Below are 68,913 nucleotides of genomic sequence, written 5' to 3' on the forward strand. Positions count from 1 at the left end.
AGATCCCATAGTAATTTTATGCTAAGGTTTTTCAGAACTGCCATATTGTTTTTTCACAGTAGTTGCACTATCAGAGCTAGTGGTACATTCTAACCAGGACTGGACAGACGGACATGTTCTGTTTTGTAGGCTGTACCCTGTACAAGTGTGTCTGGTCACAGGATGAGAAGAGCTGAGATCCAGTATGTCTCACATGCCAAGTTGTGAGCTGCCTCTCTTGGGAGAAGGCTGCAACCCTTTTCTTCCCGGAAAATATTGTCAGCTTGCTAAGCCATGTACCCAGAGGGTCACCCTTTTTTAATGCAAACTATGGCAGTTATAAAAACTATTTGTTATTCTGGGTGGTTAACTCTTCTTTGTGAAGAAACTATTGATAGAACAGAGACAGGCACAGCTTAATACATGCACTAACAGAACTAAATGACTATTCAGGCCCATACAGTGCTATTATTCTGTTGATCTCTTTGATGGCTTTACAAAACGGTCCCCAAATTCCTTGACACTCCTCACATTGACAGCCAGGGTCTGTCCGCTCTCACCTTGAGTCTGGGGTCTTTGCCTGCTTGACTAACAGAACTGAACACAAGTGCCACTGTGCCCGTTTCTGCACCCGGGCCTTAGGAAATGGTAGGTTCTACTTCCTGTCTCTTGGGACACTCATTCCTGGAACCTAGTCACTACACTCTAAGGAAGCCCGAACTACTTTCTCGTGGAGAGGCGCACGGAGGAAGAACTCACACACGACACCAAGCAATGAACTATCCTGAAGTGTAGGCTCCAGTCCCAGGGGCAAAACTGAACCGTCCCACACAAGCTGTGCCCAAAGTCAGGGACTGGCTGTGAGCCCTGATGTTTCACAGTGACTTGTTGAGCTGCACTAGATAACAAGAACAGCCTGTGATACGATGTGACCGAGATCCAGCTTCACATTTCCACGTAGACACGAGCACTCAGCAGGACTCCAGGCAGGCCTTCCCTGAGGACCCCCAAGTGTTTCCTCACAAGTTAACAGTTGCCCCTCTTCTCCCCTTCCACCCTCAGCTTAGGAAACTCTTCCTGCTGTGACAAAGAACCCCTTGGGCGGGGTCTGCATCCCCCTTCAACTCTCTGGAGGCCTCACCCACATCTTGAACCTTCCAGACTCAGGCTCCTTCTTTGCACAGGGCTAGAGAGGTGCGTGGTCTTTGGGGCTGGTTTCAAGAAAAGGAAGACAAACAGCCTGAACTCATCCAGTAACCTGCCGTCCACTTGGGCTGCCTAACTTCCTGAAAACTGAAGAGGAGGTCCACAGGCCCCACGAAGGGGGCAGGGGACAGAGGACATCCTTGGGGACAGGGGACACGGGCACGAGTTTTCCCCAGAGCCTTTCAGAACTTGAGTTCAGCTGTGCCCTCCCTCCGGGCCCACTCCTGGCTTCAGGTCAGGAAGGAAACAGTTAAAGTCCCGGGTCCTTAGGGGCCTGGAGGGGGCGGCCGCTGTGAGCTCTTCAGTGACTCCGTCCCGGGAGGACTGGGAGGATCGGATTGCATCGGATCGGATCGGATCGGGTCGAGACGGGTCTGGAGTGGAGTGGACGGCAGGGAGCTCAGGGAGGAGAAGCCGAGCGGAGGAAGGCAGGAGGCGGGTTCCTGCGGAGTTTGCTTTCCCTGCGAACCCTGGCCGCGCACACTCGTCCCTCTGCTGGGCGACCGCGGAGAGGAGCCGGGGAGGCTCCATTCATCGCGTGGGTCATCGCCAGAAGCTGGGGGCTCGGCGACACCTCCCAGGGAAGACGTTCCCTGTCCGGGACGTTTCCCGCAGTGGGGACCCGCGGCCACTCTCCTGCCACCACTCGCGGGGGCTCCGGCTTCGGCTCCGTCTGGCCCCGGCGCCGCGCGCACCCGGAGACTGTCTGCGCCCGCAACTCCACGGTCGGTACAAATCTTTCCTTCTGGGGTCTGGGGCAGGATGGGATCTGGGAGCAGCGGGGACCCTCTGGCTGAGTCCCGCAGCTCGGGCCACCGCCGCCTGGAGCTGGCACCCACCTGCCCGAGGCTCCTGCGGGGAGGGCGCCTACCCGGAGCCGTGCGCTCGGGAACCGAGGAGTTTGGAGAGCTGAAGAAGCACTTCACTTCCCCGGCGGGACGTGGAGTCTTAGGAAAAGGAGGCCCAGCAGGTCTCCCTGGGGTCCCTTAAATTCCAGGCACGCAGGATCTTTGTGGCTTGCCCCAAAGCGTCCTTGGGAAGTTGGCCCTGCAGCCTTTCCGCCCTTGCTTTTTCCCACACACCCTGGCTATGCCAAGGGTAGCCAAGGGCGCTTGGTGTGCGGAACCCATGTCTTTGGGAGAACCCAACGTTTGCAAACGTTTTTGGAAAGCGGCCTGTGTGAGGTCTGGGCGTCGAGTTCTGAGCATTCCTTTAAAGGGCACTTGTTGAGTTTCAGATGCAGAAAATAAGGCTGGTTTTCGATTATCACTCTCTGTTTACCCCTGCCCTAGTGGCTTTCCCTGATAGACCTGCGGGTAGGCACATTAAAGTCAGGTGATGCCACCAAGGAGTGGCTCATTCCCTACCCAGAGAGCAAAACCACAGAGAAGTTGTAAGAAAAAGTTTTTTTCTCTACTTGTAATTGTTTATGGTTCTACACACACACCTCCCCTTTTTTAAGTGTTAGCTAATTGAGACACACCTTGGCAGTCATTTTATGTAAATTACCTGGTCTACATTCATACTATTTTCCAAGGTTGGAATTTCCAAATTACTGATTGCAGGTGAACTTTATTCCTCTGAGTCCCCTATCTTAAATGCTTAAAGCAAAGCGTAAGGATTCAGTCCTCTTCCTTGATAATAGCTTTTGCTCTTTCTGAAACTCTTGGAGCTCAAAGGAAAGAGTGCTGTGTCTATAGGCATGTCTTCCAGCCCCCACCCTGAGGTGTCTCACCAGCGCTGTGACTTGACTGAACTGACCATTCAAGGCCAGTTTGACTTCCACGCATGGGTGTGAGCTATAGAAGAACAAACATTTGAGCCATTCTTTCATTGGATTTTGTATTTTTTTCCCTCAATAACAATATGGTCTCCACATGCCTTTGACAAATGTCTGGTAGATTTGCAGCTTAACGTGTGTAGAAAACTGACAGAGGTATCATCACAAGAGATTTCTATGGTCCTGTCATTGTTGGACGGGAGGAATGTGGTTTTAACGATGGTTGGCTCACACCATGATAAGAACTCACAGTCTTGGCCTTGACCAAGCAAACCAGCACACTCATGTTCAAAGCAACTTGGGGGGCGTTTGACGAGTGGCACAACCCCATGGTAGCCAGGTCAGTTCACAAAACACCCTCCTAGCTCATTCGAGTGGACAGGGATGTTCCGTTTCTGGAACAGGCCTCTTTCATTTTTAAGAAAACTATTACTGAATATTCCATTCCAGTTGGAGAACTGGAAGTCTTTAGTCACTGAAAAGGCACAAGATATTGAAGAATTTCTTTTCTGCCCTCTTTGTGATCCACAGAGGAGGATGGTGTTAAGCCTTATCCTGGCTTCCACTTTGGAATGGAGATATTCAGACTGTAAGAGTCAGGAAACACTGCAAATTCCTTATCAGTAAGGTGAGGCTGACCTGACAGGGACAAGGCCCGTCCTACCTTTGAAGAACTGATTTTGTTTTTATCATCTAATTAGAGTAAGTGAAGGCCTGTAACCAGGTTGTAAGGTACAATAATGGCCTTGCCACTTCTTGGTTATGAAATCTTGACATAACCAAGACTCTTTGTTGTTGTTGTTGTTGTTGTTGGGTGGGACTGGGGTTTGTACTCGGGGCTTTGTGGTTGCAAAGCTGGAGCACTATTGCTTGAGCTACATCTCCAGCCCATTTTTCTCCCATTGTTTGGAGATGGGGTCTCGAGAACTATTTGCCTGGGCCAGTCTCGATCCACGATTCTCCTAGATCTCAGCCTCTCAAGTAGCTAGGATGACAGGCGTGAGACACTTGCGTCCAGCTAGCACTTCTTCAAGACTCAGTTTCTCTCTAGTCAAATGGGGATATTGCTCCTGCCTGCCTCCAGTTATAAAGCTCAAGACAGATTAATAGATTTATATATAAGGTACTGGATGGAAAAAGCTGTTGTTGTTTCTGGATGCTGGGGGAAGTCTCAAGAGAAGGCATTTAAAAACTTACACCTTCTGTACAACTTCTGTCTTTCTTATTCTGTACACATACTGACTAATTCTAAGTTTGGTGATTTCCCATGCCAGCTATCAAACTTCCTAAAAGTGATCAATAGCTACCTTGAACAGACTCGGAAAAAGGACACAAATGTTTAAAAATGAAATTAAGACCTAGGTGTCTATGTCACTGGTCATCGTTTAAAGATTAATGAAAGCCCTCAGAAAAAGGAAATGTGCAAGATATTGAAATGAGAGGAGCACTTTATTTACCTTTGCCTGGTTATACTGTCGCCACCAACCTTCCTCATTTCCCCAGTGTCTTATCTTTCTGTAATAAATGAGAAATCTAGATTGCTGGACAAGGAAGACCACTTGCTTTTTACAAGTGAGTAGAAAAATCACCAAGTGGCCTTTTGAAAATGTCTACGCACCCTTCCCAGATGAAGGCTGTTGCTTCATCTAAACTCTGGAAACTTCTTTAAGATGTTGTAGCTATAAATAAAGGAGGATAGCCTAGTGGTTAAGAGCTCTGGCTCAGAGTTGGACTCAGCTGCCTTAGAATTATCGTGTTGTGGCTAGGTTCGGTGGCTTACATCTATAATCCCAACTACTTGGGAGGCAGAGATCAAGATAATCCTGATTCCAGGCCAGCCTGCAGGGGAAAATGAGACACCCCGCCCCCCCATCTCAGCTAACAAGCCAGGCATGGTGGGTCACATGTGCAATCTCAGCTACACTGGAAGTGTAAATGGAAGGCCAGCCCTGATCAAAAAGCATGAGACCCTATCTAAAAAGTAAGTAAACTAAAGCAAAAAGGGCTGGGGGGGTGTGGCTCAAATGGTAAAGCGCTTCCTAGCCCTAAGTTCAAGTCCCAGTACTGCTGAAAAACAAAAAGAGAGAGACAGAGAGGAAGAAAGGAAAGAAGGAAGAAAGGAATTGCAGCATTGCCACCATATGTGACTTAGGCAAACTACTTAGACTGCCCTCGTCTGTTTCCCGGTCTTCCTAAGGGAACCTGATTTACCTCCCAGGACCCTCACATGGTTAGAAGACAATACGCAGAGCAAGTATTCAGTTATGGCGACTGCTGGGCACGCAGTCGCCATAACTACACAGGGTGCTTAACAGAGAGCAGGGGACAGTCAGCCCCTGGAAAACCAAACAGTGCAACTAGCCTGGGAATGTCCCTCACCCACACTGCACTCATGACAAATATGATAATTTCCAGTACATGGGACAGCCAAAAACTCCTGTTAAAAGATGTAGATTTTACACACAAATCATCAGGGCTTTCAGAATAAATTTTTTGTCTTATCAGTTTTACATATAATTTTCGTTTGCCTGTTGGCACTGTGAGAAATTGAACCCAGGACCTCATGCATGCAAGACAAACCCTCTATCACTGAACTACATCCCCAGCCCCATTTTTGATTGAAAGGAAGATTATTAAATATACTGATGGTGTTAACCAGAGTTCTAGTTTTAAATGAACATTTGTAACACTTTTGATGGCTCCCTGAGCTGGACTCCACTCCTGAGGTTATTATTTTCCATGTGCAAAGTAGTACATATTTTGGAATATTGAATTTTTTGCTTGGTGGTACTGGGATTCGAACTCAGGACCTCACACTTGCTAAGGAGTTACTCTACCACTTGAGTCATGCTCCCAGCCCTGAATATTGAATTTTTATTTACAGATTTCAGCAATTTTATTTTATGCCTCAATACTATGCAACTTATACTCAGTTTTATATCTCAACTCTGGAAGATTTTCACAATTCAGGTTCTCATCAGCTTGGGTGAAGAAAAAAAGCTACTGCTTTATAGGAAAACTGACATGTGCTTATCCATAGTATGATCTAGGTTTAAGTGTAGCTGACAGAGACAGATGAGAAATCTTGCCCTAACCAATATTTGCTCTTTTTTTTCTTTTTCTTTCTTTTTGTTTATTGCTGTTTTTTGGGTTTGGTCTGGTTTGGTTTTGGTTTTTGAGATGGTCTCACCATGCAGCTCAAGCTGGTCTGGAACTTGAGATCCTCCTGCTCAGCCCCCAGCTATTAGAATTACAGACTCTGTCACCACATCCTGCTGATCTTCTGGCTTTGCTAGTTTTGTTCTGTCATGGGATCCCCTGATATAGACCTATTTTATCTAATCACCAAATATATTCTACATTTTAATAAGAGCACTAAGTAGTCATTAACTAAAATCATTTTGACTGCTGGATTTTGTAACAAAAATACTTTGTTCTCCTTTACTTTTCCAGGTGTAAAAAAGAAAATTATAAAAGCAACACAATAAAATAGTTCTTCAAATTTGCTCCAAGATGGCAGCCTGTTGCCTCAGGGCGTCCTTTTGGCTGGCACTGGTTGGTTGTGCCATAGGTGACAACCCTGAGAGATACAGCACAAATCTGAGCAATCAGGTGGATGACTTCACCACTCTGCATGGGACAGATCCCCATTTCCCTGTCGCCACTCATAGACCCACGGATCTGGCCCTGCCCAGCAATGGCTCAATGCACAGCTATTGCCCCCAGCAGACTACGATGACTTCAGCCTTCAAGTACATCACCACTGTGATGTCTTGCTCCATCTTCATCGTGGGAATGGTAGGCAACGCAACCCTGCTGAGGATCATTTACCAGAACAAATGCATGAGAAACGGCCCTAACGCGCTGATAGCCAGCCTCGCCCTGGGAGACCTCATCTATGTGGTCATTGACCTGCCCATCAATGTATTTAAGGTAGGAAGGAGCTACCAATGCATCTGCAGATTTTAACAAGTGCTCTGATTCCACAGTGAGAGAGACCCTGCAGACCCTTCTGACCTCTGAAATTTTGCTGTCTTTTTGCTGAGTTATTTCTGCTATCTTTAAAGTCAGTGCATTTTAAGATATGATTATTTATTGTTCGTTGTACTTATTTTCTCACATAATGATTCACAAAATAATGCTGCAGGATGACTTCCAAGTCACGGTGTTTCATGCCAGTGCTTGGCATGCTGCTTTGATGATGGACATTTTGGAGAAGTTCCCTGGATTTGTCTGAGATTCAGTTTCTAGGGTGAGGACTACTGCATCCCCAAAGTTCTGAAAGTAAATCTGTCCTCAGTTTCAGTGACATGCTGTTCAAAATGCAGATAGCCACAGTGAAAGGAAAGTGCCTATTTTGACTCGTCTGGGCACATGGCTGAGGCCAAAGGGCACACTGACTTTTCTTAGTTATCTGGGTGATGGAGATAACAGCCTCCATGTTGATAGCAAGCCAGGACTGACCTTGTGGCAAAGTATTACTAACTAAAACCATTGAAAATAGGCCTTGGCTTCTGATATCTACTTCATTATTGTTTAGTTTGCAGTTAGTGCGTGCCCACTGGATGCCCACCGTTATATTAGGCAACAAGGACCAGACAAATAAGAAAAGTTATAGCCTCCCTGGGAGACAATAACTTTCCAACCATGGAATCACCTTGCTTTAGAGATGATTCGGAACCAAAACAAACCAAAGCCAAAAAGAATGACGTAGTCCAAACTTAGTACAGTACTGTGAAAGGGAGATTACTGCAAGAATTTAAGTGTACTAAAATTCAAATGAAATTGCATGACTTATTCCACACTTTGTGAAATGTCTTTATATTAATCCTATAGAAACCACCTTTCTTAACCTTTTTTTTTTTTCTTTTTTTCTTCTTCTTGGACTAACCATAGAAAAAAACTATTGTGGGTGTCAATATTCTGAATACTACTTTAAATGACAAGTTTTGAATTCTAGGAAGAAGATTGTCAGTTTCCAATAGACGTACTTGAACTGTGCTAAAATTATACTAGCCTACCAGAAAAATAGGTAGTCTAGCAATAAAGATGAAAACATCAATTAAAATTTTAAGTGTAATACACAAAATTCTTTCAAAATTATAGCACATACTGTCTGCAAAATTAGAGAAATCAGACAATGAATTTTTCAAAAAAATTACTTACCATTTCTTTCCACATGAATTCACATGTTTTCTATTTGAATTGAATGGATGCAATGTTGGAAATGTGTAATTAGTTTTAAATGTTTAGCATATGCTACAGAACTTACTTTTTTCTTTTACAAACTCTTAATTTCTCATTTGTGAGTTACCATGTATACTCAACCCTTGGCTTTCTCATGACCTCACTTTTTAATGATAGATTTGTAAATGTTAACATGGCTCTTAGTCAAATTTTGACCAAGAGTCATGGTGTGGAGTATAAAACACTGATTATTCCTATCCAGGCACTAGTCAACTGAACTAGTTAACTTTGTTCAAGCCAATAATTAACCATCTCTGAATTACTAATTCCTGCTGCTGTTCACTCTGAAGCATAGTACAGAGCTCTGACTGTGTGGAAAGAAGTTTCTCAGTGTGGGAGGTTTCTGGGAAGGAACCCTGCTTGTCTCTTTAAAGTGCTACTGACAATCGCCACACTAAACTTCTTTTCTGTTCCACAGTGACTATTTACTTATTTATTTGGTGGTGCTAGGGTTTGAATTCAGGGCCTCACACTTGCTAGACAGGCACTCTACCACTTGAGCCCCTCCACCATCCCTTTATGCAATGGGTTTTTTCAAGACAGGGTCTTGCTAACTATTTGCCTGGGCTGGCTTCCAACCTTCATCCTCCTGATCGCTGCCTCCTGAGTAGCTAGAATTACAGGCATGAGGCACCACACTTGTCCCACTGTGACTTTTTCAGTCAGATTATCTGGAATATTTCCAAATCTGTTAAAAACCAAAATAAAACTATGTTTTACATTCATAGAGCAATGGCCAGAAATTAACAGGTCTGTCTCTGACCGTATGGTTCTTCCATTTGGGGAATCCCATACTTCATGTATTTTATTGTGGTGGTAAATAATGTGGACAGTTTGACTATGATGTTTTTGGTTTTTATTTACATCACAGGAATATGGTTGTGTGATTCCTGTCTCTCTGCATGTTATTATGAGCCACTGAACCAACATTAATTTTAGAACGTAAACTTTTTAGGTTAAAACAATATTCTTTAGTCATCTCAGTCTTCTTCCAGAGGAGAAAAGAGAAACCCTGAAGTGAGGCAAAAGGCCCAGAGTATTTAGGGATTATTTCTGTCCTTCTGTCATCCTTGTCTCTGGATCAAGAGATCATTATGTTGCTGTTTCTTTCACTTCTACGCAGAACAGTTGAGAGAAATCCTTCCTGGTATTGTAAGACTTGGAGAACATTCTACTAAAAAGACAGACACATGAGCGTTCTCTATCTTCCCCCCAATTAAAAGAATTAAATTGAAAGAATGGTGAAACATGTCTGCTAGGCTATTCAAAGAAAGTTGATGTCACACATATTGTTGTGTTTGCAATCATACTGGTTTTGTGCTCAATTGTAAGGTGTGTCCAGACAGAGAGTATGGCACTGAGTCCCTTATGTCACAGTCAGTGGGGGTGGAGGTGGACAGAGTGAGCTACACTTGCTGAGTCAACAGTAGTAGTGTCACAAGAAGAGGACAGTGTGTGATGGAATGTCCTCTCTGTTAATCTGGGTTCCCTTTCTTCCCCACTTAGAAAGGGACTGTTCTGCAACCATCTCATCACTCAGTGTGATGGGAAGCACAACTGAAAAGCAGTGTGCTCTTTCTCAGCTCTTATGAACCAGAGAAGCCCGGCTGAGTGGCTCTGGGTGGTCTGTAGGCATGGAAGGGGTCACTCCACACCCGAGTTTCCAGAAGTTTCTCTTCGGGGGAGGGGAAGGACACAGTACTTGGGATTGAACTCAGAGTCTTGAGCTTATTTGCTAGGCAGGCACTTTACTACTTGAGCCATGCCCCCAGCATTTTTTTGCTTTAGTTACTTTTGTTCAGGCAGAGTCTCGCATTTTTGCCTCGACTACAATCCTCCTACCTACACTTCTCCCATAGCTGAGATCACAGATATTTCCCAACATGCCCAATTTGTCTGTTGAGATGAGTTCTCCTAACTTTTTGCCTGGGCTGACCTCAAACCATGATACTCCCAGTCTCCACCTCCCATGTAGCTGGGATTATAGGCCTGAGCCATGGCACCGAGCCCAGAATTTTCTTCATTGGTCTCCATATCGTCCGAGTTTCTTCCTCCAACCTCTCTTTAACTTTGCTCCAATATCTCTCAGAAATGGCCCCCACCTGTCTCTCACTGCCTCCCTGTTCAGCAGTCAGAGCCCCCCACACCCTAGTCACACTTTACCTGCTTCTTACCAGTTCCCAACATGCGCTCAGCTCTTGTCAGAATGCCATTGGCACCCCTGAGGAACACTCTGTGCCCTAAATAACATTCTCGGGGAGGCTGGATGTAGTCCCCAAATAACTACTGCTGCTGAGGCATTTACAGATCTTAATCAAAAAATGGGTTATGTCTGGAGTCATATGTGACGTTAAGAAGAAATCAACCGAAGCATGAAGAGAAACTCCTCTCACACACAGAAACTCCCACACACACTCACGTATGAGTGACACCACCAAATCACACAATCTGAGAATATAAAATGTAGAGCAGAAGGAACCAAAGAAAGCAGATGAATGCCAGCTGCCTTCTTGGTCTTCACACATAGAGGCCTGGCAAATGGTAATATTGAAGAAATGCTACCACTAAGTTGATCAGAGGATAACTCTAATTTTTAATTGTTCAGAAAATAGATACTATCACTAATTGCAAGAGAAGACTAACAAAAACCAGGCAGGACAAAAGGATAGGACCTAGCAGACTCTCCCACATACCCAAGCTTACAACCTAACTTGGAGATGGGTTCAATTTGTTAGAAAACTGCATTGTGTAATAATCTAAATTCCCAAGAAATGCAAACATCTGGGCAAACGAATTAATCTGTTCATAAAATATTTACATTTGTTAGAATGGCAAAACAATTAAAACATTGTCTTTGTGTTTGGAGAACAAAAGTAATCCCTAATTAGTAAATAGTAATATTAATTAGAAATATAGAATTTAATTATTTTATTCTATCATGGCTCATGGGATTATATTTATGTCAAAGTATTGACCATACAGAGATGATTTTTAATTTATAATAGAGTGGAAGCCCTAAAAGTGAGGTTCATATGTGGTCAAAGCTTGGCTCTGGATGAGCTGTGGGCCACCCTGCACTAGAGTTTCCAGAAGTTTCTTAACATCTCACAGATGTTCCCATAAACCACTGTAGCTGATCTCTTACACAAAACAAGAATGGGAGAAAATATATGCAGGAGAGAAATAGGGCAAAAAGGATGAGAATAATGGCCATCGGAAGAAGCCGGAAGTTGTGTCCAATGGCTTGGCATAGGAATTTCTGGAAGCAGGGAGTTGAAATCTCCGATGCTGCAGATTATACCACCAAGTGCATCTGTGAGAGCCACAGTCACAGAGCCCAGTGACCATCAGTTACTAATTCTGTCCCACTCTAACCAACCACCTCTTACTGAGAACAATAAAAAATAAACAAATACAGTTTCTGTATGAAATTACCAGAGTTATTTTGCAATGAAAAGTCAAGACTTCCAATATGCTGCCCTGGCAGAGGATCTGAGCAATGGGGAAGCCAGAACCATTCACCCAGAGCCAGTTTCGTCCATATTCCTGCTGCCTTTGGCATCTCAGCCCACTAGAACTCTTCCTTTGGGGGCAGCCATACAAAAGTCGTTTCTTGACACAGCAAGTTACCAAGGCAATTTGTGTCTCAGAAGTAAACTGCCATGACTTATAGATTGGAGCCCTCACACAAAGTAGGTGTTCATTAATGCTTGGTAGCATGACTGGATTTGATGAGGCCTTTACTATTGGACCTCTAATCAGATTTCCTTGTGACCTTCAAATTCAAAGATGATGATGGCGATGGTGATGTAGCAAAGGAATTCTTCACTAATAGACAAGGCAGAAGATGCTACCTGTGATCTGCACATACTCTTTTGGAAGTTCACCAAATTACCCACCAAATCCCATAAGTGATGTTATAAGCATGTTAGTTCCCATTTACTTCACCATCAAGCAAATAAAAACAGACCTTCTCATGTACTCGAGTATAGTGCCATAATCATAAAGATAGCTATAGAAACTATTCCCTAAATTTTTAAGAGAGAAAACATCTCCTTTGATCCAGATGTCTGTCCCTTGCTGGTGTACTACAGCCCAGCTAGACGTTTTCCCTTTGGGCATCTCTGCCCCTGCTGCCATGCCAGGCACCCGGCTCTCTGTGGTTTTCCTCCACCTCTACCTACCCCAGCTGACTTGGCTTATCCAAGAATATCGGGAAGACCCTTCTACCTCCAATAACTTTCCCTCAGGCCTCTTCTGACTGGTTCCACTTTGCCCTTCAGATCTCAGCCTAAGCGCCTCTGCCTGGCAAGTGTCCAAGAGCTAGATGGAGTTGCTGCCTCCCCATGCACGACCATGGCACCCTCTACTAACCCCACCATAGCATTTAAGACGGGCTCCACTGTGCCTCCCAGATCACTTGCTTGTCTGCCTGTTTCTTAAAGCAATTCTCATCTCTCATTGTACCTCCTCTGCCCAGCTTAAAAACTAGTTTACGAATGAGTGAAAAAAGAAAATGTACTGTAGTTAACTCTACGATGATATTTTTCTCCCATGCAATTCCAGACCTAAAAGCAGATTTGCTTACTGAATGGATTTGATTTCTGTCCTTTTCCTGCAAGTCAGAATGTCTTGGGGTTCATAAATCAGAGAGAAACTTATGGGAAACAGAACACCATATAGGAGCAGTGTGGTCCCCACCCCGCTCCACCTCTAGAGGCAAAGTTCTTTCCCTCTGGTTCAGACATTGTGCTGTTTAACTGATTTCCTCCCTGCTTGGCCAACGGAAGTCTCTTTCCAAGATTTCTGTGCAATATTCACTCTTTAAGCACAGTGGTAATTGAGATTTTGACTAAAATATTAAACCTACAAGTGACTCAAACTACCAAGATGAGCACTCAGTTTCACAAAAGATTTTATTTGCTCTTTAGAGAATAGAAAATTGGTTGATTTTTCTGGCATTGCAAAGTCATACACACATTGCAAAAATTCATCATGCTAACTAGCTTTCTGAAGAAGAAATGTACATATAAAATGACAGAGTGATAAATTTATTAGCCAATTTTCTGTTTGCTATGAGGAAGTTGCTGTCTGAAAAGACTTCAGAACGCTGTCCAGCTCTACCTCCCCTTCTGACTTGCCGTTTCCTGTGTCTGGGAACCTCATTGCTTTCTCTCATGGCTGTGTTCAGTAATTATTCTCAGATGAGGTTTCTCTGCTAACCCTCAGTGCTTGGCTCCCAGCACAGTCATTCCCCTTCCCGTGATGGGGGATGGAAGCCATCCATAACTGCAAGGCTGTTCCCATGGCTGCAGAGAGCCATGGTTCCCCGCCCATTCTTATTAGTCAGGTGTTGAGAGGTAAACAGACTTGTGGCTATGACATCTCTCCATCAAAGACTTCAAAGTTCATTAGAAGAGTTTGCCATATTCTTATTTTAACATAAAGTAGAGATCCAGAAAAGGCTCAGGTCTGAGAAAAGAATTTTCATATGATAAACACTCTGTGTGTGTGTGTGCAAATGTCGCCTTGATTCCAGTATTTTGCTTAACAGAAGCAAATATTCTAGCTATTTTATTCAGATCTATTTGTCCAGTGCAATCTTATGAGCTGCTTGATTATGATACAAAATAATTACAGTTAGGATAGAGTGTACAAACTGAGATGATCAGGAAAATCAAGTTGTTGTGTCTGAAGCTGATGGTAAGTCTGCAGTGGTTAAATAAGAATTGTTAGAAGATATTTCATCAAGATAAATCTGATATACTGCCAAAAATTCTACGACTGCCTTCTGGATCTACCACATTCTCTTCAGAGTGAAAATGATTACTTTCAATAGTTACAACTTTATTTTTAACTAGGTCTAGTTGTTATTGGGAAAACTGTCCCAAGTTAAAATATTAAGAGTTGAAATTAAAATCAGTAGTAAAACTGAATGCGTCATTTGGTGTTAATTTTTGGTAACCTTCTGCTTAAATTTGAACATCAAAAATTATATAAAACCACATGCTCTGCAGTGTTCATTTCAATTTGGAAGGGTTGAAGCCCCCAGTGTTCCTAAACTCAGGAACCCAAAATCAAATGTGCTCCCAGAAAGTCCTAATAATTTCACCCAGATATTTGTGAAAATTTAGAGGTCGCATCTCAGAATTTAAACAGCTCTAAGAGTTTCAGTGATGTTCTAACTATTAAAACAACTTACTTTGAGACTACTACCATTCATGGAAGCAAATCAAATCATGCTTCTTATAAAACTTCCCTAAACACAGGACTCCTTTTATTTTAGATCAAATTTACATTCGCAGTCAATAGAGACAGAAACTAATTAGTCATTTGGTTGCTTGGTTTTACTTAGATCTTTTTTCTCTAAATAGTCTTCACTTATTTATACAATAACAACTCTGATGAAATAGCAGTGAACAAAACAGATAAACACCCCATAGAACTTTGATTCTAGTAGAAGGGCAAGAAAAAATGGAAGGGAAATAAGTAATGACATAGTGTGTGGGATAACTGCTGACAAAAGTAGAATGGAAATGGAGAGATGATATCAATTTTAGAGTGAGTGCTGAAATAGTTAATATTGGCATAAAAAATTTAAATGAATGAAGGAGAAAACCATGCCAACAATCTATGACAAGAATATTCCAGTTAGAAGAAACAGCAAGTGCAAAGGCCCTGAGGCAGGAATGTGCCTACAGAGTTAAAGGAACAGCAAGGAGGTCATGGTGATTTAGGTGAAAAGAGTGAATACTAGCAGATAAGGTCACAAGAACATGAGGGTAGGGCAAGAGTTGGGAGGGGAAAGCAGATCACATAAAGCTTAATATAGGGTGACTATATAATTTATTGTCCAAACTAAGACACTTTTGAGAGTTAAAGGAGACAGCATCAGTCATTGTGTCTGGACAACAGACATAAACCAGGACTGTCCCAAATAAATTGGGAAACTGATCACCTTACCTGTACGTCTTTGTAAAGCTGTTGGCTCTTTTCTCTGAACAAGATAGGAGTTTATGCAGATGGGCAATGTGGTGAGGTTTACAGTTTATAGGAACATCCCAGAAACTATGTGGAGAAGGAAAAATACATGCTCAAAAAAACATATCTACCAATATTTAGCATGAGAGCAACGTTCCCTAAAACATAAGGGTTTGCACTATGGCAGGTCCACTCACGTGCTCCTACAACAGACCTATGATAAGGCACTGTCAACTGAATTTTTTAAGGGATTTTTTTTATTATTGTTGTATTGGGGGTGCATTGTGACATTTACCAAAGTTCTTACAAAAATTTCATAGTTGAATTCACCTCCTCCATCATTCTCCTTAATCCCTCCTCCCTCATTCCTGGAATATTTTCAACAGTTCTCATTTTTCCATTTACATACACGAGTACATAATATTTCAACAACACTCCTCCTCCTACACCCTTTCCTTATATCCTCCCCCGTCCCACTGGTGCCAAGCTTTCTGTTCTCCATTAAAAAAAATGTTTATTTAAGATAGCTATTCAGGGAGTTTCATTGTGAGCGACATTTCCATGTATACACATATTATAACCTGACTTAGTTCATCCCCTCTGTTTTTCTCCTTTTTACCTTAGTCCCCTTCTTATGGTGATTTCAACAGGTTTAAAAATTTTACATTCAAGCCAGGTGCTGGTGGCTGACGCCTGTAATCCTAGCTACTCAGGAGGCAGAGATCAGGAGGATCACAGTTCAAGCCAACCCCCATCAAATAGTTCACAAGACCTTATCTCGAAAAAGCCCATTACAAAAATGGGCTGGTAGAGTGGTTCAAGGTGTAAACCCTGCATTCAAACCCCAGTACTGCCAAAAAAACTTTCTATATTCATTCTTATATAGAACCACATTCGCCTTCTTAATTTCCTTCCTCTACCTTCGCTCTCTTGTATGTAACCTCCCCTTAGCATGACCTGTTTTTCATAATATTGTTTGTATTTGCATTAGGTCTGTATTCCACAAATGAGAGAGAACATGTGGGCTTCGGTCCTCTGAGCCTGGCTAACTTCGCTTAAGATGATGGTCTCCAGTTCCATCTGTTTACCTACAAATGACAAGTTTTCATTCTTCTTTGTGACTGAGTAAAATTCCATTGTGTATAAATACCACATTTTCTTAATCCATTCATCAGTAGTGGGGCATCTTGGCTGTTTCCATAGCTTGGCTATTGTGAATAGTGCTGCAATAAACATGGGTGTGCAGGTACCTTTGTAGTAACCTGAGTCACAGTCTTTCGGTTATATCCCTAGGAGTGGGATTGCTGGATCCTATGGCAGATCTGTGTTTACTTTTTTGAGGGGCCTTCCATAGTAGCTGTAATAATTTACATTTCCACTAGCAATGTATGAGGGTTCCTTTTTCCCCACATCCTCACCAACATGTGTGGTTTGTGTTCTTGATGGTGGCCATTCTAACGGTAGTGAGGTGGAATCTTAATGTGGTTTTGACTTGCATTTCCTTTGTGGCCAGGGATGTTGAACATTTCTTCATGTGGTGTTTTGGTTTTTTTTGGCCATTTGGACTTCTTCCTTTGAAAACTCTCTATTCAGTTCATTTGCCCATTTCTTCATTGGGTCATTGATTTTTGGGGAGAGTTTAGTATTTGCAGCTCCCTATATATTCTGGTTATTAATACTTTGTCAGATGCATAGCTGGCAAAGATTTTCTCCCACTCTGTGGGCAAGCCTCTTCAATCTGGTGACCATTTCTTTTGTTGTGCAAAAGCTTTTTAATTTCATATAGTCCTAATTGTCCATCCTTTCTTTTAGTTGCTGAGTCATTTGAGTTCTATTGAGGAAGTCCTTGCCTCTGCCTGTTAATTCCAGTGCATTCCCTGCTCTTTCCTGCACTAGCTTCAAAGTTCCAGGTCTTATATTAAGGTTATTAATCCTCTTTGAGTTGATACTTGTGCAGTCACCTGAATTTTCCAAGGAAGAAGCTGAAGCACAGAATGTGTAAGTCATTTCCTCAAGGTCACGGTGTACATGTGGCAGAACCAGGATTAGGATCAAGGCTGATGGCAGATGCTGTGCTATTAACTAAGTGGCCATTCTGACTGTTCCTCTTCCGTGAATCTCATAAGACAAACTTATCCAAACATCATCCTGAGCAGAGAAATATACTTCCAAAGACCGTTTGTGACGAAAATCACTCCCTTTTACCTTGTCCAACACTTTGTAATTTTTTTTTATTTATCTATTTGCGGTATTGGGGATGGAACTCAGAGCCTGGCACACTCTAGGCAAGCACTGTATCACTAAAGCCTCATCCCCAGTCCCTTATGTAAGACAGGAACAACACATTCTAAAGGGAAATGTGTGGGATGCAGAGACTGCAACATTCCATCTGTGTAGCAAATCTTGCACATGATCTCAGGACATCTGGTCAGCAGGATTTCTGTATCCTGTACTCATGGTTATATTAGTGAGCTCGACTGGCAGAATAAGAGCCAGAAAGTAAAATGTAAATTAATAACTGAAAAGAAAGGTTGAGTTCTTTGATGGAGTGGTGGTCTGCACACGTCTGCTCAGAGGAATACTTTTGCCAAACTCATGTCTCATTCATTTACCACTTGAAAGGCTAAGCAATTTGTCCCTGGACACCGTACAGGAAAACGAATGTCTCTGGCTCTCCTGTAGTTTCAGTTGGGGCAGAAAAAGACTGTACTGATGAAACTAAATGCTATCTTTCTAGACCCTCTACTCTATGGGTTACATGGGCACAGATCTTGAAAGAACAAAATGAAAATATACCAGATGATATTTAGGGATGTATCCCCACTGTTCGTGAAGAAGAAGCCAGAAATCCTCAATTTAAAAAATATTTTATTTTCAATTGAGACACACTGACTGTACATATTGACAGGTTATGAGGTGACATCTCAATACATGAATGCATTGTATAATGATCAGATTGAGGTTATCTGGCTCCATCACCATTTCTTTGTGTTGGGAGCATTCAGAATCCGCCTGGCTAGCTGGTTTGAAATATACACTGAGATGTCATTGATCATACTTACCCTACTGTGCTCAAGAATGTTAGATGTTATTCCTCCTATGTACCTGCACCCCTGTACCCACTAATTGTCTTCTCTTCATCCCCCTCTCCCCAGCTACTGGCCACCACGATTCTGCTCTTTACTTGTATGATATCAGCTATTTTTAGCTTCCACACATAAGTAAGAATATTTGTCTTTCTGTGCCTGGCTTATTTCACTTAATCGTATCTTCCAGTTCCATCCGTGCTGCCATGAGGGACAAAAGTGACATCTTCAATTTTTTAAAGATTTACATATAAAGTATACCTTTGTGAAATAGTTCCAGTCTAACTAATAGGGGATTCAGTTATTTGTTCCTAATTGTAAAAAATGAAGAAAAAAGTATTGAACATATTGGAAATGTCCAAAATCATTGCATGTCAAACTATGAAAGCTAACGGGTACATGGCCACCTGCCAAATATTGAATAGCACACTATGCTCCCAGACCACCTGTGTTTTATGTCTGATTAAGAAATTCTGCAGGATGTCTGCACCAGAAAACCTGAACACTGTGAACTTTTATCTTGCAGGAAGACGAAAGCTTAGCTTCACAAAGAAAATTCCAGAGCTCACTAGAGTTTATATCATAAATATGGTGTTTCCCCACATATTTCCACTGTTTCCAAGGATTTTTGCTTATAGAAGCTAACCCTATATAAATATGGCAGCTTTGTATCACTTAATAACATAACACTTTTTAAACTTTCAAACATTTTTCATGATACACATACAGAAGAAAGTGTATGAAAATCAGCCCTGATTTTTTTGTAAAACGAACACACTTGTGTCACCAGGATTGAGAAATAGAATATTGTCAGCACCCAGAATCCCCCAGTAACTCTCTGATCTCCAAAGGCAATCACTTTCCTGACTTCTCACGGCATGGGCTTGTCTGTCTGTTTTTGCGGATCATATATTTGGGATCAGATGAAATATTATTTCATGTCTTATTTCTTTTACTCGGTATACACTTGTGAGGGTCACCTACAGCATTGTGCTTGGTCATAGCTCATTGGTTCTCATTATTGTGTAATGTTTCACTGGGTGACTATGTCACCATTTATTTTTCTGTTTTACTACAGGTGGGCATTTAAAGTTTTCAGTTTTGAATTATTATAAGAGTGCATCTATGGACATTTTCATAGGCATCTTTTGTGTGCATTTCTGTTATATATATATATATATATATATATATAGCTATATACTAAATATAGACTTCAATATAATTCCTTATTGTAATTCTTTTATATCTTAATTAATGACTTTTTAGAACAATATCATGGCATGGTACAGAATTGGGAACTAGGCAGAATTTCCTAGGCAGAATTCTTTTCTAATTCTAAAAGTTTAAAGACCTATGTGGCCTCTGTATGACCTTTACCTATTACAGTCTTTCTTTGCCTCTCAAGAAAGTCTTTATTGTCTGTCTCCATGTGGGTAATTCCTAAATCAACCCCCACACTGGTACACATCTATAGATAACACAGAAAACCAGGACAGTCATGTCTACAAGTTACTATGTACCTTGAGGATATAAGCAAAGCTGGTCTGGATACCAGGGGAGCTTTATATTCAATTACCTGTTGAACCTTTTCTATTTAATGTGAAATACCTTTAAAAACAGAACAACTGTCATCTCTCCTCCCAGAGTAATATATATGGTTAAAACAAAATCGATCAAATTAATCTCAAGAGACACAGAAATAAAATTAGGTTTCAGCCTTCTTATTACTGTTATAATAAATGATATTTATTTCAAAACATTAAGACACACAGATTAAGAAGCACTGATTACAGATAATAAATTTTCCAAGTGTCAAAGCTGTATTGATGAGGAGTTCCAGACAATCTCTGTGAGATTGTTTTTATGAAGTGACATGTCCTGGTTTTGCCAGTTGCTAGGTAAAACTTCCAGGTTGAGTTGTGGTCTGGTTATTACCAATGGTAACACATGAAGACAGATCTAAAAGAAAAATTCCTCTTACTATCACTGGCAAAATTTGCATTACGGCACCCCCAAGAGAAATTTATCAAAACCCTGGCCACATATTACATGGAACTGGTTTGTAATGCGTCCCGAGCTGTGTGGACTAGCTGAGCACTGACCTTAACAATCTCATGGCAACTTATGTGTTGCTCTTTATTCTAGAGAAATACAGAGTCCATGGCAACATTTTCATTAATTTTTAAGAAGTGAGTTTAAATCTCCAGTAGCAACTGGGCCACCATAAAAAAGGTGAAATCCAGAAGGCGCCATCCTCTTCACAAAGGGGTCACTCTGGGACCCATTTGCAATCCTAGGTACTCCCTACTTCTGCTTTCTCCTTTCTGACTCTCTGGTCCAGGGGTGGGCAAACTACAGCCATTGAGTGGAGTCTGGCCCACTACCTGTTTTTGTAAATAAAGTTTTACTGGAACACAGCCGTTGGGTATGTATTTTTATGACAGTTTTCGTAAGTGTTTTCAAGGATATCACATGGCCCAGAAAAACCTAAAATACTGACTCTCTGGCTATTCAATTCCTGTGGCATCTCCACAATTTCCCCGTCCTGCTTTCATCACTGCCTCTCCCACCACCATTTTGTTCACTCGGGAGTCAGAGCTCAACACCAGAGCTTCAGAACTGCAGGTAAGGCCTCACAACCTTTGATATTTTTAAATGGGTTATGTCCCAACCCCCAAAGTAAATGGGCATAATCCCAAAAAATCTAAATGAGTTTTCTTGATAAAAACGCTTTTGTCACTGATTTTGTCATTGATTTGAATTTTGTCACTTGATCTCTCAAGTAATTTTCTAAGAAAAAAATAGATGATGAGAGGGTCCATCTCATGGATCCCCATTAGGTGTAGACACATGTAGGTCTATTCCTGAGGTAATGGCTCATATGGATCAGAATAGCCAAAGCCTATTGCTGTCTCTGTCTTCCCCATTTGTGTCAGTGAACTTCAGACACAGTGACCCTCACTAGTGTTCTAAGTAACCAGGTGTCCTTAAAACCCAGTGGACAAATAACCCACTTTCTGATCCAAATTGCACAAACGTTAAGCTCTTGGCCATGTGACCATGTGCTTAGAGCTGTCCGTTGCATTGTCTTTCAAATAATTTAAGGTAGCATTAAACCAGGTGGCCGTCATGTTTCAGGAAGAAAAAGAAAAAGGTGATGAAGACTTTTCCATTTATTTTAGGGAAAATGTCACACTAAAAGTAATTACTCTAAAGATCTTAAAGGATTAAAAACTTGACATGCTTCAATTTTTTTTCAACCAAAAAATACTAGGCATATTTGAGCCAGGTGTAGTGGCTCATGTATGCAATTCCAGCTCTAAGGAGGCTGTGGCAGGAAGATCATGAGTTGGAGGCCAGCCTGGACTACATAATGAGACTCTGTCTCAAAAAAATAAAAATAAAAACATAAGGGATACAATACTTCATATTTCTTTGGAATATAACATGGTCATAACTGAAAGTAGGTGACATTTTTCCCCCATGCTAAAAAAGACCAGGGGCTATTTTTTTGTAGATATAAGACAAATCATGTAACAAAGGGGAAAGTGGGGGGGGCAGAGTAAAAATATCTGTTGTGTTCCATTTTTTAAACTGTGCATGTGTGCATGTATACAGGTAATTCTGTGGCACAAATGTTCTGTATATACATCAGACTTTTCTAAAATGTTGGGAAGAAGAAAGGGAGCTTTGGAGAAAGAGGTAGAAAGAAGAAATGAGAGACCCCATCATGGGGACTTATTTCTTTAGAAGCTATGCAATTCAGCTGCACACAGAAAACATCTCCTATACATTTGAGGAAGGGAAGGAGGGAGGGTAGACTCAGAATGTGAAGAGTCACCATCTGTTGTTCCAACTATGTGAATTAAGCCTGAAGAACCAGACCATGGACCCATCTATAATTTCACAGAGGCTTAATTCAAATCAGCCCTGCATGTGGGAGGTGTACTAAAGGCAACCTCCTAGTGAATAGTTGTGCCAGAGTCCACCTCTGCAGTGGTTTTGGCAGTAACACTAATGAATTCTTAGGAAGTGATAAACGTTTAGTTTCTTTGTGGAAATGACCCAGCAGAGAAAGCTAGTACTAGAACTGAAGATGTGTAATGGTTACTTCCTAGCCAGAATTTTTGGATAAATGAATGGATGGTAAGAGTCAGTGCCACGGGTGTATTTGTCACTTCATCACTTTTTAGGTTCTGTGCTCCTTGGTATACCCCAGGTTCTGTTCAGACTCTTCTCCACTAAAGGCAGGCTTTTGCAGGGCCATTTCCTATGCTAGCAATGGATATGCTATCATGCATTCATGTTTCTGATATTCAGTACAATTTTTCAGAAAAATATCCTCATGTTTCCTTTTTATAATAGAGAATACAGCCACAAGCACCAAAAAAAGAAAAGAGAAAATGGTTTATATTGAAAATTCTTCCTCCTAGTCCAGTCTCCACCCACCCAACTTCCTCATTCCACCTTCCAGGATGAACCATTTTTGAGATTCCTATATTCTTCCAATGTTTCCTTCTGCTAATATAAGAATGTATTCTAATCTCTCCCCTTTTTCTTGAACAAATTCTGCACTTGTCTTTTCCATTCAGTAGTATCCCCCAGAGACCTTTGAAAAACAGAATATTAAAAGCTACTCCATTCTTTTTTTTCAGGTTCATAGTATCCCAACCTAAGAGTGCCATAGCTTATCTAATCAATTATATATGTGTCATATGCATCCAAGGTTTGCAATAGGTCTTATGTTGATAGACATTATCAAGTTATTCCCATAATCGTTGTGCTAGCTTGCATGCCCATCAGCACAGTGAAGGATCCCTGTTTCCCCATTCCAAAACAGATTTTTAGATTGTGTATTTTTCTTTCATTTAGTTATCTTTTTAGACACTAGGAAGATGTTTTCCATATACATTAAGATTGCTTACAAAAGTGGTGAAAGAGAGAGAAACTAATTTTGCAAAACGAATTGGACCACTGAAACAAATGCCCCATGTTTCATTTTCTCTTGCAAAATTATACATTTTTTATTCAGAATGAACAAGATACTAATTTGAGAAAATATAGTATAAAGTTAGACATTTTCCTACTCTGGGGCTATCACTATCAAGAAAAGAATTCACTGACTTAAAATGTCAATGAATTCTATAACACTATGTAATCTCAGAATTCAGCCACCTGAAAATTGTCAAATGCATTACTTTTTTTTTTTTCAGTACTGCGGCTTGAACTCAGGGCCTTCACCTTGAGCCACTCTACCAGCCCTATTTTTGTGAAGGGTTTTTTGAGATAGGGTCTCGCGAACTATTTGCCCAGGCTGGCTTCAAGGCACAGTCCCGATTTCTGTCTCCTGAGTAGCTAGGATTACAGGTGTGAGCCACCATCGCCCGGCTACATTACTCTCAATTATTAGATTACTGTTAATGATTAGAACAAGAATTTCTAAAGAATTTATGGCAACTTTTCCCATTTAATTATATATCATAAAATTCTCAAAATGGAACCAGTGGAAGAGTTTTTGTAGTTTCAGATTGAAACCCAGGTGAGCCTGTGCATTGAGGCTAAAGAATTATTATTTTTCAGAAATCTAATTTGTGAATTACAATAACTAATTTCCACCCAGTTCCACCTCCACTTTTTGACATAGATCAGAATGAAAAACCCAGAAGCCAATATCCAAACTCAACCCAGATCCTTTCACCGGCCTGTGGATCAGGCAGTAGCTGCGGATCCACGTGACAACCGTATGGTGACAACTGAGTGTCGACGTCATATGACATGTGTGACATTACTATCTGTGATGTCAGAATAACAATTATCTCTTGAAAAATATGTATTTATAGACTAGGGCCATGGCTCATGTGACAGAACACCTGCCTAGCAAGTACAAATTCCAGAGTTCAAACCCCAGTACCACAAAAAACAAACAAAAAATGTATTAAGTCTACAGCTGAAACACTTTATTTCAAAGCTGGCATGAGCCGGGTGCTGGTGGCTCACGCCTGTAATCCTAGCTACTCAGGAGGCAGAGATTAGGAGGATCGAAGTTCAGAGCCAGCCTGGGCAAATAGTTCACAAGACCCCATCTCAAAAAAACAGTCACAAAAAATTGGGCTTGTGGGGTGGCTCAAGGTGAAGGCCCTGAGTTCAAGCTCCAGTACCACAAAAATAAATAAATAAAAATATTTTTAAAAATTTTTAAAACACTGTCATAACTGCTTTTTTCCCACTTAGTTATAATTTGATGTATGAATTCGACTTGAAGTTGACCTAAGATTAAGTTTTGCATACGGTTCCTAAATTTCTATGCTTAGTTTCTTTGGAGATAGCAATGACTTTTCAGTAGATAAAATAATCTTTCTAAGTTTTTATTTTATTCCTTTGGCCTTTGGTTTGTCTTGAGAGCTTTACTTTTCAAAAGAAAGGTGAATGTTATTCTAAAATTGAGAGAAGTGTAAGTCATCATTGTACAATATTTTTCAGGCATTTAACTTTTTTTACTTTTTGTATAAAATGTTTGTGGCTACAAGGCTTCACTTGATGAAGTTCATTACACACACACACACACACACACACACACTTTTCTGCTGAAAATTATGGTCTATTCTGAATTGATGCAGGTAATAGATAATGTACTCAATTGTGTCTCTGGGTAGGAAAAATATGCAAAACAGACTAAAGCATTTGTTGATGGTAAAAATCAAAGAGAAACTGAGAGAACACGGTCTTAAAAACAGGGGGAAGGACCATCATTAGTGAAGGGTACATGGAGATAACAGTTTTAACCAAACAGTTACAGACTGGAGTTGTGACATGAAGACAATCAGACAGACTAAGAGCTAGTGGAGAATTTAAAGTTAATCTAGTTCTAAACCAGCATTTCTTTTTTTTTTTTTCATTTTATTTATTTTTTATTGTGGTGCTGGGTGGGGGTACATTGTAGCATTTACAAAGGTTCTTGCATATATCAAATATATCATACTTTAATTTACCCCTCCCCTTCTCTCCCTCATCCCCCCCCAATTTCTGAAATAGTTTCAACAGATGTCATTTTTGCATGTACACATTTACACGTTTGCACCATATTCGTCCTCCTATACCTTTCCCTGCCACCTCCCCACTCCCACTGGTGCCAACCGCACCCTCTCTGCCCCCAGCAGAACCTGTTCTGCTCTCCTGTTCTCCAATTTTGTAGAAGAAAAAACATAATGATAAAACGAGAAACACGATGTTTTGCAAGTTTGAGATAGATATAGCTACGCAGCGAGTTTCCTTGTGTTGGTCCTATGCACGCGTGTATCACAGCTCCAGTGGATTCGCCTCTTCCAGTCCTCTTCACTCCTCTCTAGTCCCCTTCCCATGGTGGCCCCGGCCAGTTTAGCGTTTCTATATTCATTCCTGTACAGTGAGCACATCAACCTCATTCAGGTTTTTGGTTTCCTTCCCTTGCCCTATCCCTCCCTTGCACAGCCGCCCCTTAGTGTGACCATATGCCATAATATTGCTGCATTTGTTTTAGGTCTACAACCCGCATAGCAGGGAGAACATGCATAAGCCAGCATTTGCTAACTGGCAAAGGAGGGAACCCCAGACTCTAAGCCCAGGGCTAGAGCTAGAAGCCAGGATTTCTAAGTTCCCCTTCAGTATGTTCTATCCTTTCTTCTCTGCATTAAAAGGAACTTTTGTGGTTTTAATATTTTCTATATCACACCTGACATTTCTCTGGAATACAGCCAGGCTTCTAAAACTTCACTAGGAGACTTGTTAAAATGCATGCCATTCTTCTGTGCAGAATGGGGACATCCCCAGTAACCTTGAGTTTGTCTATTTCAACTTAAGCCTCTGCTAGTAGGCATTGTGAAGTTTTGTTTTCTAACAAATTTCTGTTTTTAAATATTCAAAAGCACCTCCGTCTTCTTCACTGTTTCATATCAGCACCAATGTTTTCTTTCTCCCCCTAACACACACATGTGGTACCATTTTCTCCAGGCTGCACATCTTTATGGACTCATTGTTTCCAGCTCACTAAGGATAATTGTGACCACATGACTTCACGGTAGAGAAGTGACACATTAAATCTATTAGGAAACCATATGCTTTCAAATATGCCGTTGGTTTCATCAATATCATCATAGCTGATAAGTTTGGGGCACTACTTCCTAAATCTGCACACGGGCATCTCTGCACATTTGTTTTGTTTTATTCTGCTTTGCTTTTGCCTGCTTGTTTGTTTTAAACAAGCACTAGAGTGTCCCATCATAGACACTCAGGATTAAATTTTTTCTGTTAGGTGTTAGACCTTCTTGGTGTGTCCTGGTCAGAGCACTCTCCTCCTTCACCTCCTCTAACCCAGACTTCTTGTTGGTATACCAGGCACTCAGTGACTTGAGCCGCATGTCCAGTCCATTTTGCTCTGGTTATTTTGGAGGTGGGGGTCTAGAGAACTAGGTTCATTTTCCATAGTTCACTCTGCTTGCACTTTGTTACAACCAAATGTAGAGCTCCACTCATGTGAAATCTTTTCTCCATTCAGGAAAAGCCAGAGTTCTTTTTTTCCAACATAAATATTCTTTCTGTAATGAACTAAGGCTTTAAGTAGTAACACATACATTTGGCACTAAATTGTGTAATTTCAGTATTGAGGATATCTGATTTTTCTGCTTTGAAATTGTATTCTGTCTATCCAATGATGCTTTGGCTTTATGCTTGCAAAATAAGTAGATGTCTCAAGTCTTTTGCCTGAGGATGTATATCTTTACAAAAACTGAGTTACTAAAGAGAGGTACTCTGATTTGATTCCCAGCCTTCAGGTGCCTGAGCCTCTCAGGGTAGAAGAGCCCATACCGTGGGTGAATAGTCTCTCCTCCAAAATAAAAACCTTCTGGCTCTCAAATACTGGCTTTATAAAGTGTTTTATCTCTCTCTGTATCTCTCTCTTTTTCTTTTCCTCCATCTGGTTGTTATTAGTATCTATGTATTTCAGATGCCAGAAAGCCAGGGCCTCACCAAAAACTAAAACACTGAATATTCAACAGTGAAAGTCGTGGGTGCAACTAGTAGCAATAAGTCCATGTTTTCCAGCCTGAGTGCAGAGGGACACAAAGCAGATTCTCAGAACCTGCCTCTTCCGGGAACTAATGTTTATGATTTTGTATGGGCTAAGCCCAGTTCTAAGCACTTGTGTACATTCATTCATTCACTCAACAAATAGCACAGGTATGCCTTTTACCTGCAGTTTTCACAGAGGAACCATTAACTTGTCTAAGACCTGCCAGAGGACATAGCAGCCAAGTCCCTGAGCCTGCTGTCTTCATGGTTGCCTCAAATGGCCTCCCAGCTGTGGAGCTCCCACTTAATATTGCTCAGAACTTCTTAGGATCCGTTGTTTCTGCTTAGCTTCTAGGCAGTGAATTCCTTGAAAATGGGATTTTGTGTTTATGAGGCCTGTGATTACCATGTACCTGGTGACCTGGATGGTACTCTTTCACCATCTGCTATAGTTTGGAGCTTATTTGTCCCCCAAAGGCCCATGTGTTAAAGGCTTGGTCCTCAGCCCACAGCACTATTGGAAAGTGGTGGAACCTTTAAGAGGAGGGGCCTAATGAGACGAAGTTAGGCTACTGAGGACATGCCCTCAGGAGATTGTGGGACCCTGGCCCCTCCTCTTCCTCTCTTTGCTCTGGACCACCTTGAGTTGAGCAGCTTCACTTCACCACATACCCCCCACTATGCTGTGCTGCCTCGCCACAGGCCCAAAGGCAATGAGGCCAAGCAACATGAACAGAAACCATGGCCCAAAATAAGCTTTGCCGCCTCACATTTTGATTAGCTCAAGTATTTTATCATAGTGACATAAGGCTGATTAATACCACCTCATTGGAAAAATGGGATGAAAGTAGACATTGATAGCCATCAGGGGTTATACCCAGATCCCTTCTTCCACCAAGCCCTTTACATAGACTACATCTTCTGCTGCTATAGCCACCATAGCTACAGTCATTTTAGAAGCAGAGAGGTTAGCCAGCAAGCTGAGGTCCCAGCATCAGGAAGATGGTGGAGCTTGGATCCAGTCCAGCTTCAGACCCAGCTCTTTTCTATTCCAATTTACTGGCTTTAATTAAAAGGAGGACTTTTCCATCCATAAGGTCACTAAGGGCACCCAGAGCCAGGGTAGAACATTTATGGGGCTACTTCTCTGCTCTGCATGTTATATACTTCAAATTCTTGGCCTGGTCAGGAGGCAAGAAGAGCCTGACCAGGGAAACTTTATACGGAAGACGTCAAGGCCAGTTTTTATTATGCTTGTATGAAAGTGCTGCCTCAATCCTAAGTAATCAAGCACAATGGAAGAGAAAAGAATGTTCCCAATCACACAGAGTGATTTATTTTAGCATATCTGATTTGAGATTTATAATAGCCAAAGAGCATTTCTCATTAAAAGGCCTATCTTGGGCATCACAGGCTTTGCATCCATCTCAGTCTGTACCATTGGAGATGTTTTTATTTACTTCTGATTCAATTACACACCACCTTCTACATTCCAGCCCTTCTCCCAGAAAGAAAGAACCTCACTTTTTGAAGGCTGATACCTGGGCAGTCATATGCAATTCCATGTGACCATACAATGATTCACATTGAAGGGAGAACATTTTATTGAGACTTTCAGCTGTTACAGACTGTACTCATAACTCCCTCATTCCCGTCTAGGGTAGGTGGAATGAGATGAAAGGAAGGAAGACAGTCCCGCAATCTTACCAGAGGGGATGGAAGGAATACTGGCACAAAGGAAAATGTGCCACTAGTTTTATTTATGCCATTTTAAGATGCCATGACAATAACAAAAATAATGCCCAAGTAATAGAGTTAAGTAGTAAAAGAACATCTGGAAAAAATAAAGAGGAAGAAATTCATTTGGTTCTCCTTTTTTCATTAAGTTGTGCAAAAATGGTGCACTTTAGCTTATGATTACAAATTATAGCAATTCAAAATAACTAACATTTGTGTGGTGTTCATTTAGTTTGCAGAATTTTGCATTTGTATTGTCCTGATTGAGCCTCCCAAAATGTGACAGATATGAGAACTACCTCCATATAACTAAGACAGTGGGTAAGTGGCTTACCCAATGTCACACAGTCACAAGCAAATCTCGTACTCGCACTTTTTGTCTTATGAGTTCATGACCTGTCCTGAATATAGGGAATGAAAAGTAGTGTCGCGATGTCGAGGCCCTTGCTACTAGAGTGCCTATTACTGGACTGTGCCTTTGAGTCCTAATGTCTTTAGGGACTACCAGAGTTGAGAGAACTGAGAAGCAAGACACATCGCCCCAAACTATTAAGACTTTTTTCTTTCTTATGCCTGTATTGTATACTATTTTTTTCTGTTCATCCTGCTAGATCTGGCTACCAGCTGTCGTTTTTTGAGTCTCATGTGTGTCTAAGAATCGTGGTTCTCAAAGCGTGGTTGACTGGTGGACCAAAAGTATCAGCACCCCTGGGAACCTGTGAGACATGCAACCCTCAGGCTCTACCCTAGACCTACTGAATTAGAGCTCTGAGGATGTGGGCCAACCCTCTGTGCTTCAGTGAGCCCTCTGGGTGACCCCAGTGCTGCTGAATCTGCAACTGTGGCCATACACTGGAACCACCTGGGCGGCTTTAGAAACTACTAGTGCTAGCTAGGCCAGATGCTGTGGCTCTTGCCTGTAATCCTAGTTACTTTGGAGGCTGAGTTTGTGAGGATTGCTGTTCAAGACAGCCCAGGCAAAAAATAAAGCTAATAGGACCTCATCTCGACAATAAAAGCTGGGTGTGGTGGCTTGCGCTTCTCATCCCAGCTCTGTGGGGAGCTCAAATAGGAGAATCAAGGTCCAGGCTGACCAAGGCAAAAACATGAGACCCTATTAAAAAAAAAAAAAAAAGCCTAAAATAAAAAGGGCTGGAGGTGTGCCTCAAGCAATAGAGGCACAAGGCCCTAATTTAAAACCTCAATCAAAAAAAAAAAAAAAGAAAAAGAAAAATCTACTGATACTTGTGTCCCAAAGATTCTGATGGGGTTTTTCAATCTCAGCTCTATCATAATTTTGGGTTGAATGACAATTTAGGGAGATGCTGTCCTGTGCATTGAAAAAAGCTTAACAGCATCTTTAGCTTCTGCCCTCTAGGTTGTAATAGCCAGAAATAGCTCAGACATTTTTAAGTGTCCCCCAGATATGAAAAATTACTCTGGTGGATAAGCACTGGTCTAGTGTCCTGGACCAGGTGCTAGGAGTCTTAAGAGGTCCTTGAATAATCCTTCTATACAGCCAAGAGTCAGAATCATTATTCTGGCAACTTCTTATTAGCGAGCAACATTGGATGTGTGACTGGTTAGAGAACAGTAAAAGCTAAACTTCATAGCATTGATGTGAAGGAAAAATAGCGAGCCTGTGGTGAAGATCTGGGCAGCCTGCCTACAGTGAGTACCTGATCCTTACAACATAAATTTCACATCAATTTCGTGACCCCATACTCTTTGTTTACTTTCTGATTGTCAGGTATGTTCCAGAAAACTGACATAACCAGGTATATTGTACATATCTGAAAAGTGCCAATCAATTGAGATACTGCTTTGTAGCAAACATAGAAGAGGATATAGATGCTCCTTCTGGATCCCGTCATTCTATAAACAGTGCTAGTCAGTGTATCAGAGGCGCAAGTTCCTAACTAAATATGTTTCCAATGGATTAAAAAAAGGCAGCCCTGTAATTTTATGACATTGATTTTGACACAATCCAAATCAGCAACAGAATTTCATCATTAACTTAATGCTATCTTAGAAGTGCTTTAGATTTCAGGTGGTGATCAGGGAGTTACACATATTCCAACGCAGAAAAATCCCTTTGGCTAGAACAAAGGCGAGTTTCCTTCCCCACTTGGCAGATTGTGCCTGGTGGCCTGGTGATTCCTTCCCCAGCACTCCTCCAGGATCCTCTAGAGAAGGGGAAGCATGAGGGGCATCAGTGAGACAGATGGCATGTCTCCAGGAGCCTCATCTGCACCCCAAGCAGGTGTCTCTGAGTTTGTGACAGCCACTCTTCAACTAAACCACCTCTTCCTCCAACAACTAAATGGCATGTGAATTGTTTCTTTCAACATAAATAGCAGAAATGCTTCTTTGAGATGCTGATAAACTTTAAGATGGAAAGTAAATTACAGAATGGACGTCTTCTCTGGGTCAAGGTGGTACCATCTAATTTTAAAATATGAAAACATTGCTCTAAGCGACTTGGAGTCATTGATACATTCAACACCTACCCTGTGCTGTGCGACACGATGTCCTTAGAAAGACATAAATATGAGTGCTACAAAACACAGACCCTTTTATGACAAAAAAAAAAAAAAGAACAGGCTTTGACCACCCCCACATACCAGAATGACCCCCTGAACAGATTTGACTTGTCAGTTTGTCAGACTAATTTGTCTTTTTTTTTATTGGGTTGATAATGCCTTCTTAACATTAATTAAATCACCTAGTTGTCTTGCCATCGTCTAGACATCAGCTAAGTAGTTATTAACCAGCTCTGGTCCTGGTCTAAATTGTTTCTAAATGTGCTTCTAAAACTTGAGACCATTTAATCAGGCAATAGAGCCTCCCACAAAATTACTCAGGGAAAAGAGATACACTAATGTGTTTAAAAGTCTTATTATCATTGTGCCCACTTGTTTAAAAGAAAGGCATGTGTTTCTGTGTACATAGGAAGTTTTCTGGAAGAACAGACTTAGCAATTAATATCAGTTGTCTTTGGGCAGAGAATTTAGGGACCTTGTTAGGGGGACTCAATTTATGTAAATTCTTACCATCTTAAATATTGTATTTTCAATTTTGGGAGGGGCATTACTAAGGTTTGAATTCAGGGTCTGATGCTTGTTAGTTGCTCTACTATGCCCCCTAGTTTGCAGGTAGGGTCTCAAGGTTTTTGCCCAGGATGGTCTGAACCTCAATCCTCCTATTCATGCCTCCTGTGTACCTGGGATGACAGGCATGCATCATTGTACCCAGCTGTTGGTTGAGATGGGGTCTCACTAACTTTATACTCAGACTCACCTTGAACACCGGTTCTCTGATCTTCACCTTCAAAGTAGCCAGAATTACTGCATTTGGCCTTTTATATATATATATATAATTTTAATGTGTTTCATTATGGCATTTTCATACATGTATAATATATTTCAATAATATTCCCTCCCACATCAGACTATCCTCCCCCGCAAAAAAGTTCCTTTTATATTCATGTCATTTTTATGTCTAGATTCTGTATATGAGAGAAAATAAGCAATATTTGTCATTCTAAGTCTGGCTTATTTCTTTTAATGATCTCTGTTTCATTCATTTTCCTGCAAATGACATACTTTTATTCTTTATGGCTGAATAATACTCCATTGTGCATATATACCACATTTTCTTTATCTGTTCCTCAGCTGATGGACACCTAGGTTCATCCCACCCCTTAGCTATTGAGAACAGTGCTGCAACAGACATGGGTGTGCAGGTGTCTCTGTTGTAAGAAGCATCATTTTCTTTTCCCTCACTGTTGGATGTGTGAGTTGGGACATCCATCCATGTGGATTTCACAATCCTCCTCATCTCTGGGGAGAGCTGGCAGTAACAGCTGAGCTATTCCAAAGCACATCCTGCAACAGTTCTATACATTCTAATTGCATCTCTGCAGTCTTTAATGGAAAGTTAAAATTCTGGCCCAAAATACTAAACTCTTATTTTATAAAAGTCATTTTCAACTTTTCTTGTCTTTCTAGGGGTGATTCATCCCAGAAGTAGCACCTTGCATCTTTACACCACAGGCATTAATAACCAGCAGTCATCAATGGTATAACTAGTTGTTAACTTCATGAAACTGTCAGAGTTTAGGGCAGTGTTTCTGTAAAGTGCCCTGTGGCTTTTCTCAGACAAAACTTTCTGCAGAAGTTTTTAGAAGACCCCAATTGAGACTGACCATAGTGAGATGAGGAGGAGATCAGAGGCAAGAGAAGACGGTGGGGAAGGGTTCTTTTTGAAAACTATTTGAAGAAAAAGGAATTTATTTGTTTGTTTTTATTATTATTGTACTGGGGGTACATTGTAACATTTACAAAAGTGCTTATAATACATCATAGTTGAATTCCCCCCCTCCATCATTTTCCTTTATCTCCCCCCCCCAAATTCCTGGAGTAGTTTCGACAGGTCTCATTTTTCTGTTTTCATACATGAGTACCTAATATTCCCACCATATTCACCCTCCTACACCCTTTCCTCCCCCTCCCACTAGTACCAACCTCCCAGATGGGACCTGTTGTACTTTCCTGTTCTCCAGTTTTGTTTGTTTAAGATAACTCTACAGGGAGTTTCATCATGACATCTCCATGCATGTGTGTTATATACATACACAAATTAGTTCATCCCCTGTTTTTCTCCTTTCTACCTTAGTTCCCTTCTTATGGTGATTTCAGCAAATTTTAGAATTTGATATTCATTCTTGTATAGAAAGTACATCACCCATATTCACCTTCTTAACTTCCTTCTTAAGAAAGAGGAATTTGTTGGAAAGCTAAAGAGATACAGCCTCAGAACTTCACCATGTGTCTTATCTACAGTAATAGAGTTGTAGAGATCCTGTGCTGTGAAATTCCCCAAATGGGTAAGATCGTGATGTATCTGTGGGTTACTGGCTTCCCAGTCCTCATGCCAATGACTGTGATGACCAGGAAACTGAACCTCACACTGTCTTTCAGAAATTCAAAGTTTATCTTAGAGTAACTGTGGCAAAAAGTACATTGTAAAATAAAAAAAGAAGAAAGGCAACATTTTCAAGTTAGTAAGTTAATGTTTGTTTCCTAGTGAATGGAGTAAGTTTAAATGCTGAGTCACCAAGCAAACATAGAAAGGAAACCCATGCTGGTTTTATTCTTTAAAAGGCACCATACATCCAGCAGGGACTTCCATCCTACCTTAGGGAACTAAGCTGCTATTTAAACCCATGCTCCTGGTATAATATACCCAATTAGATAAATACCAGTGAGTCACAGGAACTACTCCCTACCTGTGCCTACCTTGCCTTGGAACCAAGATTTTAGATTGTCAGTATGGAAGGATAGATTTCCCTCTAAAGAGACCACAGTAACCACGGTTCTGGATGATAAGAAATTTGAAGATGAATAGAGAAAAGTCACTTGTGATACATCTCTGAATAGAGTCAGCCCTCAAGTGCAGAGGAAAGGTTACCTCAGGTGTTGACCAGCTGGTAAAAATCAGCATGCCCAATGTCACTCCATTCTTCCAGTGTTATAACCTCACGTTTATAGTTTTGTCTCTATATAATCTTCCAATGTCACTAGTTTGAAATGACTTGCTTTACTCATGGTTTAGAGAGATTTGATAGATTACACAGTCTGCTTCTCAGTTAGTAGTTACCCCAAACTTGAGCCATCCTTTGAAAAGCAGGCAGCAGGATGACTTCATATGACAGCAAAAGTTTGTCTCTTCTGTGATTATTTTATATTACATATACTACATAAGATATACAATATGTGATATACAATATATATGTAGCATAACTTATAATGTAATATCATGTATATTCTGAATGAAATATATTCTATGTTATAATACAGAACATTTTTTCCAATAATATGCAGTTGGCATCCTTAATAACATGAAGAATTATAAATGTAACATTATACTTTCTGTATTTTTCCAGACTGAAAATTGCTTTAAAAATAAAGACAAGGCAGGCACAATGGCTCAAACCTGTAATCCTACCTACTCAGGAGGCAAAGATCAGGAGGATCACAGTTTGAGGCCAGCTCAGACAAAAAGTTCTTGAGACCCCATCTCAGCCAACACTGGGCATGGTGGTACACACCTGTCATCCAGCTATGGTGGGAAGCATAAAATAGGAGGATCATGGTCCAGGCTGGCCTGGGCAAAAAACAAGACTGTATCTCAAAAATCACCAACACAAAAAAGGGCTGGGTAAGTGATTCAAGTGGTAGAGCGCCTGCCTAGCAAGTGTGAAGCCCCGAGTTCAAACCCAGCACCACTGAAAGAGAAAGAAACAGAAAAATAAGGCCCATAAAACTCTACTACCACCATGCTAGTTGGAAGCACAAAAGAGTAACATGTAGAAGTTGGGCGTGTCACTAGAAGTACAAGTGACCGACCATGTGTTCCCCACCAGCCTTGCCATTTCTCATCACCTTGTCTCTTTCCAGCTGCTGGCCGGACGCTGGCCTTTTGACCACAGTGACTTTGGAGTATTCCTCTGCAAGCTCTTCCCCTTTTTGCAGAAGTCCTCAGTGGGGATCACCGTCCTCAACCTCTGTGCCCTTAGCGTTGACAGGTAATATTTTTTTTTCCTTTCGTTGAATTTAGAAAAGCATTTTTCTCAAAAAGAAAAGCCAACAGTTGGTGCCAGAATGGTTGTTAAGTAACTCCACATGAATGAAAGACAGCAAGCTTGCCTCTTCTGCTTAGATTTGCTTCACACGGTTTCTGGTTACTGTCCTGTCCCTCTAGGGTTCAGGAAATGCTCACCAAGAGTATCTGGCCAATTATGTGCAATTGGCATCCTTAAAAATATTAACATGAAATATTAGATGGCATAAACTTTGTGAAAAGGAGATCCTGGACCAAGCATTTTAAACTGGTAATTTCATTATTAGGAAAATGGAAACACTATTCAGTTAGATTAGTAATGCTGGAGCTAAGCAATAAATAGTATTGTTACATTCTTCTGCATGCCTTTTTTGGAGGACTGGGGTTTGAACTCAGAGCTTTGCCCTTGCAAAGCAAGGTTCTCTACCACTTGAACCAATACTACCAGTCCATTTTGCTCTGGTTATTTTAAAGATAGGGTCTCATAAACTATCTGACCTGGTTGATCTCGAACTAAGATCCTCCCTAGCTCAGCCTCCCAAGTAGCTAGGATGTCAGGCATGAGCCTCCAGTGCCCAGTTGTCCATGCTTTTTCGAATACCTAAAACATTTCATAATTTATAAGAGGGCGATAAGAGAAGTAACCCTTTTATCCAATTCTGAAAAGTTCATTGAGTACCTCTGAGTCTTTCCAGAATCCTCACAAACGGCTGTCAGTTCTACAAAAGGCTTTTCTGAGTGCTGTGAAATTCTAATTGTATTTCCTTCATTTTCTAATTTTCACAGTGGTAATTATTATAAAGAATGAAGTAGCGACTTTATAACACATTCTTTGTGCTCTTTTATATTTTATGTAATGTTACGCAATTGGCCTGCAGTATCGTATTTAATTGGCTTACATACAGTTCAGAAAGGCTTTCAATTGTTCTACTTCATCATTCCCTGATGATCACTGTCTCAAAAAACCTGTGTCTTGTCACTTCAGAAATCAAAAGCCACCCTCTCTTAAAGAACATCTAGGGGGGAGGGCCATGTTAAATAAAGTCTTATCTGGTATTCTATATTAATAATATTTATAATTATCATTTATTGAATATTAGTGAGTAGCAGGCATGTTCTAAATATTTTACAGAAATTATATTATTTAACTGTGATGTGTGCTATAATTACCCCACTTTACACATAGGGAAGCTGAGTGTGGAAAAGGTTAACCAAGCCACATAACCACTGAGCAATGGAGTCAGCACTCAAGTGTAGATGGTCTCCATACTGAGCCACTACGCTTAGGCATGTGAAAACTTAAGCCACAAAGCAATAGAAGAAAATAAACTAATTATCTTTTTGATCTCTGGAAAAGAAAGACTTTACTTAAAAGGAATGGTAGAAATTGTAAAGTTCAGGTCAAATATCCTTAAAATTACAAAGACAAATGGCTAGAGCAATAAGCTGGAGAAAGAAGTTGTCACTCCCAGCACAGGCCCAGGGCTAGCTTCTCCCACACTCTCCTAGGGCCCCTCTCTCTTCCCTGGGGACTCTCCAGGACCTTCTTGCTGAGCTCCAACCAGCCCCAGAGTATGGGGAGGGGCAGCTCAGGTCAACTCTCCCTTTCCTCCTCCTTTCACCTTCTCATTCATGAAAAAAAAATAATAAACTACATACTCCGTCACTTCCAGCGGTTATGTACCAAATGAAATGTGAGTCATTTTTGTTCAGAAAAAGAAAAAAATAATGTCAAAAATTATTTCATTAGGATTTAGTCTGACTTTTAGACCAAGGAGATGAACCATTTTAAAATTCCATTCCTACAAAAACAACCTTAATCCAGGAGATTTTTCCTTAGTAATAAGAATGGGTCCATTCTTCACTTCTTGTTACATCTCTTTTGGTATTGAGTCTAAGCTTCAGGACTGTATGTAGGGAATCCATTTGGTGTTCTATTTAAAAAACTCTCACACTAGAAGATGAATCTTTCACACTTAAGTACTGCAGATAAGAGTTTTGCGTATCTTTGAGTTATCATACATCTGCTTTGAGTTATCATACGTCTAAGTTCTGTTGAATTGCTTTATTACTTCATTACTCACCCAGTAATTACAGAATACTGTAAGATCAAAGAAAAGGCCCAGCTTTTTCTCCATCAGCCTTTAATTGAGAGAGATAAACAATACAAGGAGAGAGAGCACATGATTTGCACCAGAATGAATGAGCTTTCATTGTTCAAATATGGATTGTCTCAATTTAATCTTTTTTACTAATTCCTCCTCAAACTTTTGTTTATTTATCTTTAGTTTTACATCCTGACTCTCTTATGAAAAAGATAAAGCAGGAATTTCAGAAAAAGGGTGACAAAATTTAGGAACAAATTTTGAACTCCATCTAGCTTTATCAGTAAGATAAATTTTGAATGCTAAGGCAGTCTAGTTTTAAAATGAACTCTTCCCAATAAAATATGAATAATCAGCTATTACCAACAATTAAAATAGGTTTTCCTGCATGCCATAAAAGGCCAATTTAAATGTTACTTTGAGTTTGTTTGGAGGAGAGGAGGAACAGAAGAAAGGGGATTCAATGCTGTTCTTTGTGAAGTTAACAGTCCTGTTTAAAGTAGGAAATGATGATGGGTCAGGCCATAAACAAGCCTGGGTACAGATCCAACTTGTAGTTAAAAGATGTCTGGGGAAAGAAGCTATAAAAAGATAAAACTCTTTTAACAACTCTTCCAGATGATGTATAATTAGATACCTGAAAGTTGCAAGGACCCATTAACAAGGCAGCTTTGTTTCATAAGCATCAAACTCAGCTGCACTCAGTGCTTCAACCCCTCATTTCAAATGATTGCTCAGTGGTCTCTGTGCTCTTCTCAAAGGATTGTCCTAATTCAGGAAGCACGGGGGTGATTTTCTGAAAACCTTCCCTTTTATTTAAACTTGGACTTGGTTTCTCCTTATTCTCCTGCTGTTGTGATTTTCTGTTGCTGTATAACAAGCATGAAGAGATATAGAGCCAGACAAAAGGAGATGGCAAGGGCAGATCAGGGTCTCACTGTGCATGTGTTCCCTGGTGCACAGACATGCTCATATCTTATTCTACTGTCAACATCAGGCACTTGGTTAGTTTTACTACCTCACTCCTTTCTGATAACAAACTACCCCAAACTTAGCAGTTTAAAACAACCATTTTATCATATCTCCCCATGTCAGGAATTTGGGCAATTCTTCTGTTTTTGTCACTTGGATTAGGGTCACTGGTGGATTTCAGCTGGCACTGAGCATGTCTTTTGGGCCCACAAGTCACATGTTGGCACCTTGTCAGGGGACAGCTAGAAGTCTGAGCTTGGTATGTTCATCTCCCTCTGCATATTGTCACAGGGCCTCTCAACATTCTGCCCCAGCAGGCTCAGGGCTGCAGTGTGGAATCCGCCACTTCTGTCGTAGGCCAGCCCTGTGACTTAAGCAGACACGGCCAGTCCAATTTAAGAGCTCAGTGGAAGCTGGGCACTAGTGGCTCTTGCCTGTAATCCTATCTACTTGGGAGGCACAGATCAGGAGGATCACAATTTGAGGCCAACCCAGGCAAATAGTTCACAAGAACCTCTCTCAAAAATTCCCAACACCAAAAAAGGGACTGACACAGTGGCTCAAGTGGTAAGAGCACCTGCCTAGCAAGTGAGAGGCTCTGAGTTCAAACCCCAGGACTGCAAAGAGCTCAGCAAGAAGCGTTAAAACATTTGCAGCTGTCTTTTAACTCAGTTCACCTGATTTCTCCAGATTCTTTTTGCTGGTATTTTGCCTCCAAGCCTCTGTATGGTGATTGGTATGTCTATTGCATAAGCAATATAAATCATAAACAACCATCACAAATGCTCACTTGCTATTAATTAAAGATGGGCAGAAGTACCACTTTATGGATGTAGCAAAATTGAAGAAAATCTAATAAATTCCAATGCAGGCAGGCACTTATCAACAGCCACTCATTAGAAACTTCTTAAGATATCCGAGCCAGGCATGGTGATGCATGCTTATAATCCCAGCACTTGGGGGACTGATGCAGGAAGATTTCAAGTTTGAGATCAGCTTGGGAAACAGTGAGACCTTGTCTTAAAAAAAAAAAAAAAGAAGGTACTTGAGCTACTTTCTCATTCCCTTGATCCAGCAATCCCACTCAAGATAATTCATCTGGGAAAATCATTCAGAAAAAGAAAATAATCTATATGTACAGCATTGAGTTATTCACAACACGAAATATGAGAAGTGGCACAAAGTCAAGAGAAAGATAGGCAAATGGTATCACTGTCTTGTTTTCTTGTGTAGTCATTAAATTGATAAGTGCCTATGTAGCAACATGGGAGAGGTTTTCTCACATAAACAGCAAAAAATAAAATTGTAACTATATGATTGGAATGTATATTTAAACTGCCTATGAGAATAGCAATGGGCAAAGAATAAGAAAAAATAAAGATTTGGAATTGATAGCATTTGAATTCAGTTTTATTTTATAATGTTTTTAAATTTGTTCAATCTTTTTGTGTGTGTGTGTGGTACTGGGGTTTGAACTCAGAACCTACACCTTGAGCCACTCCACCAGCCCTATACTTTTTTCAAGATAGGGTTTGCAATCTGTTTCCCTGGGCTGGCTTCAAACTGCAATCCTCCTGATCTCTACCTCCTGAGCAGCTGAGTAGCTAGGATTACAGGTATGAGCCACTTTTTTTTTTTTCAGTATTGGAGTTTGAACCCAGGGCCTTCGTACTTGCTAGGCAGGTGCTCTACCACTTGAGCCATTCTCCTACCCAAGTTTGTACAGTCATAAACGATATTAAATGCTATGACTATCCCAGTCTCTACCTTCAAGATTGGATAAACATGCATGAACTGCCTGTGAAAATCTACTTGTAGACACACATAGTGACAAACATCTTTATATAAATAAAATGTAATTTATCCTTTTATTCTGTCACGTCACATGACAGGGTACAACATGATATAATGCCAAAAGACTCCCCAGGGAATCAGCAGACCAGAGCCCTGGCCAGATTCCCTGTGCTCACTAAGCAGACACTAAGCAGAGGGTGTGGCAACAGCCCAGCCCTCATGTTCCTGGTTCTCAGGTTCCCACCAGGGCAAGGAAGATTAGCCAGAAGGTCCCTCCTTGTTTTTAAATGAATTGATTCTGGGTAAAAAGTATTCACTTTTTATCTGTTACCTAATTCAGGCCTAGCTTTGAAAATAGGCAGACGTTCGGAGTGCAAAATGCTACTGGCTGTGGCCAATACAGACAAAAGCATGGTAAGGAAACAGCTATAACCATGACAAAAAAAACACTTCATTCAGCAGATAGTCACTGCCTTATGGAGCTTATCCTCTAAAAGGAGGAGTGGGCATCTATTAATAAACAATAAGAAAGAAAACATTTGGGCCAAGCACAGTGGTCCATGCCTACTAATTCTAGCCATTCAGAAGGCAGAGATTTGGAGGATCACAGTTCGAGACCAATTCAGGTAAAAAAGATCACAACACCCCATCTCAATCAATAAGCCAGGCATGGTGGTGTGTGCTTGTCATCCTAGCTACAGGGGAGTTTGTAAGTAATATGATCAGAGTCATGCTGGCTGGGACATAAACATGAGAACCTATTTGAAAATAACAAAAGCAAAAAGGGCTAGGGTTGTGGCTCAAGTGGTAGAGCACTTGTCTAGCAAGTGCAAGGCCCTGAGTTCAAACCCTAGTTATCACCAAAAACACACACACACACACAGGAAAGAAAGAAGGAAGGGAAGGAAGAAGAAAACATTTGGTCAGTCACATGGTAGTCAGTGCTATGGAGAAAAAATAAATCAGGGAGAACAGGACAGGGTAATTCTTGAAGAGGGGGTTGGAAATTTCAAGTAGGGTGCCCAAAAAAGAATTCATAAAAAAAGATACAATTGAGTGAACTGAAGGAAGAGAGGAAGTAATTCTGAGAATACCTTGTGGTTATTCTCACAGGGGTGGGAAATCATTGCGGTAGAAGGGAGGTTGAGCACAGGGTGCCCTAATTTGACTTAACAGGCTCACTCCTACTGCTGTGTTTTAGATAGGCTATGATGAGGCAAGGTGGGTACATGGAGACCAGTGAGGAAGCAGTTGCAATAATCCAGGCAGGATGAGAGCAGGTGAGGTTGTGAGATGCTGCAAGATTTGCAGAAGGATTGGATGTGTGGGGGAAGAGAGGTGAAGGCTAACACCAACGTTTGAGGTCTTCTGTGGTGAAGACAGAGAATGGACAAGTTGGGGTCAAGGTCTGGTTCAGGTATATGGAATACCCAAAAGATGTCCCAGTGGAGCTCCCAAGTTGGCAATGGGATATAAAAGTCTAGACTTAGAAGCAAAGTTCCAGGCTGGAGTTATAAACTTGGGAATTATCAGCATTTAGATAGTTTAAATCACACGAAACCCTTCAGACTGTATAGGACCAAGAGAGGGTAGATAGAAAGGAGAGGACAGGCGATCCATTGCTGAGAACTGGAAATAGGGCAGGGCCCAGCAGGGAAATGAGAAAGAGCAATGGGGTCTAAGGGAGGATGAAACCAGGAGAATGTGGTAGAAGCAAATGAATAAACCATTTCATACTAGAAGGATTGCTTCTGGAATACAGTTGACAGTGATAGGCTCCACACTTGCAGATTTTCTATGACAAATAAAGATGCCAGACATATTCTGCCCCAAATTAAGGGCTATTTACAATCATACCTAGTAAGAAGAGCGTGTGTGTGTGTGTGTGTGTGTGTGTGTGTGTATAACACACGTCCAAATAAAAGTCAGTTTGAGGACCTCTAGGATTCATCTTTTCCACACTTTGTCCATGTCTATCTCTCATATTTCTAATTGTTCTTCTTATCTCATAAAAGTGTTATCAACATGAGTATAATCACAGATAGAAAGTATTGTAACTCCATATGAGTTAATAAAGGGTCATAGTGATTATGAGTCATTTAGTAGACACTAAAATTACTTTTACACAAATAAAAATCATGAATTCTCATTAGATCATGGGTGCATTGTATGTTCTAATCACTGTGACAAAATACCTGAGATGATAATCTTATAAGGAGGAAAGGTTTATTATGATTCTCAGTTTTGGAGGTTTCTGTTCATGGTCATTTGGTCTTGGGGCCTGTGGTGAGGCAATGCATTTTGGTGGGAGTGTGTGATGCACAAAACCACTCACCTCATGGCAGTGGGGAATTAAAGAGAGAGAGAGAGAGAGGTGACCAGCATCCCACAATTCTCTTCCAAGGCATATCTCTAATGACCTAACTTCCTCCCACTAGACCCCACCTCTTGAAGGTTCCACCACCTCCTAATAGGGCACTGGCTTATGACTAATTCTTTGGGAGATACTTATCCAAACCATAGCAGTGTGTAATACTCTGGGAATTCATAGCACATTATAAAATGAAGTTGATTTGTGAATATATTCATCATAGAACACATTTGCTACATTTTCTTACTTAAACCACCTTCCACTCCAAATCCCAGCTAAGAAACCTGGCTTTCTTGCTTTCTGATGAGGTATGGTGCTTTATTTAAATCACCAAATTGAGCTTAAGGAAGGGAGAAAGTAAGTACCAGAAAGTAACAGATGTAACTCAACTGACAGTCTTGGGATATAGACATCCCGTCTCCATTCCTTTTAGCTTTTCCTGGACATCAGGCTGCCAGTTCAATAAGGCAACAAAGAAAAGTCAACAGAAATGGAAATCAAAATCAACAGCACTCTTTATCTCACCGGAAATAACCATAAATTTTTAATGTAATCTAGACTTACATCATAAAAGGATTTTCTTGGTCTGTTTATATAGTTGTATTTTATTCCATTCTGTGCCAATCTGGTCTTTTTGTAGAGTTTTTTGTTGTACACAATCTTATTTATCTGAAAAATGTCTTGCAAAACTTTTCTCCAGTAAATCAAGTTGTATATATGGCATGTGGCATCATTATAAAATATCTAAATCTATAGGTTCTAATCTGAAGCAATTCTGATGAGGAATTAAGCATCATAATTCCGAGGTGTGTCTTCACAGATATACTGTATAGACATACTGAGACAGCACACTAAACATAAATGATAGGCGCTCATCTTGGTGCTATGGGTAGCTTATATGTTGCCCTGGTTTTATTGATTAATCTTCTACAGTAAGTTGCATGTTCTGCAAACCCAAGTGTACCTGTCTCTAATGCTTTGGTCTGTTTTACAGCCTTCTTCTGGCAATATCTAATGAAAGCTATAAAAAGAAAATGTTTCCTTTCCATTACAACAGCAACAAAAATTTCAAGAATGAAGCCACAAAAATACCATGCCATGTCCAGGTCTTTTCTTAATAGTAAGTCTGAAAGCCATTAGCATCAGACCATCACGTCAGGTCAAAGAGCAGAGTTTCTAAACCAGATTTCCTTTAGATTTATCATTTAAACGTGATTGTCATAAAAAGATTGAATTAGAAAATAAAGCAAGCATAATTTCTTCATGCCAGAGAATTTTTTGCTTAGCATAATTATTCAGTTACGTCTACATCCTATACTCCTCTATATGAATCTTTTTTTCTGTTAGATTATAAACCCTAATGATGAGGAATCAAGGTATTTTAAACTCAGTTTTATATATGTTAGCACAGGACTGTAATGAGAGATACATAATTTTCCTTTGACATCTATCAGAAATATTTATTTACTAAAACTTCCTCTTGATACAAGTGCACTGTGGCCATATTTTGTGGGTAGAAGAAAGGAAGAGAACAGTAGAATATCTGTGGTCACTGTTCACTCAGGGGTATATAGTACCACTTCATACATAGTTTCAGCTTTTCTTTTTAATATGTGAAGAGGAACAAGTATTAATACTTTATTACTATAAAAGGTACTAGTAGTTTCAATATTCTACCCATTATCCAAATTTCCCCAACTTAAAACACCCAGGCATGCCTATCTGTTGTCACAATCTAGAGACTGCACTAGACTTCAAGTACAGATGCCAGACACAGGCCTGCCAGGCCATCGCTTTCCAAATGAGTGGAACTCTTAAATGGCACCATGGAATTTTCACACCAAGACCCACTGAAAATTCCTAAAATGCTAAAAATTGGTCATTGACCAAGACGAGGAGCTTTCCAGAATTTATAATTTGTGTTTAGTCAAAATAAATGTAAACTATCCTAACAACTTGATTGGTCAACCCACATTTTCTTTCTTCCTTGTCTTTTTCTCCAGGTACAGAGCAGTTGCCTCCTGGAGTCGTGTTCAAGGAATTGGGATTCCCTTGATCACTGCCATTGAAATTGTCTCCATCTGGATCCTTTCCTTCATCCTGGCCATCCCTGAAGCAATTGGCTTCGTCATGGTGCCCTTTGAATACAGGGGTGAACAGCACAAAACCTGTATGCTCAATGCCACCTCAAAGTTCATGGAGGTACCGAGGATTTTTACAATTCACCCAATTTACTAAACTTAAAACTTTTTTTAAAATGTAAAACTTTATCAAAGCTTAAAAGGAATTAACTGGGGAGAAGAGGAGGTCCTTCCTCCTCCACCATCTTAAAACTCACTGACGTTTCCACAATGTAGGGTGTGCTGTACTCTCAGTTCAATCGGACATTCTTCAGTTGCATGAATAGGAGATGGTAAGGCAGTGGTTAGCATCTTTAATAGAACAACCGTTGTGCTTCCCTTTCTCATATTTCTCAACAACTGTTGTCCTGCACCAAACAACCAAGATTTGTAAAGCTAATGTACTAAGAAAGAGACACTAAGTATCTATATACATAATGCTGTGTCTTTTTATAACAAGATGCAGCTGACAGATGACTTGGGGAAAGGCACCTTGCTTTCTGGCATTTCTTAAAGATAGGTTTACTAATTCAAAGTGCAGATAGTCCTTACTTGTACTTATATTTACATGGAGTCTAGGTCTGATATGCAAATAATATAAAATTACAAAACTTCTTCAAAGAGTATTTTGGTTTAAAAAATTAAATTACTCCTCAGTGCACCTGACCACATCTGTGTTTCTCTTGAAAGCTTAAGCACATGCCTGAGTGTCTTGGGAAACATGTTTACAATGCGTATTTCCTTTGCAAAACTAGTTACATATGGACAGAGGAGGAGAAACAAAAGGATAGTGAAGGCTCTTAAATCAGCCTGATTTAGTGCTTTGATGTAAGCATCTTGCAGCTCAGATTCCACATTTAATCATTTACAGACATCTCAAGGTATGCATTCCTAAACTGGAAAATTCACCAAATTTGTGGTTTTGCAGTTCATCGGTTACCCAGCTTGGAAATTCTTCTTTTAAAATGAAAAGTGTTCGTGAAAATTGCCAAACTGGCAACCTTAAAATTGAAGTCTTGTATTTTATTTATCTGTTGACTTTCAAATTAGGTCAGTCTTCACAATGAAAAACAATCCAGTGAGAGGTTATCAGAATTTGGGCAGGGTGGCCAAGCAGTCTATTCCAGAAGCTCAAGACAAGAAAGTACCTGCTAATCACTGGTGCTGGACAAAATGAAATGGATTACTTCACCCATCCTAGGTCCCCTGTGCAAGTCTTCAGAGGGTGGTCCCCTGTGCAAGTAGGCTTGCGGTAAAGGGTGTGGGCCGAACTCATCCCATCCCAGAGTTCGTGCCACGTCTAAAACCGTCCTTTTTTCAAACTTTATTTTATTTCCCCTCTTTCTTTCATTCTTTCCTTCTCAACTTTGCTCTACCCTAGACAGAACTGAGGCCTTCTCCCATCCCTTGCTGATGACATCAGTTTAAAGGAAATGTATGACCCCCTTCCTCAATAGTCTCTGCCATGGAGGGGGCAGGGACTCCATCCATCTGTCTCAGGGGTCACCTTCAGACTCTTTGCAGCTGCCCCTGGGTCATTCACACCCAGCCAGCAATGCACAGGGAGGGAAAGGGGGTGTCAGCAATGCACAGGGAGGGAAAGGGGGTGCACAGCTCACAGGGGGTGTCTGTGCTGCACTTCAAAACAAAAAGACACAGTTCTGATTATTTTTTAAAGTTCAAGCCTGAAATCCTGCAGTGTGGTAAGGATAGGGAAATATCTATACAAGCAGATTTGAATAAAGTAACTCCTTTGAGAATTCGCACTTACCCCGAGAATGGAATTCAGGGATCTGACAGCTTGGATGGGAAAGAAATTCTGTTTGTTTGCACGAACCTCTAACTGAAGTTTATCGTGTCCTTTCAGTGTGAATGTAGGCAACAAACCACAATGGCATTTAAGAATACCATGAGTTTTTTCACTGATAGAAATACACTGTGTAATCTTGAAACATTCATGGTCATCACTAAGTCAACATTCTGGTAGTTATTGGAGCCACTGTTAGGTTTGTTGTTTAATTTGATAAATATACATCACTGTGACAGAATTTTAGTTTTGATATTTTGATAGCTATGTTTCAATGTGATTGGTTTCCATTGTAATTATATATATTTTATGCATATAAAAATATTCTTAGAAGGGATTATAGTGTTCACCAGACTTTCAAAGGGGTCTGTGACATAAAAACAGCTGAGAACCTCTGTTGAACGTTTTGTCATCAGGAGTCATTTTTGGCTTATTTTAATAGACATATTGTAAATGAACCCCACTGAGCTCCTCGCTATACTCAGAAACTGTCCTGTTTTTCACAGAGCAGCAAGATCAGTTTTTACTGTGGGAACTGAGATATTACAGGAGCCCACATTACCCTTCACAAATAAACAATCTGGAGAAATGTTACAAGGAAGGAAAAAGCATTTCTTCAAAAGTCAGTGATTAATTTAGTGGGAAGAAGCCTTAGGATATCGTTGTCCAACTTTCATTTTTATAGGGTATTAAGTTTTCTTCTTTAAAAAGAAATAAAACTGAATGATCTTGATATTTACACATCCTCGTCCACAGAGAGATAATGCTAAGTCAGCCTGCAGATAAGGAATGCAGCCTCAATAGTTTCCAGGTGGCAAGTATTAAAAGCGGGAGAGAGGAGAGTTATTGATGGCTCAATCTGGCTGGCTTTGGGGTCACATAGCAGGCATACCAGGCAACGGGTTAACTCCTGTTAACCACAGCTACACAGATAAGCCATTCAGACCCTCACTGTTCCCAAACAAGATACTCACCCTAACGCCAATAAGCAAAAGTCAACAGGGCTCTAACAAAATTTTGAGGCTCACCAATAAATAAAGATTAGCATGTCTCAAATCATGTTTTAGGGGCTTCAGAAAGGAATTCTTTTTATCGATTGGGGCTCTACTATTGTGTAACTGAAATCAACTTCACGCTTATAACTTGTCAGGATAAGTTTTGAATATGCAGTTTCTTCACGTGTTATTATAAAGCTAAGATAATTTCTGCAGTTTCAAAAACTTGAGTTTTGAGCAAACCCCAAGCCTTTTGCTATTAGCACAGAGCATGAATATGCAAATATATCTGTAAGTACAAAGATTCTGAAGCAGCCAGAGACACTGCACAGTTAATTTATATTACTGTGTCCCTTCTGTTCGCCCCCTTTTCTTCACTGGCCAGTTCTACCAAGATGTAAAGGACTGGTGGCTCTTTGGCTTCTATTTCTGCATGCCCTTGGTATGCACTGCGATCTTCTACACCCTGATGACATGTGAGATGCTGAACAGAAGGAACGGCAGCCTGAGAATTGCCCTCAGTGAACATCTCAAACAGGTAACCCTACTAAGATCACGGAAACTTGGCCACAACTGTCCTTCGATTCATCAGGCCTACATGTATAGTCACTCACTTCTTCAATTTCATTTCAGTCAATGTCAGACCACATATACGACAGTGGTTCCATCAAATTATCGTGGAACTGAACCTTCTTATCGCCTAGTATTTTTACTGTACCCTTTCTCTGATTAGATATGTTTAGATGTATAAACACCATTGTGTTACAATTGCCTGCAGTACTGGGGATGGAACATGCTATACAAAGTGTAGCCTAGGAGCAATAGATACACCATGCAGTGTATGTGTGTAGTAGGCAATACCACCCATTCTATGTAAGTACACTCCATCATTTTGGCACAGTGACAAAATTGCCTCACTACACATCTCTTACAATAGATCATGACCACACTGTATGTAGCAGATTTAGCCTGGTTTCCTAAAGATAAAAATACTGTCTTGTAACTGTTTTCTTTATAGTTGCAGTGTTGGGAATTTCTTTTGTGAAATGGGGTGCTTGCCTGTGAAACAGATGTCTCCAGAGGCTGGGCACAAAGAGAGAAGAACTATTCAGCTATTTTTGCCAAGAGTGTATTTAACATGTGTGTATTGGTGTCTCTACATTGAACTGGGCTTGGGACTATGCCAGGACAGAATGAAGCATATGAAGTTCTTTCTTTGCAGGCCTTACAGGCTACTTGTACAAATAAAATACAAGCACAACGCAAATAGAAAATAGAATGGATGTGCGGTCCCAGGAGCCTGAACAATATAGAAAGTCAGGGAGTATATGAGAAGGACTTTTAGAGAAACTGTTTGTGAATGAGGGGTATTAAATCAGGCCTTGTAGGATAAGTGATATGTGATGGTGAAGAAAAGGACAAAGGATATTTCAGTTGGAAGGACAAGATTCTTCCAAACAAAGAGACATGGAAGGGACAACATGTATTTGGCAAATGGAAAAAAGGAAAGATGAATTTCATTAAATCAACATCTAATAGGCAATGGAATTGGATAATCTGAAGAGGTAAAATTTTGGAGAGCCCAGAATTTTAGAAGGAATTTAAACATGTCGGTGGGTAGCTAAGGATGGATCTTCCTAGGCAGCAAATAGAATAGATAAGCTTTGAACTTTAAAAAACACAACTTGATTCTTATACTTCTTGTATGAGATGTGTGACTTTGAGCAAATATCTTACCCCTCAGAGTGTCTAGTGTCTCATGTGACATGTGTAAAAAAATATTATGGGGATTGCCTAAGGCATATAAGGTGCCTAGTAGTACCCAGCTTCTAGGAGGCACTCAGGAAATGTTAATGTAAATTAATTCAAAGAATAAGACTAGGTCTGCAGGTCAGTTTTCAGTCACAGTAGAGAACGACATAAGAACATTCAACCACACTAAAAGTTAACGTGAGTTGTTGTTGGAGTCTCTAAGTCTATGTAATTACCATAAATAAGCATCATTCCTCATCAGCAACTCTTTTCAACTACTCTAGTGATTTTCTGAGCTTCAACTCATCTGTAATTTGTGCAGAATAACAAATGAATCAAAGCTATTACGAGAATCAAAGGATTGGATGTGCACGCATGTCCTTTGTAAAATCTAATGTTGTCATCCAAATGCTAACTATTATCTTTTATTGACATTTAGCAGAACGATTACATTAAGAAACTTTAGCATGACTTTGTTCAGGCATGAACGTTTCAAATTCTTCATATGTGAAGATATAAAGCAATTATTAACTTCATTCCTGCAAAAAAATGAAATTAATTAGAATGGATTTGTGTTTTAAATGTTGATTTTGCATTAGTGCCATGATTAAGTCTGTTTAAACTCTGAGTCATACCTGCTCCAGAAATAATTAAGTAGGGATGAGGACCAACAGTAATATACTACTTCATATTTACAGACAGAGCATTTTAAGTTTTTAAAGAACATTTCCACATGTTTATTTTATGGGATTTTTATAAGCACAGGTTTGTAGGACAGCTGTTACCTTTCTTATACCACTGGTTATCAGATTTAGTAAACCAAATGGAGATTAGAACCCAATATTTGGTCCTGATGTAGTTACTGTTTGGTTCAGTCACCATAAAGGCTGTCACAGGTTCTAACTTTGCTAACAGAGCAAAGTTGGCTCCAATCCTTCAAATGGAACTGTGGAGAGCCAGCAGGGGGCAGAAAGCCTGGCCACTCTGACTAAAATTCTACTAGACTCTTCTTGCTTCTTGCTTAATTATCTTTAATTTCTCTTCAGTTTAATGACAGTTTTATCAGTTAGGTATTGTGTTTGGACACCGATAAGAGAAAACCTAAGGTAAGAGTGAGTTGACCAAGTAAAGGTTTATCTTTCTCCACTGTAAAAAGTTCAGGTGCCATAGTTGAGAGTCCTAGGAACTTGGTCCACTGTTTTGCTGCTCCTTCCTTCAGCCCTGGAAGACAGCAGTGGCAACTTTACCTTTATAGCTGACTTCTAGGCAGCAAGAAGGGGAAGGACAGAAGACACTCATGGTACACCAAAGGCACCCCACCACCACTACCATTTTCAAATAGTTGCCTAAGGAACCACACAGCTATTTCTACTTAAGCTGCTGGGTCAAGCTGTGTTAGGTGGCTATGAAGATAATTAAGCCAGTCTCCCCTGCTGCCATAGCAAAACCAGGGGTCTGAGTGACAGTAAGGGAGACAAGAGAGTGGGCGTTGGTTAAGTGACTATCAGACTGTCATAGCAATGTACATGCATTACCTTTGGACAGAGCTATTCTCTTTAAGGCTATGCACAGGGAAGATAGCCCTTCTCCCAATACCTTCCCTTTGCATTGTTCTGGGTACACTGTCTTTCTGTGTGCACAAAATGACCCTTTAAATGTCCCCCATTCCTTCAGATTGGAATGCTTTATCCTCATCACACTGATGCCATATCCCAGCTGGGTCAATAACTGTGGAAGATTAAAGAGCTCCCAGTTCTTTGAACTAGGGTAACAATTTGTGACAACTGCTGCAGAGTCTTGTTGAATGGCCTGGCTAACCACGTGGGTTTATTGTAGCTTCCAGGACTTAGTGCTGCAAGTGTCGGGTTGAATGCATCACCTTCCCAACCCTGCTCTCACTCAGTTTCATTTTGCCATTGACTTAGCCCACTTACAGACAAGCTGCCTTGTAGGTACCTAAGTAGGCTTCTAAGTGCATGCAGTATGAAACGCAGTCATAAAACACACAAATGGAGGTTTGCAGATAATTCCTCACCTGCGGTTTTGCTGCCCATGAGCAGACAGGAAAGCATGCAAAACTTCCGTGGAAGGCAGTCCACCGTCAGCATCCAGCTTTTATAATCATTGCTGCTCACAAGCCTCTGGTCTCATCCTGCTGTTTACAACCAATATTATCTTTGGAAACTACATGTCATTAGTAAAGGAATGTTTTTAATAGCTTTTTCATGACCTGTATTGTTTCTGTACCATTAAATAATTACCCGTAATTTTGTTTTCAAAAATTAAATAAAAATAAAAACAAAAAAATTCAAGCCAGGTATGGTAGTACATGCCTGTAATCCCAGAACTCAAAAGGCTGAGGCTGGAGACTAATTTGAGCCCAGGAGTTAGTGACCAGCCTGAGAAACAAAGCAAGACTTTGTCTTAAAATAAATAGGTAAAATAATCAATGAAAAGTGAAAGTTTTCAATGTTAGCTTTCTTCACAATCATGAAAAGGAGAGAACATGTTTCTGCTTTTTCTATTCTGTTTCCCTACTCTCATTTTGTTTTCCAAATGTCTTTGTGGATTTGTCCATTCCTTTTCATGCTGTGTTCAGTCACCTTGCCTCCCATACCACCATTATGCCATTTTAATAATGGTTACTGAACTTTTAACTAACCCTGCCTTCCCATGCTCCACCCTCACCCATCTACACAAACGCACACACACACTCAGTCTAGCCACAGTGCTGACTTGCCTCCAGTGCTCTCCACCCCTATCCTGCCATATAACCTCTGTCCCAGCCTTAATAACAGCCTGAAGGGGGCTACCCAAAAGAATCCTTAGCAACTCCTTGATGAGAAACATACACTCCAGATCTTTTTTCCCCTTTTTTTAAAATTTAATATTTTTATTAGCTTATATTAGCTGTACAGGAAATTTCTTTGTGACATACATATATGTCACAATGCATCTTGGGTAGGTTAGCCCCCACCATCTCTCTCCCTTGTCCCCTTTCCCGTCTACTTAAAACCATTTCATCAGGTTTCATTGTTCTGGTTTCATACAAGCGTATAAAATACAAGCCCCCTCCTTCACCCTCTCCATTCACCCTCCACATCACAGTAGACCCCTCCCCCAACAGGACCTGTTTCACCTTCCTGTCCTTCACTTGACCTAGAGGAGCAGAGGTCCTCTGAGGGGCCATTCTGTTCCAGCTCTTCTCTGAGTTAGCCCTTCCCTGATATCCCCTCCCTCCTTGGGTGGTTGTCTCAACTATTATAATAAGACACTACACTCACTGTACTGGTTTTTTCTTTCTTTCTTTTAGCGTCGAGAAGTGGCAAAAACCGTTTTCTGCTTGGTTGTCATTTTTGCTCTTTGCTGGTTCCCTCTTCATTTAAGCCGTATCTTGAAGAAAACTGTGTATGATGAGATGGACAAGAACCGTTGTGAATTACTTAGGTATGATTCCATGTACCCATTAGGAAATTGGAGTTTCTCTGCCTTTCCCATTTATAAACTTTTTACATCTATTTTACATTCTCATTAGCCCTGAAAATTAAAATTGCAACGTTGATCTTTTTTTAGCTGACACAGCCCATAACTCATGCCAAAATTTGTGCAAGCCATATGCCATATTGCTACTCTCCTCCTGAGGCTGTGCACAAGGTTTCTCTAACCAAGGGGTTAGTCTCTCTGTCTCCATACTGCAGACTGAGCCTGACACTTTGAACAAGCACTTTTTATAAAATTTCACACTGCAACCTATTAGATGTGACTTCTGGGCAAGAAAAATTCTTACCCTCAGGATAAACGCTATGGAGCAGATCTTAGACAATATGTTCTAATTATTCTACACTGTTTCCTTGTTCTAGTTTCTTGCTGCTCATGGATTACATCGGCATTAACTTGGCGACCATGAATTCATGTATAAACCCAATAGCTCTGTATTTTGTGAGCAAGAAATTCAAAAATTGTTTCCAGGTAAGACTGTTTTGCAAGCATTGGACAGCCAAATGAGTCTGTTAAGTAACCAAGGCACAGCCAATTCAAATTTTAATACTACTTTGATCAGCTATACTTCTTTTCATTAGCGAAGTGAAACTATATCCCATTACCTAGAGAAAAGGGTCAGACCGTCAGCCTCACAGAAGAGTAATATCAATTCAGACAACATATTCAGAGGTTAAAACTAAAAAGACTAACTTAATTACATCACAGTTTTACAGCTTCAGTGTGAGCTCCAGGCACACTGAACACATAAAACCAATTCACACCCTTACATTGCTTTAGACTTTAACCGCTGTATGAGCAAAACATAAACTGCTGTTAAGAAAGCTCTCACTAAATGCTTTTAAACAGTGCATTTAGCAATAGCCTCTTCAAGAAAAGTAACTGCTATTGCTCCAGGCATCTGTACTACCGTAATTACATTGGTAATCAGTTTTCTTCTGTTTTCAAACCTCCTTCCAGCTAAGACAGCTGTGCCCTGCAGGGGCTTCAAGCATGTCTTATTGCTGTGTCAGTTGCCCAACTTCTGCAGTGACTTTAGCATGGACCTAATGCAAGCTGGGTTTTGCTATCTTTGACTAGAATGTATGAGTTCCTGGTATCTAATGGGAAGACTAGCATGGAGGTCAAGGGTGTGAGCTCTGGAAGCAAACCACCTTGACTGACATCTTAGCGCTGCATGTGCTAATTGCCTAAACCGGGTCTAGTCGGTGACCACCCTGCTTCCTCAGTTTCCACAGTAGCTCTCTCAGAGTAGTTCAGTGGGCTACTAGATTTAACGCTCTGAAGACAGTAAGTGCTCAATGTGAGCTGATTATTGGTAGGGGTAGAACAGAGAAGGAAAATAGTAACTGCCCTCAGAGAACTTACAATCTAAAAGGAGACAGATGTATATTATTAATCAAAGAATCGTACAGATGGAGGAAACTTGGTATAGAAGTTTTCGCTGCCTTATTTTTGAGGTCTCCTTGAAAATGTTTATAAATCACAAGAGGTTGAGCCTAAAATGGATGGACTAACACACAGGTCATAGCTAAAACACTTTATATGCTGAAGTTGATATCTCTTGCTCATTAGAGAGGAATAGGAAATTGAGGTACAAAATCTTAGAGTTAAACACATTTTTTGATAGATTTCCCTAAAAAAGGTGGCAGATTTATCCAAGGGAAAGAGTCCTGTCTAGAGAGTCCTGGGTTCTAATTCAAGCTCTGCCTCTTATTACCCTTCCTACCCTCGCTATCCTCCTTCATAAAGGAGGGTAAATGGCACCTGCCACCCCAGGCTGTAGTGAGGAGCAGGCAAGGTACTTGATGCTGGAGAGCTTCACAGGGGGTGCACAAGGAAGAAAAGGCAAGGCCCTCCAGGTCCTTTCCCGCCCACACCTGCCCCATGCTGAGGGGAGCCCTCCCTCTGGCCACCACTGCCTTCTCTTCCTTCTGCACTTGGTGACTAGAAGCAGGAGCTCCCTTTTTGCCTTCCCCTGGAGGGACAGTCTGCCTTCTGCACAGGGATGACAGACTCCTACTCTACATTACTATTCAGGCCCACTGTTCTCCAACAGGCACAGACATTGGCCCCTTGTTGGTGGATCCCAAAGTCTCTATGCTCTGCTGGTAGGCTGGCTCAGGCTATTTATAATCTGTTCTTTCTCCCAGTCATGCCTCTGTTGCTGCTGTCACCAGACCAGAAGCCTGATGACCTCGGTCCCCATGAACGGAACAAGCATCCAGTGGAAGAACCACGACCAAAACAACCACAACACAGAGAGGAGCAGCCACAAGGACAGCATTCACTAGCAATCTGTGCAAACAGGATCTGTATTCCTTCAAATCCTATGGGAGAAATTTCTCTGGTCCTTCCTCCTTAACTCAGTCTCACCCCAAGGAAAAAGCTCTCCAGATGCTTCCCAAGCAGCGCAGAGTGGACTGCTTTATATCCACAAAGGCAGGAATCTTACTTCTGTAATGGATCTAATTTACATATCCTGCAAGACCTGTGCAGAACTCAAAAAACGGTGGGAGCTGAGGGAGAATGGAGACTGCTAAGTGAAACCAAAGGGTGTTTGCTATGTTTGCATGAAAATCGTTTTCAACTGGCAGTTCTGTGAATGTCCTCTTGTGGTCATCACAAGAGTTTAGAGATTATGGCAAAATTCCCTGATTTTTTTGTTTTTTGGGGTTTTTTTCTCTTTCTTTAGCCAAACACAGCATCAGTTTAAGATACCATTCTTTGAAAACTCATTCAGTGCCCGTGTTTTTTAACTGCATAATAGCTAGAAATGTTTATTCGAGCTTACTTACACATATTTTGTAAAACAAGAAAAAAGAAAGAAGGAAGGAAGGAAGAAAGAAAGAAAAAGAATATTCAGGTGAGAAATGAGATTAATGTTTCTTCTGTCACTACTTTTTTTATTTTTAAAACATGAATTCTAAAGCTGCAACAAATACAGGCACTTAAAGCACAGACTGATCACCACAGATAAAAATTTAATAGCTATCTAGCAAAGCTATTCGAACAATTGTTAAGAACCTGTATTTTCTTTTTAATGGTGTTTTGTTACAGGAGATCTTCAAGATATTTTTGTGTTAAATTCAAAATTACTTGGGAGCCAGGTCAGTGGCGCATGCCTGTAACCCCAGCATTTGAGAGGTGGAGGCAGGAGGATCGCAAGTTTAAGGCCAGCCTGGGGTACACAGCAATACCTATCTCAAGAAAATAATAATGATAACAATAATAATAATTGGATCAAATCATTCTATTTTTCACAAGCCCAATCTTTTCTTAATATGTTTTTAATTTAAAAACCACTTTCCAAAATTTAAATGCATGTATCATTTAACTTTGCTTATCCAGGAAAGAACAAATATTTTCAGAGGATTTGGGAAATTTCATTGAGTTTTGTAATAGTAACATATGTATGTTAAATACATGTAACATATCCCCTTTTGTCCTCAATTTCTCCTAAAATGTTACCTACATATAAAGCTTTTTTGGTCCTTTTTCCAAATAGGAAATATAGTTTCAAAGTGGCCAAGTAAGTTGATGTGTCATTGAAATATAGTTACTCCTACCATGAACCTTTGGTTCTCCACTCTGCTGGAACTCCAGTATGTACCTAAATCCCCACCTCACCCCACTTCCCAAAGGTCATCATTTCAAAGGGCCCACAGTGATTTTGCTGGGCATTTTCCCAGATGTTTACAGACTGTGAGCACAGCAAAAAATCTTTTATTTCGTGTGTGTGTGTGTGTGTGTATATATACATATATATAAACAATTGTAAATTTCTTTTAGCTGATTTTTCTGTGATTTTCACTATGGAATATATTTGTGTGTGTGATATATGCATGTGTGTGAAGATCCTTATGGATTTAATCTGATCTAGTCATAGCGCCCTGTGGTTGTGCCAAAGCACATAATCTGAGTGGATTCTAAGTGATTGTTCATCATAACAACCCACCTTGGTCAGTTTTCACACGTAAGAATCTCCTGCGTTCATAAATCTTGTGACCATGTTACTATTACAAAAGGAATATGGCAGGCACTGTGAAAAGACAAGAGCCATGGATCAACAATACAGAACTTTGTTCCGTTGGTTGATTTGACAAAACAGTATTTGGGGTCATAGTATTTCCAGTGCTGGAGCAAAAGTCATTACATTTTGAAGTACTGTATTGCTCTAACCTGATGACATTGACAAGTTGCCTGATGTTTCTTATCAAGCTTCCCCAGATAGTTTCCTGGTGATAAATTAGCTAAGCTAATTTTTTGGGTCATATTTTAGCACAGTCACACATAAAATATATCAGGTTCCAGTCACTTGAATTGCAAGGTTAAGAAATACTGCCCCTTTGTGTGTTAGTAGTCAAATCCCATCATGCCCCTGGGCCTTATGTGCTATGAGATAGCCTAGAACATAAGCCATAGAGCCACACCACTGACTTTAAATAATTGTCCTTTTTTACAATGCTTTGTTTCTTACATATAAAATGCATTTTACAAACTCAGAAAGTCATAGATTTCTGAATAACTACACAGGCTTCAGTGTGCATTTTGTTTATGGACTGATAAAGAGCTGTGGTTTACTAGTGGGAATATTTCCAATTTCTACCTTTACCACACCTTTCCAATAAGAAACTTTGTAGAAATGAGCCAGGAGCTAAGGCCCTGAGTTGGCAATGGCCCAAAAATATAAAATAAATGTTTACGGAAGATTTGCAAGTGTCTCTTCTTTTTATATAGTTAAAATGTTCACTACATGACGCCTAACAACCAGGCAAGCAATTTCACTTTCACGTTCTTTCTAACTGCACTCTACCCTTCATTAATCTATTTTGTTGCACTGAACAATTAACTCTCCTTTATCTACATTTGCAGTAATTTATTGAGCATCTCTATTCACTGGGCATTCTTCTGGCTATTAAGGAGAGAGCAGTGAACAAACAGGGAAAGTCCCAGACTTGTGAGCTTGCAAACCAGAGCAAGAAGCTGGTAATAAACAATTACAGTCAATAAGCAATGTGCTAGGTGGATACCTGGAGGAAGACACTCATATATAACCAATTGCAATTTGACGTCTCCAGCTAGGTGGCCAAAAGACCACATGTCCAAACTTAGCTCCTGCTATCTTTCAGACCATGCCACCATAATGTTCCTCTGTCCAGCTAAATGCAGTCCCATCTTTCATTATTCAAGACAAAATCTTTCAATCTGTCTCCCACTCCTTTCTCTACAAGCAACACCTTAATGAATCCTGAGAGCACTGTCTTCAGAATATTCCCAAGACTGTCCCACTTCTCTGTCTCTATCTCTACCCGCCTGGTATGTGCACTCTTATCTCAAACAGGCTCCTAGCCAGCCTTCTTGTTTCCAGCCTTGTGCTCGGCCACACTCATTGGAGCATGTAGTCTCCCATAGTAGTAGGTTAAGCAAGGCTAACCCACATCCTCTGGGGATTTTCCTAATAAAGTACCAGGTGAGAAAGAGCCCTTTCCCCACTGTGGCAGTGCTGGAAGGTTGTCTGGGAGCTGCTGGCCACCATGGCTTAGGAATTATAAAGAAGACAATCTTTGTGTCATAAAAATGAGAAAGTTTAGGTCTCCAGTTCCACTTTTCCTTGATGGTCTCCCATGGCTTCTGTAACACAAGCCTTTCTAGGTAGAATTTACCTTTCTATCTATGCTAGTTAAATTCAATTTTCCATCTCTTACAAGGAACACATTCTAAGATGATCTCACCTGAGTTATCTTGGTTCATATTTTATTGCTGTGGTAGTTTTTAGAATAGTTTTAAATTTACAGAAAGATTGATCCAAAATGCAGAGCATTTCCATGTGTCTTCTTCCCTCCCCTCTCTACACACTTTCCCTTGTTATTTACATCTGGTATTAGTGTTATACATTTGTTATAGTTAATGAACCAACACCAAATTACCAAAGGCCGTAGTTTACATTAGGGTTCACTCTGCTAAACACGCTATGAGTTTTGACAAATGTGTGATGTCATATACTCACCATCACTTCATTCAGGAGAGTTCCTTGACTTGAAAATGCCTGTGAATTACCATTCATCCCTCCCTCCCACTCTTGCTCCCCACCATTGATTTGTCTTTCCCTCAACATAACTATAGTGAGCACCCACCATATTACCTTGTACTAATTCCTGGGAATATGAAATCATATATACAAATAAATAAATGCCACAAGGTGCCTAGTGGTGACCCAGTAGATGTTGGCACTGGGGATGGTAATGACACAAAGGAAGGAGTAGTCTAAAGTCTTTCAGTTTCAGCTGTTGAACATCAGTGAACAAAGTGTAAGGCCCTTACATCTTACTACTCTTATTTAAGCATAAGTATTAAGTCACTTCCAGGAAAACAGCATAATAAAAAGCAAGATAGCATTGTCTCTACACTGTGAACTTTGGTTAAGTCAGGAAATATTATTTCCCATTCAAAAATAAACCTAACCTTGCTTAGCATGAGGAAAGCCCTGGTTTCCATCCCCAGAACTGCCAAATAAATAACTAAATCCATCCAATACATTTAAAATTACTAAGATAAAGAAACTAACTGGAGGTTAGGTCCCAGAAATAGCCAAGACAAATGTGAATCTTTGACTAATCAATTTATTACCTCTATTGGTTTGGCTTTTTCTCAGTAATTTTTTATTAGGATATATTCATTGTACAGGGGGATTCATTGTGGCAGTTACAAATAGGCTTATATTCTACATTGGTTAGACCACCTCACCGTCTCTCCTCTGTTGTTTTTAATAGTACTGCTAGTCTGTGACATAGCATTGAACACTATCCACGTGTGGAGCAAAGAGAATGCACTACGGCTCTTCCCAGACCCCTCCAGGCCTATGGTTCTGAGTCTTCCATTCAGTTATTTGTATAAAAAAAAAAAAGAAAATCTAACCCAGGACTGTCCTTAGTTCTTTTACTCCATACTTCAAAGAAGCAAAGTTACATCACAGCACAAGCCCACCATATGCTGTTGATTGCTTCTGAAATTCCAGTGGGGTCTTCACACTGAAAAGTCCCAGTGGATTTTAAAATAATCCTACATTTGGAAAAGCTTTGGTCATACTTTCCTCTATGTAGTAACAAAGACAACCCAGTGTCTATATTTGGTCAGGGCTGTTGCTCTTTGACTTTTTGTTTCTAAAACTGAAAGGAGAGAGGCTTCAGTTCCTAGAATCAGGAAATAATCAAGAACTGAAAAATAACATTTGCCACTGCAAAGCTGGGCTCCCCTCCCCCAACCCTCTGCAGGAACCATGCTATTATATCCACTTTTGATTTGATGAAGCCAGAGCTCGCAATATCTCTGAGTTTGCTAAGCATTTCGCACCAACATTATGCAAAAGAGTCTATACCTGTGTTTCTTCCTGGGAGGTAATAAATTAGGATCAGCAATGCTGACTCTAAGGATAAGCAAAAGAGTCATGGAATCTTCCTAGGGGAATACAGAGAATTCTACAGATTTTTCTTTTCTGGTCCTAAACACAGTCCTCTTATCTAGGTGATCTACACAGAACTGATTGTTGTTTATTTGAATTTGATTCTGTGAAGGTAGATACAATGGTATATCTGGTGTTGCAGGATAGATTTGTCCCAAATGGGAGTCATGACCTTGCCCAGTCTATGTGGTATCACTCTGTCAGCCAAGAAACAGGCCCAGGTACCTTGAGGGCACAACTCTGGCTCACTCCATTTATGTACTTTTTCTCAGAATACAGCCATCTCTCTGTTTGTCTCAACATATAACTATTAGGATTAACTCTACAGGAATATACGGTCATCCCTCATTACGCAAGGGCAATGGTTCCAGAACCCCCTCAAATGCCAAAACCCACAGATGCTCAAGCTCCTTCTTTAAAATGGTACAGTCCACAACCTACGTACATCTTCCTGCATTCTTTAAATCATCTCTATAAACCCTAAAACAATACTAATAAAACCTAATACAATGGGAATAATGGTAAGAAAAAAGTGTAGCTGTTCAGTACAAACATATTTTTCAAATATTATCAATCCATGTTGGTTTAATCCATGGATGAGGAACCTGTGGATAGAGAGGGCCAACTACAGGAAGATAGATAGATAGATAGACAGACAAATAATTTTTTGTGGCACTGAGGGTTAAACCTAGAGCTTTGCATCTGCTAGGTAAATGCTCTCCTTAAGCCAAACCCTCAAGCCTAGATAGATAATCTTACATTTAACTTATCAGGTCCTCTGCTAGCATAAATGAGGCCCTACTGTATATCTCTGTACAAGCCTCTAAGGGCAATTTCTTTGGAACAGTTAAGGAGGTGTTATTATCCAGCGGCTGGATCACAGGTTTGTAGATAATTAGTATCACTAACTGGAAAACTCCAGGCTGTCTCTAGAATAGGCCCAGTAGTCCTGGACTGATGTGTTATTAAAGATTGCAACAGCATGATCATCTTCCAGTTGCTCCACCCTACATTGGAACTATGGCACTGGAAGAGCATATGGCATTGGGTCCCTCTTACCAGCTCTCTTCATTCATCCCTAGCTTCAATGTTTTTGCCACAAACTATTTGCAAGTATAACTTCCAGTAGACTGCCCTTGGACACTGGAGCCCTTACTCTGTAAGAATTTGACATCCTCCTCCACTGCCACCATGACCTGTAGCCAATACTAACTGGTGTGGAGTACCAAAGTCCAACTCTTGTGCCTCAAGGTTAACGCCCAGCACTTCAAAGGAGCAGGCTGGGGTTGGGACTTCTGAAATCTAACCTTTCCTTGGCTGCCTTCCTTTCCCTAGGTTGGGTCTTCCACTCCCTTATCAGTTTCTTCTGGAGCTATGCCTTAACAAACCACTGGTTCTCAAATCACTGGCTCAAGATCAGCTTCTGGAAGACCTTGACCAAATACAGCACATACCTCCATCTTACTGCTGAGCATAAATGACAAACTTCTGACATGTTTGATTCTCCTGCATACTAAATCTGAAAGTGCTCTTTCGAATTCTTTATCTGGAGCATCTTAGGTATGTAGGGGGTGTCTCCCATAGTTGGTAATACCAACTTCCTCACCCTCAGCTTCAGTGCCAGTTGCTATCAAGTGCAGCTTTCTGTCCAATAGTCATGTGGACCCCTCTAGAAACTCCAGGCCAGACCCTTTGGAGTCCAGCTTTGAGCTTTCCTGTATATGCAAACCTTCCTCAGGTCAGAAATCAGCTGTAGCCATCTCTAAGAAAACACATCCCTCCTGAGCAGCTGGTGGGTGAGGGCTTGGCTCACTTGTGAGGCTAGACCCTTATAATAAAGGCAACCAGAGTAGTCAGTGGGGGACAGGGTGTGGGCGGCAAGTCCTAGCCACTCTCCTTGGGAGTGTGGCAGCAGGAGCACTCAGGAAACAGAGGATCAAAGGAAAGGTTTTTGTTTCTTAAGAAAAAGACACCCTTAGCATTTTTAAGACAGATGAACAGAGGACAGTGAGAGGAAAAGTCATGTGTGGATGAAACAAAGAAAATCAGTGGATCGAGGTCCCAGAGGAGGTAAGAGGAGGAGGAAATGACAGTTTTACATGCCTTCACTAGTGTGCCTGCTCCTCCAGGCATGTTTTCCTTATGAGCTCCATGCCCTTGTCTTCTGTCTGTATCTCAGCTTTAAGAACAAGAACAGGGTCTGCTTGTATACTATAGGAAGAGTATCATTTAAAAATAGTACCTTTCAGGGGCATCCTGGAAAGATAACCAGCCAAGCGCACCTGTATGAACATCTTACTTGGGCCAGCTCCTGGCTGGGAGCCTCAGGGAAGACTGATCTACAGCTGGAGTCAAAGGGGACCTCATCCATACTCCAGGCTATCTGTGCACACCAATGGAAACCCAGCTAGGTTTTCTATAATGAATATATACTGCTATGATGATCAGAAAATGTGGATGTGTATATATACATGCATATCTATACATATGACTTTTTTTAATTATTATTCATATTATTATTCATATGCACACAATGCTTGGGTCATTTCTCCCCCTGCCCCCACCCTCTCCCTTACCACCCACTCTGCCTCCTCCCTCTCTCCCCCACCCCCTCGATACCCAGCAGAAACTATTTTGCCCTTATTTCTAACTTTGTTGAAGAGAGAATATAAGCAATAATAGGAAGGAACAAGGGTTTTTGCTGGTTGAGATAAGGATAGCCATACAGGGAGTTGACTCGCATTGATTTCCTGTGCGTGGGTGTTACCTTTACATATGACTTTTTATAAGAATCATGCTCAACATTCCTCCTTCTTCGATTTTTATTGTGGTGGTAGGGATCAAACTCAAGGCCTCACCTATGCTAGGCAAGCGTTTTACCATTAAGGTACATTCTCAGCCCAACCTTCCTCAGTTTAACAGTTGGTTATGCAGAAATACCCAAGATAAGTCAAAATCATTTCATTCTACATGAACCAATCAGGGAAGAGAAGTTTCCAATAATCTGAAGATTAAAAATAATGGCTTTAATCTCACGGCAGTCACCATGAGGACAACGATCACCAAATACTAGATTTCTGATTATGCTAAGGCCAATATTCATTTGGCAGAACAAATCCTGAGTTCATTACTTTCTATACATTGTCATTATAGTTCTCAGATTTTATATCATTTACAGATATCCAATAATTGTATTACAAGTTACTAAAGATCTTTGGGTTTAGCTAGATGGCACTGTCACTAAGTTTTGTAATCAACCTGACATCTCAAGGTCTTTTTCAATCAAACTGAGCAGGGTCATGGGAACTGAGCAGTCTACGGAACCATGAGTTGGTTGAGGTAAAATGATGGTGAAACTTCTGAACAAGCTTGGAATTGCTCATCATTCCACCAGGTTGGCTCAACACTCCAGGGAGTATTTTGTGGTTAGGCTTATGCAACCTCATTCAGAAATCATGCTGCGTGACGTACAATTTTACAAGCTCTTGCCTCAGTTGATTGCACAGAATGCAACAAGTAAAAGGTTGTCCTTCTGATTTCAGCTTAAATGTCACCTCCACAGAGGGACCTTATCTGACCACACAATCTAAATTAGTCACTAAATCATTCTATCAAATCACTCTTTTAATTCTCTACATAGCATGTATTGCTAAATGACTTTTTTCTTGATTACTTAATAGTTGGTGTATCAATATTTTCTCTCCTCCCATTATTTAAAAGATCTGGTTTATGTGTTCACTATAATACCCTCCAGTACCTAGAATAATTCTGGGTGGCACATGGTAAGCCCTCAATATGTATATATCATTGAACTAAGTCAAGGTGGTACAATAGAAAATGGCTAGGGAACTACCTGGAAGTTCCATGAGGGTTAATTCAGGTTGAGCACCACTTATCTGAAATGTTTGGGACCAGAAACATTTTGGATTTTGAAATATTTCCATAGACTTTTCCAGATAAACTTCCTTAATCCAAATTCCCAATATTCTGTTTCCTGACAGCATTCAAGAAATGTCAGATTTTGGAGCATTTTGGGTTTCAGAATGCTTGACTTGAAATAACCTACATAAGATAGTCAGAGAGGGCCTCTCTCAGGAGGTGATTTTTGAGTGAAGTTTATGCAATGACAATTAGAGTATAGGGAGAGAAAGAGAAACAGTTCTGGCAGGGAGTCTGGGTTTTAAATTCTCTGAGAGTGTGAAATACATACATACAAACTGTTAAGCTGGAATGGGTTAATTTACCTTCTAATCAAAAACTTTAAAAAATAATTTTTGACAATTATCAGGAAATTCAGTAGCTCGAGGAAGGTGAAATCAGTTATGGAAATGTGTTGGGCACCTCCTTAGAGATGGACTTGATGGTGGCCCTATTCTGTGACTCTGTGTCCACTTCTAATGCTTCATGTACCCAAGCATGCCCAATTCCACTCACAAACCTCACTGGATAGCTAAGGGTTCTGTTGGCCTCCCAGTGGACCTGGAGGCTGAGGCAGATACAAATAAGAAAGCAGTTTCTCTGTTTGCTATAGAGTAACAGAGATAAGGCTCAGCTGGGTATTGCTCCCACATCCACAGGGGCTGCATGGTATACAGCCAGAATTCTTGTGGCCAGCACTGAAATGTACAATGCACACCAGGACCATGGAAGGGTGGTATGGAACTTCTCTGACAGTGACTCCTTTCTCCTATCCCTTCTCCTTCCCTCCACACACTCCCACACCTCCTCTGCATCCCCACTTTCACCCATGCCCCACTTCTTCCATCGCCATTCCAGCAAAGTGTTATTTTCTCTATTTCTAATACAGTAGCTGTTAGTGGTAAGCAACCAGAGCCATGGTTATCCATTAAACCTGGATCCCATAACATCAGTTCCTTTTCCTTAAGGGTAGGAAGAGCTTTCTTGAAAGATACTATTTTTAGAGCTTCCATTCCTGGAAGTGAAGACAGAGGTTTGTGCTCTGTGTTAGAGAAGGTTACTCAAACATGTGCTACCAACTTCCTCCAACCATCAGGACAAATGATTTCAACTAATACAAAACATGATGGAGGAAAGGAGAAGGAAGGGGAAGAGGGGAAAGAGAAAAGTTCAAAATATATTGACTCCAGTGAAACAAGATAGTTAACCAAAAAAGAGATCCCATAGGATCCAGGAAAATGGGGGTTCCCATGCAGCAAGAGGCAATGCCACTTCCCAGAACAATGATGAAGAGAAATCCTGGGGTGACAACTTTTTCACTTCTTCCAGATCACACCTGGGCTGCACCTCAGGCACAGGGGGAAAAGGCAGGATGGTCTATGCTCTTTCACTACCCTTCTCTTCTTATTTGCCAGATCCTATTGCCAACTCTCCTTTGGCCAACACTAGTTGCCACAACCTCCATTTTGGCAGGTACTCATTGGGAGCTTTACTGAACATGAACCACACCCAGAATGCAGAGGTCTCCAACCTGCAGCCTTTCCTGTCAAAAGCCGCACACTTAGCTCTCTTTCCAAAGGACATCTCGTCTCCACCCATCCAGCTCTGCCATCTGTAGCCTCTTTCTGCTTGGGGCCTCCTCACTCCAGCAGATAGCTAACTTGACCCCTTGGACCATTGTACCCCTTATGCTCTGTGCAATGCTCCCAGCTGCCACAGGAAACTTCAGTCAGCCTCCTCTTGCCTTCAAAAATCTGAAAGTCGGAAGCAGGCACCAGGCTCTGGAGTCACACGTGCCCTCAAGCCCACATGACACGAGAAAGGTATTCAAGAGCTTCTCGTGACTGTACTCAGTCAGTCCTATGGTACTGTAATTGCACTGCTCAGAGAGCATGGGTGCAGGACTGCTCTAGGCTTGAAGAGGGAGGGAAAGAAGTCATCCCAGTCATTCTAACTCCCATAAATATCCTTCTTTGAGTAGGCTGTTGAGGCAACGGTGGGTGTTCCAGGCTGGCCACCTGGGAGAAAATCCTTACCAATGATCATGTTCCCAACACCTCTCCTTGCAATATGGGGAAACTTGTCCATTTTCCTCAGCTTTGAGAATTTAGCCAAAATTCTAAGACAAAAGGAAAGATGGCTTTCTATAACAGAAATGAGGTATCCCCTTAGAAAGCAGCCATGAAGATTCTAATGCTCCACAAGTACAATAGTCACAATGCCAGTCCCAGTTATCAAGATGGGTGCCAGCAATATCAGGTTTTGTTCTCCTAGAAACCAGATGAGACTGGGATGAGGAGGGGGAGGAAGCTAGTTGAGGGGCCAGCAGAAAGGAGGAAGATCTGGACAAACCTCAAGGAAAGGGCAGAGAGGGCTGGCGGAGTGGCTCAAGCAATAAGAGCACCTGCCTAGCAAGGTGCTCTTATTACCTGAGTTCAAACCCAAGTACTGCCAAAAAAAAAAAAAAAAAAAAGGAAAGGGGAGAGGAACACCTTTCCATTTCAGCAAGAAGAACTGAGTGGAAGCTGACTTGAGCTACCCTCCCACTCACCATCCAAGAAGTACCCACTGCCCATGGTCAGAGACCCAATTTGCAGTATTGCTTATGGATGAATGGAAACACAAATCCTTTGTGGGATGACAGTCACAGAACAGGAAAGCCTCATCCTCCATTCAAGATGGGACCAGGCAGAACTATCTTGAAATTTCCCTACCAGTCAGAAAAGCAGTAGACATTGCTTCTTTTTGTACTTGGACTACATATGACATAAAGCTTTTGGCCTTTTAGTTGTCTTTCTTTTATAACCTTTATTTTATGGAAAGAAATTTGCTTTTGTCATTTCAAGATGCTTTGTGGGGTGCTTTGTTTTGTTTTTTTTGCAGAATTGAACCCATGCCTTCATTCATGTTAGGCAAGCACTCTACCATTTGAGCAATGCCCTCAGCCCTTGCTTTGTGTTTTCAAGTACATAATTTGTGATAGAAACGGTTTTTTTTTCTTTTTTGGTGGTACTGCAGTTTGAACTCAGGGCCTTGCATTTGCTCAGCATTCTAACACTGGAGCCACTCCAACATCCCTTTTTTGTGTTGGGATTTTTTCGAGATAGAGTCTCACAAACTATTTGCCTGGACTGGCTTTGAACTGTGATCTTCCTGATCTCTGCCTCCCAAGGATGTGGGATTAAAGGCATGAGCCACTACCCCTGGCAGAATAATTTTTTTCTTAAAGACATTCTTTACAGAGCCTCTGTCTTCCTGTCCTAGGATGGATTACTGCTTTCTAAGTCTTTAAGCAACTGTCGCCCTGCAATTGCTTTTCATGCAACTTCTGGCTTTCATTATTTCTGGGTTCTGTATCTTCCCCTTAAGTTTCTTTATTTTTTTTTCCTCAGTGAATATCTTGGGTAATTTATTCAGATGGAAGAAAATGGCTTTATTCCGAAGGTATTGGAAAATGTCTTTATTTTTCCCCCACTGGATTAATTATCTGGCTGAATAAGGAATTCTAGGTAGAAAGTCATCTTTCCTCAGAAGTTCAAAATTATTGCTATCAGTAACCATAGTTATTGAAGAGAATCTGCTAACAAATTCTTATTCATTTTAGATAGTCTGTTCTTTTATTCTCTCAGGATACATTTGTGACTTCATTCTTTGTCCTTGGAATTTTGAAACTTCATGAGGATATTGTCATCTGTTCATTCATTCATTCAACAAATTTTTGCTGAACAGGTTATAAAGCAGTGCCAGAGGTATAGTTGTGAATAAAGCAGACTAAAATGTTGCTTCTGCTTTGTCTATTATTTTATCTGCTTGAACGTCTATGATCCATTTCCATCTGAATTCTGAGGCATTTGAGGAAATGTGTTAGTTACTATTTCTTTTCAATTCTATTTCACTGAGGGAGGTGAGGTGTCAGAGTTACAGGTAAAGGCCTGTCCAATTTCCCATCTCTTTTTCGCTCAACGCTAAACTCTGAAAGATGACCTCATTTTATCTTTGAGGTTTGCAATTTCCTCTTCTTCCCCATCAGCCTTAAACTTATCTATTTCAAGTTTTATTTTTGAAATCTTTAAAAAAATAGTCTGCATATTCCTTTTTGGATTCTGTTTTCCCCTCTTATATACAAGCATGGTTTTTTGTTTGATGAATACAAGATTTTCTTCAATGTCTGAGGATTGTACTTAGAATTTAAAAATTCTCTTCTGTCCTTGAATTATGCTTCCTCCAGGAAACCTTGCTCTCCTAAGCCATGCAGTTTGTCTTCCTCCTTTGTCTGCTCATCTGTTTTCTATTCATATTATCAATGACAGTGAGGTTATTTAGCACCCAGAGCTGAGTTTTTCTCCCTGGTGGTGAAGATCCGTTTTCTGTGAAAGCTGACCATAGACAAGTGGGCAGAGTTGTGTCCATAGGCAGCCATAGGAGAGGACCAGG

At 40.7% G+C, this 68,913-nt stretch overlaps 1 protein-coding gene across 3 annotated transcripts; it reads left to right on the forward strand.

The window, feature by feature from the left end:
- Positions 1-1,772: 1,772 nt before the first annotated feature.
- Ednra (endothelin receptor type A) lies at positions 1,773-57,814 on the forward strand. Of its 3 annotated transcripts, XM_074041249.1 has the most exons (9): positions 1,773-1,910; positions 3,497-3,593; positions 6,419-6,898; positions 35,523-35,650; positions 44,931-45,129; positions 48,235-48,387; positions 52,915-53,048; positions 53,462-53,570; positions 55,253-57,814. In XM_074041249.1, exons 3-9 carry the CDS (start codon positions 6,479-6,481, stop codon positions 55,391-55,393), a joined length of 1,284 nt encoding a protein of 427 aa, XP_073897350.1. In that variant the 5' UTR covers positions 1,773-1,910; positions 3,497-3,593; positions 6,419-6,478; the 3' UTR covers positions 55,394-57,814. The 3 variants fall into 3 exon arrangements, with proteins under 3 accessions (XP_073897350.1, XP_020036959.1, XP_073897352.1); XM_020181370.2 differs by lacking the exon at positions 3,497-3,593 and having other exon boundaries at positions 1,774-1,910; XM_074041251.1 differs by lacking the exons at positions 1,773-1,910; positions 3,497-3,593 and adding an exon at positions 3,649-3,667.
- Positions 57,815-68,913: the final 11,099 nt, after the last annotated feature.

This window comes from Castor canadensis, chromosome 9, assembly GCF_047511655.1.
Source record: "Castor canadensis chromosome 9, mCasCan1.hap1v2, whole genome shotgun sequence".
Classification (NCBI taxonomy): Eukaryota; Metazoa; Chordata; class Mammalia; order Rodentia; family Castoridae; genus Castor; species Castor canadensis.

Excerpts from the sequence above, each read along its gene's own strand:
- Ednra (XM_074041249.1), top strand. The coding sequence starts at position 6,479 with ATGGCAGCCTGTTGCCTCAGGGCGTCCTTTTGGCTGGCACTGGTTGGT. Across the intron at positions 35,651-44,930 it reads TGTGCCCTTAGCGTTGACAG|GTACAGAGCAGTTGCCTCCT; the intron begins GTAATATTTTTT and ends CTTTTTCTCCAG. Across the intron at positions 53,049-53,461 it reads AACCGTTGTGAATTACTTAG|TTTCTTGCTGCTCATGGATT; the intron begins GTATGATTCCAT and ends TCCTTGTTCTAG.